We start from the raw sequence: 72089 nt of genomic DNA on the forward strand, positions 1-72089 counted from the left end.
ATGTATGGAAGTGAGAGAGCTAACTTTATAAATGCAGCTTTAAGTGTTTGAGCCCCCGTCTGTGGAATTCACCTTTCTCCCCCAAATCCCTTCCCAGACAGGTCCCCTGAGCCAAACAGTGAACCCACTGAAATTCAAAAAAAGACCCTATGTGCATGGTCCATGGCAGGCTAACAGTATATCTCCTAGTTCTGGTTCTGTACCCTTTTTGCTGAGTATCTCCTCATCCTCTTTTGTAAAAGTCACAAATGTATCTCTAAAACTTGAATGCACATGAGTTCCTGAACAAAGACTCATATTGTCTTTCGGGTACTTTTCATTTTTATGTTCCAGAAATTGTTCCTTACATAAACAGGTGGTCTTTCTCTATCTCTCTGCTCAGATACTGTGAATAACGTGATTTCAGTTGCCTGCAAAGCTGAGCAGAGCCAGAACTCCATTTCATCACCTTGAACAGCCATTCTTTGCTGATAAACTTGCTTTACAACAAGCTCTAGGTTGCGGTAGGTCATAGCAGAGCATGGAGAGAATGAATCAAACTGAATCAATGTAAACCTGTGACCTTAAGTTTTACAACCTTCAGAGATTATCTTCTGTCTCCAGTGTTATTTTTGGCACTGGGAAACATGAGGTCAAGTGATGAAATGTTTGAGGGAAGAGGTTTTAGTCAACGGTCACTAATTTTAACATCTCACCCAAGAGTGATCTAACCTTTGCAAAAACCTTTACCTCAAATGCATTTTTAGTGTTAGGTCACACTGATAATTCTCTGTTGCCTTACCTTCCCTGTTTAAAAATATAAATTAAAACCATCTAGGAAGGCAGATAATGTTTAATGGGAAAGGGCAGAGTGATGAGCTAATGGTTGCCTAGCAACCACTAGACATTGTTTTGCTGCTTCACTCTAGAGAAGCCAAAATGGCGGCTCTAATCCTCCTCCAGCCCCCTGGACAGTGCAGGTATGAGCGACAGTTCCCTCTGGGCCCAAATCATTTTCTTCTTTGTTTTGGGCAGCAGATCATTCTCTTTTTTTAAGCTTCCAAATGGAGAAAATTCACTGCCTAATTTGTGAATATGTGAAAGCCTATACTTTCATCTTCTCAGAAAATCTATGCCTGAACTCTTCAGGTTCTTCCTTTGGGCAGTTTTACATATTTTCATCCATTCCCCACTTCTCCCTTTGAATTTCCCTGTCAATCAATTGCCAACCCTGGTGAAGTGTTTTTTGAGGTTAAACATGGCACTTGATGTGATGTATTTTAGAAAGTCTTCTCCTGTTCAATTCTCCTTTCGGCTTCCAGACACGTCTTGACTGCCCAGTTTTCTAGGGCCCAGAGAAGGCTGATAATTCTTTGACCATTGGGTGTTCCCACAGCTAGAGAATGGAAGGAGAGGGGAAATATAGAAAGTACATTAAGACTTCTCAGGATGATAAGCATGATCAGTGAGACTGAATGAACCTATTTTTACAAAAAACATTTCCATGAGCTTTTTCAAAGATCACAAGCCTATTTTAAGGAACCTAAAATATCTGAATTCCTTCAGCTTTGCTCCCCTAAATCACAAATAGATGGGAAGTAGGTTTTATGTAGACTTGGCTTTTGCTGTTGTTCAGTTGCTAAGTCATGTCCGACTCTTTGTGACCACCCACCCCACCCCCCGCACCTCCCCAAGGACTGCAGCATGCCCAGGCCTCCCTGTCCCTCTCTATCTCCTGGAGTTTGCTCAAATTCATGTCCATGGAGTCAGTGATGCTATCTAACCAATTCATTCTCTGCCACCCCTCCTCCTTTTACCTTCAGTCTTCCTCTTCACTATGACACATCCATCTTGGGTCATCTTGGGTGGCCCTACACAGCACGGCTCATAGCATCATTTGAGTTATGCAAACCCCTTCACCACGACAAAGCTGTGATCCATGAAGGGGGCAGACTTGACTAGAAGGTGGAAATAGCCACTGTGTTATACAGGTTGTCCATAATAGCTTGTTGATTTGGGACAGAGGGGATGGGCTTTCTTGGCCTTCTTATCTTGGTGGACTGTGTCCTGTAGAACGGAAGTGTTTAAATGGGGTCTTCTAAATTGGATGGGTTTAGGAGAACCAAGAACCACTGGGTTCATGCCAGAATTCTGTGTATATGTTCACATGTGTGTTTTTTCACAGAGAGGGTCTTTCTGTGGCCTGTAGAAGTTTAAAAGCCAGTGGCAGAGAGGAAGTTGAGGAAATGAGGAGCTTTGTCAAGAATTTTTGATTTCAGAAAAATGTACTGAGGACATTTTAGAGCAGAAACGTCTCCAAAGGAAGAGAAAATAGGAATTAGGGTCTTCCCTGGCTGCCCAGTGGTTAAGACTTTGTATTTCCAGTGAAAGGGGTGTGGGTTCAATTCCTGGTCAGGGAACTAAGATCCCACATGCCACATGGCATGGCCAAAAAACTTTTTTTTCAGAATTTATTAATTATATAGTAGATACTTGGGTTTGTTCAGTCAGTCTTTTTTTTTTTTTTTTTAATTGAACACCTGCTATGTGCCAGCCATTATAAAAAGTCTTTGGGACGCAGTCATGAAAAGGAATGGTCCACTAAACCACACTGTTGCAGCCAAGGGGACTGAATAACATTGACTGAATATAAAGTATGTGCTGGAGTTTTATGTACAGTAATAAAATCTTTACAAACAACCAACCATATAATTGGGAAAGGGGTAAGTCAAGGCTGTATATTGTCACCCTGAATATTTAACTTATATGCAGAGTACATCATGAGAAATGCCAGGCTGGATGAAGCACAAGCTAGAATCAAGATTGCTGGGAGAAATATCAATAACCTCAGATATGCAGATGACACCACCCTTATGGCAGAAAGTGAAGAGGAACTAAAGAGCCTCTGGATGAAAGTGAAAGAGGAGAGTAAAAAAGCTGGCTTAAAACTCAGCATTCAAAAAATGAAGATCATGGCATCCAGTCCCATCACTTCATGGCAAATAGATGGGGAAGCAATGGAAACAGTGACAGACTTTATTTTCTTGGGCTCCAAAATCACTGCAGATGGTGACAGCAGCCATGATATTACAAGATTCTTGCTCCTGGGAAGAAAAGCTATGACCAACCTAGACAGCATGTTAAAAAGCAGAGACATTACTTTGCCAACAAAGGTCTGTAGTAAAGCTATGGTTTTTCCAGTAGTCATGTATGGATGTGAGAGTTGGACCATAAAGAAAGCTGAGCGCCAAAGAATTGATGCTTTTGAACTGTGGTGTTGGAGAAGACTCTTGAGAGTCCCTTGGACTGCAAGGAGATCCAACCGGTCCATCCTAAAGGAGATCAGTCCTGAATATTCATTGGAAGGACTGATACTGAAGCTGCAGCTGCAATACTTTGGCCACCTGATGCAAAGACCTGACTCACTGGAAAAGACCCTGATGCTGGGAAAGATTAAAGGCAGGAGGAGAAGGGGAAGACAGAGGATGAGATGGTTGGATGGTAACACTGACTCAATGGACCTGAGTTTGAGCAAGCTCTAGGAGTTGGTGATAGACAGGGAAGCCTGGCATACTACAGTCCATGGGGTTGCAAAGAGTCGGACACGACTGAGCGACTGAATTGAACTGAACCATATAAACTTCAAATTATTATATTATCCTATTAAACCTCAAATTATATATGAAATGAGAGCTTTCTGCCTCTAAAGTCAGTCCTCTACCCCATCTATAGGAGCTGAATTTGGAGAATTTTTTTGGACAGAATCCAGGAATACACTGAGTAGGTGTTTGGATAGTTGAAAGGCAGCTTCTGCCTGGAATGTGGTACAGTATTGGGGAATGACTTCCCCAAAGATCCAGGGAGAGGGTAGAAAATGCTCTGATCATATTGTATACACAACATATAGTAATGCCAGCAAATGATAACTGAGTGTTTACTGCACACCAGGCCTTAGGCTAAACTTTCTACATGCATTATCTTAATGCCCACAACAAGTTCACACAATAAGCATCATTACTAACACTACTTGACAAATAAGATATTGAGGCTTAGAGAATTCCCATAGTGGGTAAGAGTCCAGAACCTAGATTCAAACCTGCTTTACTGTCTTTCATGTCATCTTTACATAGATATTTAACCTCTTTGGGTCATTAGGAAACTCTCTGAAGGCTGGAGTCGCCAGGTGTATTTTTATTATGAAATTTGGCACAATGGGGAATAACAGCAGCAATACTATCACAGCTTCAGAGAAACATTCATATGTTACCATCAAGAGCTCTGAAAGGGCTGAGATTCCACCCTATTTAAAGCCAGCAAGTCAGCTTGCTACTGTTTCATGGATGTTGCTAGAGGATACTAGACTCCTGGGTCAGAGACCAAGGACAATTTATTACAGTAAATCCCCTGCATATGAATGAGTTCAGTTCTGAGAGTGTGTTCATAAGTCCAAGTTGTCCATAAGTCCAACAAAGTTAGCTTAGGTACCCAACTAACACAATCAGCTATATAGGACTGTACTGTAGTAGGTTTGTAATACTTTCTCACAAATAATATATAAAAACAAAAAAGTAAACATTTTTCATCTTATAGCGCAGCACCTGGAAAAGTACAGTAGTACAGTACAGCCACTGGCATCCAGGAGCTGGCAGCGAGTGAACGGGCAAGAAGAGTTACTGACCGGAGGAGGGATAAGAGGTGGGAGGTGGTCGAGCTGAAGGATCAACAGCAATAGGAGACAGAGGGCAAGCTGCAATCTCACTCACAACTGATGTTGATGGCATAAGTTCTGGTTTCTTGCTGGATTCAATTCTATCTATCCTGTTTTTTAAAAAAAGAAAATCCAGTATGTCTGAGTAGTAGCTCTTTTCTTCCCGTCATAGAAGACACGGCAGCACTGGATTGCATTCTGTACGGCTGTTGCAACCTTCATGTACAGTTCTACGTTTGGACCCTGTGTCTCAAAAATCTAACAGTGCCTCCTCAAGTCAGGAAAATCCCTTTGCCATTTCTTGCAAAGGCAAAGGGAATCTCTTTGGTCCTTCAGGTACTTCTTCTTCTTCTTATCTCTCTTTGTCCTTCCTCTAGGCCTTCAGTTTTATCAGATCTTCACTAGTAAATTGCACATTCACATCTTTGAAAGTCCACAACTTGAAGGTTCTTATGTAGGGGACTTATTGTACTCACAAGCAATAGCCACTGTCTCAGCACTTTTTGCACTGGTTCCAATAGTGTGATACTAAGAGGGTGTGATGACACTTGCCCTGCATGGCTTTCATTAAAGTTCCTTAGAGAACTGGATCTTTATAAAGAGAGTAAGCTTGGCTGCCTTAGCTCCAAAGGAGGACATTCTTTATTATACTGGACAGGAAGCACGGCTGCTCTTTGCCCCAGAGAGAGACACTATCTCAATCTCTGTCTTCTAAGGCTGCTTATACACAATGTGCATACATGTGTGTGCATGCTCAGGCATGTAGGACACTTTACAACTTTGTGGACTGTAGCCCTCTAGGCTCCTCTGTCCATGAGATTTCCCAGGCAAGGATACTGGAGTGGGTTGCCATGTCCTTTTCCAGGGAATCTTCCTGACCCAGGAATCGAACCCATGTTATGTACATTGCAGGCAGATTCTTTACCTGCTGAGCCATCAGGGAATCCTGTTTATATACAAACACTCTCACAAAAATAGTTTGCAACAAACGGTAGTTAGCACCATGCTTGCAAAATGGCAGTAATGCAAGAAACCCCCAGAGAACTATCTCCCTATGAGGATATGATTTGCCATGTGTCAGGATCTTTAAACTATTTTAAACTATTTATTTATTTATTTGGTTGTACCAGGTCTTAGTTGCACCAGGCAGGACCTTATTCAGTTTGCGACATGCAAACTCAGTTGTGGCATGTGGATCTAGTTCCCTGACCAGGGATTGAACCCGGAACTCCTACATTGGGAGTACAGGACCACCAGAGAAGTCCCCTGAGCACTTTCATATTCATCATTTTCTTTAATCCTCACAGTCCTATAAGATAGGTACTATTCGTATCTCCATTTTTCAGGAGGAGACCCAAGACACAGAGAGGTTGACGTGTTTGAGGGGACATAGTTCATAGTGGGAGTGCTGATATTGGAATCTGGGCTCCTCCAGAGTCCAGGGATAATGGCTTCACTGTTTTAACACTTGCTGGTATCAGCCACACCCACTCTGGATGCTCTCCTTTTCTCCATAGCTTCTTACCACGTGAGTACTCAAACTTGAGTGTACATCAGCGTCACCTGAAGGGTTTGTCACATCAGTGTCTGTCCTAGAACTTGAGAACATGCATTTCTCCATCTGCCAGGGGCTGCCGGCCCAGGAGCTCACCCCAGGAACCACCGGAATGCTGTCTAGTTTGTTTATGATCTGTGTTCCCCACTAAAATACAAGCTCCATGATTTTCAGGATTTGTCTGTTTTGCTCACTGCTGTATCCTCAGTGCTTCCACTTGGACCTGGCATGTGACGAGCCCTCAACACATATTTACTGAATCAGGGAAGAACACATGGGGAAGTCCATTTCTTCTGGATTCTGTCATTTGCACGTTTGGAAAACACCCCACTGCCTCCTGGAGCAGTCAGTCCTTTCCGCCACAAGACTGAAGGCAAAGAAACCAGGACAGAGATCCTGAAGAGGGCGGTAAGCTCCTGATCCACTGATGTCATTTACAAAGCTTTTGACCTCGAGAATTGTTGGAGCCACTTCTAGTAATATATGAATTTCATAAAAAATGCCTTCCAAGCTGCAGAGAAACATCTGAAGATTTTAATTAAACCCTCTGCCATGGGGAATGGAACTTTTATGCACACGGACTTCGGATTTTCTTCTTTCTTTTTGAGCACTGCTGGCAAGGAAGCGAGGACCAAGCGAGGATTCCAATTGAGTTCTTTGACACGGAACCTTTCTTTTTCCGGCCTTTTTTTTTTCTTTTTTCCTTTAATGAAAGTGGCTTATGAGTACAGCCAGCCTGTTTGGGGATATGAGCATTTATATTAATGGAATTAGACTCAGTATTTTTATACTGAGGTATCCCTCTCTCCCTATGGTTTGTGATAAGTGAAAGAAAAGTGAAAGTAAAAGTCGCTCAGTTGTGTTCAACTCTTTGCGACCCCATGGACTGTAGTCCATGGAATTCTCCAGGCCAGAATACTGGAGTAGGTAGCCTTTTCCTTCTCCAGAGGATCTTCCCAAGCCAGGGATCAAACTCAGGTCTCCCGCATTGCAGGAAAATTCTTTACCAGCTGAGTCACGAGGGAAGCTCCATCTTGTGATAAGATGTGCAAGTTTCATTGGCTTGTTTTCGTCTCTTCCATCCCAGCTTCCTACACGGGGAAGTTTACATTTCTAACAAGTGATTCTTCTGCTTGCTGGTAGTTCATGGATCATACTTTAAGAATCACTGGAAGAGGGAGAAAGAGCAAAGGCCTGGCCAGGGCCCTTACCCTGGCTCTTGTATGCTATAGAGAGGGTCTGCTTGCTTTAGAGTTCTCTCCTAAATCTCCCAGCATCTCAGTTTCCTCCTCTATAAAAAATATATAACATGTATTCACTTCTTTAGAGAGATGCTTCCAAGAATATAATGAAAGTATAATGAAAAACATTTTAACTTTTCAACCTGCTAGACTTATATGATGCATGTAAAATTAAGGTGTCTCTTTAAGGCAGGAGCATATACAATACAGAAAGTCCCCTACATATGAACCATCAAGTTGAGAACTTTATAAGATGCAAACACGCATTTCATCAACATCAGGCGTGAGTAAAATTGCAGCTTGCCCTCATCTCCTACTGCTGATGATCCTTCAGCTCTAGGAATGAAATTTATTTGTATGTAGGGGACAAACTGTAATGATTCTCAACATGTTCAAAAGTTTTTTTCAGTAGAACAGTAACAATAGTCCCGAGGCTTATATTCTCAATCAGCCATGATTATTTAATAAGGACATCAAGAATTCAAATGGTTTGACTGGAAGGACCAGGTATGTATACAATCACTCATCCAACCATCCATCCATCCACCATCCTTCCATCCACATAAAATATTGGCCTGTAATTCTGTACCAGTCTAGCTGCATTAAAAACCACAGAGACCTTTAAAATCAAACAAAACTGTTCCAAGCCACATGCTCAGTAGGTTTGGGTTGGACTCAAAAATCTATACACTATAAGGGTACAGAGGATATGATCTCCATGCCCTGGAAAGAAATATCAAGGAAAACTCGGGAGTAGAGGATGGGAATGGGTGGGATTGGGGCAGGGGTGTGGTTCAGCGAAAATCTAAAGGGAGAAAGCACAGAGGCCCTTCCCAGACAGGTTTCCCCCAGAGCAAGAGAAGTGTTATATACTCTAAAATGTTACTATTCTAGATGTTGTGCAGTTAGGTTTTGCGTTTCCCAGAGTGTTGTAAGTAAACATGTGGATTGTTAATAAGTGGTGGGTGGGAAAAAAAAAAGATCACAGTGTTCAACAAATTTGAGAAGCATTGTGATAAACACCAGCAGAGGCTTACTGACTTCTCAGAGGCCTTGAAGTGCTGATAAAGTCACAGCTCTCAAGGTCACAGTGGCAATAACATGCAATGGTTCCCAAATGCATTTGACCACAGAAACCTGTTTTTCTTAATGGCCCAAGGTTCCAGCGAACTTACTTTGGGAGCTCCTCCTGTCTGTAACTATATGTACATATCAAAATATGTACATACATTTATCTACCTATTTTAAGTCACTTCAGTTGTGTCCGACTCTTTGACCCTATGGACTGTAGCCTGCCAGACTCCTCTGTCCATGGGGATTCTCCAGACAAGAATACTAGAGGGGGTTCCCATGCCCTCCTCCAGGGAATCTTCCTGACCCAGAGATCAAACATGTGTCTCTTATGTCTTCTGCATTGGCAGGCAGGTTCTTTACAACAAGCGCCACCCGGGAAGCTGGAAAAAGGATAGAAATTGAAATGATCTGCAACTATAAGATATATACCTATTTAAGCAAATGTCTTCTAGTAGTAGATGGTTTCAATTTCTATCCTTTATCCAGTGTCCAAACCCTTGGACAGCACCTGCTGTACTCACAGTTGCTCATGGGTGTGCTTCCAAGTGCTAATGAGATTTTTTTTTAATCTTTTGCTGTGCCACAAGGCATGTGGGATCTTAGTTCCCTGAACAGTACCCCCTGCACTGGCAGCACAGAGTATTAACCACTAGACTGCCAGGGAAGTCCCTGGTCATGAGTTTTTAAAACCTTTAAGCAGCTTAATTTTCATACATCTCAGGGACAGTTATTAAGGGGTTTCATTTATTACTGGAGTCAATAATCACTTCTGATTTCGAATCCAGCAGGCTTCTACCCACCACTACCAGGCATCTCTGTTTCTCATGTAATCAAGATATCAGACAAGTGAAAGGGAAAGTCACTCAGTCATGTTCAACTCTGTGACCCCATAGACCATACAGCCCATGGAATTTTCTAGGCCAGAATACTGGAGTGGGTGGCCTATCCCTTCTCCAGCAGATCTTTCTGACCCAGGAATTGAACCTGGGTCTCCTGCATTGCAGGTGGATTCTTTACCAACTGAGCTATCAGGGAAGCCCTATCAGATAAGAGGCAGATTCTTTAAACCCTTCTGTCTTCAAGCCACCAGCCCATGCTGTTGGTTCAAATAACCTCCTCTGGGTAGAGCTGAGCCTGCCGCCATGGTCAGGACCGTCTGACCTGTGTCCACACACACATCCACCTCACTTTGCTGTGTGTGTGTGTATGGGGCTGGCGGGGTTTATCCATCCCCCAGCTGCTGCTACAGCCCAATAGCAGTGCCAGGCTGCCCCTCTTTGACAGAAGTGCCCTCCACCAAGGGAGGCCCCCTTGCCCAGGGCAGTGGTGCACCAGGAAAGACCCACAGCCCCCGGCTGACTGGGCTGAGGGTGTGAGGAGCCAGTTCCTTTGAGGTGAGTGGTTCACAGGGCCATGGCCTGACCAGCTCTTTCACTTCCTCATGGGCTTCACTCTCTCCCTTACAGGTGTTTCCAGAAATGCACACATTTATAAATTGCTTTCAGAAGACATCTGGGACATTACTTCTAGGAAACCTGATCTGAGGCACCACCTATTGGGATCCAGATTTAAATCTTGGATTTGACCCAGATCACCAGGCTTTCTGATGCCACTGTTAACCTTGCTCAGTGGCTCAGCGGTGTTGTGTTGCTGTTGACATCCCATCTTTTAAATAAGCCTCTACCTGTTTTCTTCAACAGCCTTCTCTTCTGACCTTCCAGAAGGAAATTCCATGGTGTTTGGCTGGACACAGTGTGTCTAAGTATCATCTACAATCCTGAATATGTAGTTTCTAAGTCACGCCCAACTCTTTGCGACCCCATGGACTGCAGCGTGCCAGGCTTCCCTGCCCTTCACCATCTCCTGGAGTTTGCTCAAACTCATGTCCATTAAGTCAGTGATGCCATCCAACCATCTCATCCTGTTACCCGCTTCTCCTCCTGCCTTCAATCTTCCCCAGCATCAGGGTTATTATTAAATGTCTGATTTCACACAACTAAATTACTAAACTCTACCTATATTACCTGCTCTCTGCCACCTGCTTCATTCAACCCACATCACCATCCATGGGCACCCAACCCTACCACGCCCCTGTGCAGTCAACAAATGTTGTCAAGTCTTCCCTGCAAAAACTTCCAGCATTCACGCTTTCCCCACAGTTCCCACAGCCTTGGTTTAGGGTCTCATCAGTTCCTCCCCAGGGTACTGAAATACCCTAGCTGTCCTAGCTTCAGGCCTGACTCCTAAACCACCATCTCTCATATGCCAACATGTACATCTCTTGTTTAATATATGCTGATGCATCCTCACTCCCTAGAGACCTAAGTCCAAACACCCTCCCATAAGAAGACTGTTGAGGGTCCCTTGGACTGCAAGGAGATCCTACCAGTTCAGCCTAAAGGAAATCAGTCCTGAATCTTCATTGGAAGGACTGACACTGAAGCTGAAACTCCAAAACTTTGGCCACCTGATGTGAAGAACTGACTCATACGAAAAGACCCTGATGCTGGAAAAGATTGAATGCAGGAGAAGGGGATGATAGAGGATGAGATGGTAGGATGGCATCACCGACTCAATGGACATGAGTTTGAGCAAGCTCTGAGAGTTGGTGATGGAAGGGAAGCCTGGCGTGCTGCAGTCCATGGGGTCGCAAAGGGTCGGACACGACTGAGCAACTGATCTGACTTGACTGAAGCATCGCCTTTCCTATGACCTTGGCCAACTTTCCAGATGGCAACTACATTCTCATTTGAGCCTTGCTGAAATGTGACTCTACTTCAGGATTTCCCATACATCGTAGGAGATGCTTGAGACCTCTATCTACCATGCACATTACTTGACAAACATGAGAGGCTTTCTGATCAGCTCTGTCAAAATATCCAAGTACAATGCTTACATCAAGTCACAAGTAGTAGTTTGTGGTGTTCAACATGTCTTAGCATCACCTGGATACTACACATCGAGGTCATACCACACATCAAGGTCATATGTGATGGTCATGGATGTGGCAGACATGGCTAGCAGTTTACTAAATGTATTTCCCCTCCTTCCAGGGAAACAGTCTACATTTTCCAGCCTCTGATGCAGTTACGTGAAGTAATGAGGTTCTAGCTGGTACAGTGTGAGCAGAAGTAACCCATTCCCTTCTATAACCTCCTCGAGTGTTCCTCTGTGGCTTCTTCCCTTCCTGTTGGCTGGGATGGTGACCCCCAGATTTATTAAGAAAAGAAAGTCAGAGAGCTACTGTTTAACCTGGATCTCTGTATGACTGTGAGGAGAGCCCCCCACTGATAGGGATGTCCCCTGTCCCGTGAGCAGCAAAGAGACTTCTACTGTTCGAGTCATTGTAGTTCAGGGGCATATTTACTGCAGTAGTTAACATTTCCCTACCCTGGGCAGGCACTGTGACATAGCCATTGTAGAATGAAGGACGTGTTGATACAGCCTAAGAAAACCTAAGCTTTAAATTACGGAGTGTTGTACAAAACAGCTGCATTCATTCCCGTTTCACCTCAGTGGGCCTCACCTCTGTGTGAGGCTACAAAATATGGTGAAAGTCAGGGTGTCAGTCCCTGTGAGGTGAGTGCTAAGCTAGTGAATGACTGTAGCCAAGCTAACCAGCGAGACTTCACATCCTGCAGAGAAAAGAACGTGTGCCCATGTAATGAAAAATTTTACATCTAGGTTATTTATTATATGTAGGTTATTTCTTGGGCTTCCCTTGTGGCTCAGCTGGTAAAGAATCCGCCTGCAATGCAGACCTGGGTTCAATCCCTGGATTGGGAAGATCCCCTGGAGAAGGGAAAGGCTACCCACTCCAGTATTCTGGCCTGGAGAATTCCATGGACTGTATAGTCCATGGGGTCGCAAAGAGCCAGACACAACCGAGTGACTTTCACTTTCACTTTTCTTCCAGGTTATTTCTTGGGTTTTCCAGGCAAGAATACTGGAGTGGGTAGCCATTTCCACCTCCAGGGGATCTTCCCCACCCAGGGATTGAACCCACGTTTCCTGCCTATGTGTCCTGCAGTGGCAGGTGGACTCTTTACCACTTGAACCACCTGGGAAGTCCCTTTGTATTAACAGCCTACCTGAAAATCAAGTTGTCCAAAACACGCTTCCTAAACATTCCCTAGCAGACTGTGCGTGTTCGCTTTTGCATCGGCATGAGTTAGCCTAGTGTCTAACAGGGTAGGTTCAGTGAATGTCTCTCAGATATTAAGTGGGGAGGAACTTGAAGCAACGCAAGGCTTCATTGTTTCACTACTCCTTGTGACATCCATAATTACTTCTAGTATCACTCACATTACAAATGAAAACACTTTTTATTCTGGGCAGTTGTAATTGTATACTATCCATCAAAAAATATAACGTTTATAGCTGAGGCATATTCAGCCTGAAAATGAAGTGATATATTAGCTTCTTGATCAAATGCCAGAACTTACAGATGAATATGAAACAGACATCAATAATTACAGCTTGTACCAGAGCTGTTGCTTTCTGAACCTTTCAGTTCAATGAACAAGTAATAACTGGACAGACACACCTTTCAGAAATTAGAGGTGGGAAAAGATTACCTCATTCCATACCTGTCACAGAGCAGGCCCCCAGCAGCAATTCAGCAAGAGGCGGCCCATGGGCCCCGGGCGGGGGTGTGGGCTGGGCCTTCTAGAATGATGCCAGAGAGGACACAGGAAGGACCCTGGGGCAGCAGCAGCCAGGAGCCAAGGCTTTTCTTGGACACTCTACCTTCCCTTCCTTTCAGTCCCTTTTATTCTGTTTCCTTAAGAAACCTGGTCTGGACATAAAAGGTATGTACTTAATTTTTTTCTAAATTCCATCCTACTCAGAAAACTCTTATGCTTTCTTACTTGAATGTAAAAAGGAATTACTAATGCTAATAAAAAGATGATTATCTCTCAGCTAATTCTTGATTTGAAAAGCACATCTAAACACCCAGCATACTACATGGCATTTAATGGATAGTCCCATCAAAGGCCTGTGGTTGTGTTCCAGGGATCAAGGTCACAAAAGCTAGAGTGGCCAGAAGCTCTCTGATAGTACTGCTGTGTCTGAAGAAATTCTAGCAAAATGAACACACATCCCTAGAACGCTCACAGATCAGAGGAGATGAAGAAACAATATACTTCACTGAGACCCAAGGGCACAGATGGTTTGACTCCTGAGTTTCTCCACAGCATCTTGATCTGCTACGTGCTTCCATGTTCTTAACTGGAGTTGGGAATCCTTTGTCCAGTCAGTCTTTGTGCTGATTACAGCCACAGCATTGAACGAGTGCGTGATGCACGAATGCGTCTTTTACAGTGAGTAATATGGAGGGAGGATAAAATAATAAAGACTAAAGAATGCAGCTCTACTCGTTTTATCAAAATCTACAGAGCACCCCACCCTCAAAAATGGAAAAACAGGTCTCACGGTCTCAGAATGTTATCAAGGTCAAGAATAAATACGTAGATCAATAAAATAATCTTTTGACAGTTCACTGAAATTTATTCTATAGAGATTCCATTTCTTAGCAGTTTAAAAACCTGAAAATCTAGAAACATGCTCTGATTATTTCATAATAAAAATTAATTCCTTGAACTGCACTGTCCTGGTTTTGACTTAGCCTTTTCAAAGTTTTTTTTTTTTTTTTTTTTTTGATCTATTACCATGATAGAAGGCATTGATGCCACAAATACTAATCTACACTTGGTCTTGGAAAAAGATTTTCGTGCACATATTTTGTCCAAATATTACTATTTGTTTCATGGAAGTCAAGGCAAAGATTTCAGTAGAGTGTAAATTTTAAGCCAATGAATAAACAGTTGGCTTCAAAAAACATTAAATTGACATGCAGAGCATTTGCTGCTCTGCCAGATACTAAAAATAAAGCAACTTCTGACAACATGGAAAAACTTGAATTATTTCAGCTGGTTCTGAAGTTAACCAGGTTTCACTAATTTTCCAAAATGGGGCCAGATATTAAGGTTATTACCTTGTTTCCTCAAAGCTGACCTCTGAAGTAAGATGCCAACTGTCAGCAATTTTTTTAAGGATCAACCCGATAGTTTTTTATAGTTTAGCAGGACATACCTTTCTAAAAATGTGACATATTTACCCAACAAATGAAAATTTGAACATCTGAAAATTAATATTCATCTTAAGTTCAGGGGTTCCCCTGGTGGCTCAGTTGTAAAGAATCCGTCTGCCAATGCAACAGACGCAGGTCCGATCCTGGGCTAGGAAGACCCCACGTGCCTCGGAGCACCTAAGCCCATGAGTCAAAACTACCAAGCCTGTGCTCCAGAGCCCCTGCTCTGCAACAAGAGAAGCCACCGCAACGAGAAGCCCGATTACAGCAGCCGGGGCAGCTCCTGCTTGCCAAATAAATAAATAAATAAAATAACATAAAAAAGAATTAAGTTCAAACTTGTCTTATCAGAGTGAAGAATACGCTAAGTTATTACAATATTTACAAGATAACATTTTAGACAAAAGGCATCAGGGAACTCAGTACATTTTAAAGATGAAATTTTAAGCTGTTAGCCAAAGTTCAGGTAACATTTTATTCCTGTCCTTGGCCTGCTCCTTCCTTAGCTGTCTCTCTAAAAAAAATTAGCGCATTTAAAATATGGAGTTTGAGATTTATGATCAGTTGCAGAAACCTGTTTAACTACTGATTTACAGTTTGGGCCAAGGTATTTAGGTCTGTCATCAGAACTAATTATAGCAAACCTGAGATTATATATTCAAACTCTCCTTTTGGTGAAAGAAATGAGAATGTTCTGCGGAAAATCAGAAACATCCTGAGGGCTTCCAAGGAGGAATGCACTATCAACTTTACTTCTCAGAACCAGGGCTGCAAAGCCCAAAATTATTGTTCTTTAGTAAGGTGTTTTAGCCTGAAGTACTCAAACAGTAAATCATAGTTACATTAATGGCATACCCATGGCCTGAAACATATTAATCTCAGTTAACAATAACTGACATTTACATTACTAATCTAATTCAGGCATTCTGATGGTAGTAAATGCACATGTTAAAGCTTCAGGAACTGAAATTATTACTGATCCAAAGAGAATCCTTATTTCACTGTCACCAAACGGAGAGGACAAATGACTATACTTTTGGGGCAATCTGGGTTTTCTAAGAATAATGTCCCCATTTTAATGCTTTAATGAGGAAAATTCAAATTAAAGCAGATTAAAAATAGAGTGGTCCCAAATGATATGCCAGCAGGGCTAACCCAAGAAAACCAGTGCCTTCCTCTTCCTCAAATCCTCTTCCCCTCCCACTCCTTCTTCTGCTGGATGATTTTGGACTCTTTCACAAGCCAGGACTCGAAGGGAAAGGGACTTCTGCAACATGGCTCCTCTTATCCAATGAATCCCCTGAGACCTGATTCCACCATAATGCCATCCACTCAGGGAAAATGTCCTCATCCAAGTGGGACTCCTGAGTGGAAGGAATGAGTGACTGCTGGCCCCAGGGCAGGTGGAAGAAGGGTTTAGACAGCTGGACTTTGGGTCAGGGGCTCCCAAACCAGACCCTAAAGGTGACCACTCTGGCCAGGCCTCACTATGAGAAGAGAGGGGAACTGTGCCCATAGGGGTCAGGAAACGTGCTAAGGAAGTAGGTCAGTGGGAAAAGGCGAGCAGACAATGCAGGCGGGACGACTGTCTTGGAGCCCCAAACATGAGAATGTTCCACTACCTGCTTGCTCAAAGAGAACGTTTTTCATGTTTCAGACAAAACCAATAGATATTTCCCCCATGCTGAGTCTTTTTTTTAGAGGAAAATCTCCTATATTCTAAGTTTGCATTCACCTTCTAAGAGCCTAAAGTAAGATGTTACAGGTGAAGGCTGTATGATTGTATCTATAAAACTCAACAGGGAATATTGTCTTAAAATATAAGATTTTCCAATACTTGGTCTGAATATCTTTTCACAATGAAGTCCATAAGTAGGGACACAATTTCCTAAAATCTCACTTTCTCTACTATATTAGTTTTCATCATCTAAACGGAAGCAAGATATGATTTTTGTTCTTTCAAATAGCAACAAGGTGCTCACTTATTCCAGAACAGGAAAAAAACATTAAATATGTCACCATAAATTACTAAAATTTGGTTACTATTTGTAAGTCTAAAATTAACAAAATAATACCATCACCATGATTCATCTTCTATGTTCCTGAATTTATACTACCAACAGAGAGAAAGTTTATCAGATGGTTAGAAAACTTCTGATGAAGTAGCAGGAAGGAACAAGATGGAAACCACAATAAGCAGTTCTTTACCTAGACTGGGCACCAAGAGGGAGCTGCCAAAATAACCCAGGCCTGCCAAAAAAAAAAAAAAAAATCACAGCATCCAGCTGTGGGCTTGTCCACCAGCTTGAGACAATTTCTCAAAGCCCTTTCTAGTTGGGACTCTGAAACACACCTGTAGTGAAAGCCACTTAGCAGGGCGCCAGTCTTCTTTATCCGTATGCAAGCACTCAGTGGTTCCCGGAGCAATGGGGGAGAGGAGTGAAAACAGTCCAATCATGTTTGTTCTTAGAAGGTTCAAGGTTTCAATGTCTGGAGTTATCACTGTCTAGAACCATTATATCAATTTCTCCAAGAACCATCTCATAATTTAAAGAGTGACATGGCTGAGAGAGATTTAGGAAGACATTTCCAGGCAGAGAACCTGAATTTAAATCATTCTCCAAATACTGTTAGATTCTGTCCTTTTTTAAAATGGTGTTATTTAACCTGAAGGTACACAAAGATTAATCAATTACCTTTATTATGTTACTATGAAATATCAACTCTACTGCCTATAATAAAGAACCGATAATTACTTTTGTAACATTAAGATAAAGGCATTTGTAAACACAGGATCTTTCTTCCACTATGACTAATCCATTATAAACAAATGCCCATCTTAAAAACAGCTCCAGAGTGAGTGCAGTTACACTGAGTGCAGATAAGAAAGTACCAGGGGCTCACTGGCTATGCTCCAGCAGATGGAGGAAAGTAAAACTGATCTTATACTGGAGGTCTATATAAATAAATAAATAAATCCTATCTTTTTTTTTCCCCCTGTATATATGCTTAGATTACTTGCACAAATAATGGGATGGTCCATTTCACTCATTTCAGTGGGATAGACTCTTTAGAAAAAGACTGAAAAACGATTTGATAATCAACTCCCAAATTTTATGCTTATTTTTTCTATTTCCATTAATTTTCTGACAAAATCTTTTTTAGTAAATTGAGCAACTGAAGACTCGAGTGAAGCCTCAAAGGTCTTGAAGAACTCTGGCAAGTCACATATATCCCATGTTGCTTTTGGTTTCCCACCTCTTCTTTGCTTCAAATCTAAAATGAAGAACATGAAAATCTCGATTCATTTCTAAATACTTTACTGAAGTAACATGTTTACTAAGTGCCAAAGTAAAATAAACTTTAAAAAGTTTTCGCGGTAAATTTCGCGATGGAAATTGATGTAATTTCCATCAATTACAAAATAAATATCAAATAGGATGAAGACATGCCCCTATATTTATAATCTGATAAACATGCAGCAAAGATCCAAAGAATAAAATGAATAACAATTATGCACAAACTGGATTCACAAAATGCATCACAGGATTTCTGTAATTGCTATGAAGTTGGCAGAATCACTAATTTAAAAAAAATTCTTAAAACTCACCCCCAGGCAAGTTTCTTCTTTTTTCGTGCAACCTGTGAATTTTCAGCCTCCTTTTTGGCTTTCACGAAGTTGTGGCAGGCAATAGCTTTGGCAATTTTTACACCAAGCTAAGAATTACAAACAAGAAAAAGTGAAAATAAATATTCTAGCTGATACAAGAATTACAATGATACAGATACTCGAGAATTTGTGGGTAAGAAAGCCAGGTCAACCTTACTTTACACGTGCTAAGAATGGAAATTCTTAATGCTTGGGCCTCTGAAACCGCCAAAGTACCAGCACAAATGCAAAGACGCAGTCCCTTTTCTCCTCTGCTCCCTCAGCCAGCCCTTCACCCTAGCTATGCCAGTCTCCCGGATGGAGCGCCTTCCCACACCAAGGCCCCTCGAGGGCCCACCAGGCCTGTGGATGAAGATCTTGAAGCGCTTTCAGCATTTCAGTAGGACAGACAGGAATTTACCCTGATAAGGCAGCACAGGCTGACAGAGACATCCAGTGTCTTTGCTTTGGGCTAGAATTATAGCAACTCGGTATGGGCGCACCCGTTATCTCACACTGATCAGAAGCTCGGATTGGCAGTCATAGATGTGATTAATAAAACACGGGAAAGCTAATTACTACTTGATAAACACAGTTTGTGTGATGGGCAATCGCTTTTCACTCACTGACAGAAAAAAGAATATAAGGGGTGCCAGGAGGCAAAAAGGCGGGGCCCCAGGACCACAGCGTTCCCTGCCAGCAGCCCCCTTCACACTCCTTCCACTCATCTGCCCCAGTCCTAAAGGTCCCAGCAGAATAAAGCGTCCTCTCGGCCCCGCCCCGCAAGACTCCTCTAACTCAACCCAACACCATCTTCGTTTTTGTATTTCTCCAGCCCTTCAGCTTCTACGCCACAGCCTACAGTTCTGACAGTGGACTCTCCATGGCCCTCTGGCCACAGAGCTGTTCCTCAGTGAGTGTCTCCAAGACAGGCATGGGGCTCTTCTGTTTTTAGTGGGCTCTAATTTTTAAAATGCCCACCTACATGGAAGGCTCAAAAGTATCTGTTAAAACAACAAAGGCTACAAAAATCTCTTCCTGGTGTTGCTTTCCTTTTCTCTGACAGCAGCCTACTGCGTTTCAGCAGCCGGCAGACTTGTGGACGAGAGGAAAGGACTCAGAAGCCACTCTCCGGCCAAAGCATCAGAGCCCAAGGTTTGGGGACCTGCTTGCCGACAGTGAGGCACGGCAGGCAGTTAGGGGCTCACGTGTAAGGAGAGAAGCTGACCTAGGAAAGTGAGGTTTGGCTTGCCTGCCACTCCTTTCAGCTCACCTTGGAGGACAGCTTCTTTTTAGGATGAAAGAAATAAGCGGTCATCAAGCACTGTCCGGGGTTTACAAACGAGAACAAAAACAGATCCAATTTTTCAGTCCAGGAAAGAATACACATAAAGAAGGTAAGCAGACGGAAGCAATGTGCCAGTCAAGCCAGTGTGCTGAGGTGGTCGAAACCCAAAGGAAAGCCACTGAAGGAAGGAGGGCTTGTGGCTGGGAGCCCACCTGGGACAACAGACCACGTCAGAGTCTTCCTGATACCCAAGCCAACACCAGCACCACTTCCGTTGTCACCATCTTTTCTCACAAGGACATTCATGCAACCAATATCATGAGGGCACCAATGCATTATTTTGCCAGGCACTGTTGCGGGTGCTGCAGACATGGCTTTGAACAAGAGGGCTGGGGTGGAGGGAGCTAGGGAGAAGGGGCTGTCAGTTACATCTGATGGCTTCAATCCCTGCCCTGTTCTCTTGGCTCTCTTTTCACTTTCAGTTCTTCACCACGGAACAATTCATTTAAGTCAACTAAGAAAAGGCTAAGAATCAAAGGGCTGTAGCTTCCTCTTCGAAGGAGAAAACAAAGCTCAGAAGAATGCTGTGGCATCATTCATCATGAAGATGGATTTCCTATTGACTAAAAGCCAACCGTTTGTCATAAATGTAAAAAAAATCAAGTTAGTGCCTGTTGGGTTAGGCTAATCAAAACCGTAGTATCCGACAAATTTCCAAATCTCACTGGCTGAACTTTTATTTCTGTTTCACTTCACATCAGCTGTGGACTGGCCAGGCTCTCCATCTGGTGCTGCCAGCATCTCAACATGCGGCTTTCAAGTCTCAGTGGCGGAGAAGAGCTGGCTGGAGGGGCTCATACTGGCTCTTCGGTGCTTTAGTCCAGAAGCGCACACAGCGTCTCTGCTCACAGCCCTCTGGTCAGAGTACAATTCCACCTGGCGAAGGGGTGCTGGGGGATGCGAGGGGAGTAGGAAGTGCACCTAAGGAGCTGCCTACTATCAGGACACACAGCTCGCCTTCTGTTTAAGAGGTACGCCGGGTCTCCCCACATTCGTGCAGGATAGTCTCCTTCTCTGTCTCCCACCTCCAAAAGGTAAAACACGGAATTCCGTATTTGTCTAATTATATTCCTAGGTATTAGACAGCAAATACAAATCTCATATACGATAGCTTTGCTGAGATCACCCCACCTCAGCTAGTTTATCTTCTATTTAAATTGAGCCTATACTTTTGAGTATGAAACAAAAATGACCTGAACTATACAGCTGCTATGTACCATTAACCGTGAGACAAAATTATTTCCTGAAACGGTTGTAAATTAGGGTGCAACTTATATTTTTAACTTACTGAAATTTCCCAACATGGGTTTTCTGGATTTGGAGTAGACAAACCAAAGACCATCTCAGTATGTCTGGACCCTGACTGTGGTCATTTGATTCACGTGGAAGTCCTTTCAGCACAGTCACATACTCTTAGAAGGGAGAATTTCTAGCAACATGAAGGCCAAACCAGCACAATCAGCATAACAGATAAGACTGAGAGCACATGCACACGCACCACGTAAGACACAGAATAAACTTAAAAATACTTCATGACAACGTAAGAAACATGTATTTACATGGGAGGGCTCCATCGTTTTGTAGACTGAACAGCGTAAGCGATTAGGTACATAGGCAATACTTTCAAACAGACTTGTTTGTAGGAAAGTCTGTGTTTTCTAACTGTATTTTGCCTGGGGTTAGGTTCAATGAAATGTTCTTTAACTGATAAACATTAAACAAGCCTGGTCTATGTATTTAACTGAAAGGATCTTTTAGCTTGTAAGGATAATGAAAAGTCCTATCAATGCTGGGGCCTTTGCATGCTTAAGATGAATGTGTTTTACTTACTCCCAAGGAGAAAAGAAAAAAAACGGAAATATTTGGAAATCTGAAAGGATCATAAGATCTTCTACAGAAAAGACAGTTGAGAAGAAACATGTTTTCCCAGGCAAGAAGACTAAGCCAAGCTCCAGAAGAAAAAGAATACCACGCTATGTTTCAATATTACAAACAAACAGAATAGGTCCCCAAGAATCCCCCTTTTGCGTCTCTAAAAAGAAAAAAAGCATCTTTGGGCCCAATGTAAACATCACAAAAGCCTGGTCAATGGTTTTTATATTAAAAAACGGCTTCGGGTCATCAGATAACTAGAGCAACACCATGTGGGAAGAAATTTTTTTCAAGAATAAAAATATATACAGAATTTCTTCTGTGTGTCGTCAAAGTATCAGCATTTTCCATATAGAACATCCAATATTTTGCTGCATTTTAATTAAGGTGTCTAAACATTATCACAAAGAACTGCAAATTGGTCAGAGCAAGCGGTAAGGAAAATTAAGCTCTAAAGGCTTTTTATCACCATATTTCAGGAACCAAGGGTGTAAAATGTTCTAATTTGGGATATATTAAAAGCCATAAAAGGTCTTTCAGAAAGATTAATGGTACTTTGCTTGGATTTCAGATAAGGGCTTTAGCTGGTTGGGAAAGCAGGGCCCCGGCTGGACCCTTGAGGCGTTCATCTCTACAGCCACTTGGAAGATTTGTAAAAGCGTCTGCATAACCTCAAGCAAATGCACGGCGACACTTTTTTAATTCCTTTCAATTTTACAGGTTGAGCATGTGTAAATCATATTGGGTTGTAAAACAGATATAATGGCACATCGTGTAACATAGTCAAGATTTTTAAAAGACAAACTTGCAAAATAAAGTTAGTTTTTCTCGCTAAACCTTGCCCTGCTAAAGTTTGCTGATAATCATTTAAAGAATCTGATTCAAACAGCTTCATCTAGCATCACTGTAAACTTCTTATCCATTTCATAAAATATTTTACTCATCTTCAAATTACTAGCTTGTAACAGATTTATGAAGTTTCCCTCCCTTTTGCACACTTTCAAGGCACTTATTTAAAAATACCAATTATCATACTTTAACTTTGGAATAATAGGTCTCTATGAAAAATATTTATGCCATTCTCTTTTGTTCTTTAATTAAATGAAAACAGATGTTTTCTGAAGTAAAGCGGAACCATTACTGGAGTACTTAAAGTGTTAAGGTCTTTAATTTTTATATCAGTTTGGTCGACAATTCCTGATTGTCTTTACTCAAGCTCAACATTAATGTCAAGCAAGTTACCTAGGAGACGAAAGAGATCAAAGAGACAAAAACCCCTCCAATGTCTGATTAATCAAGCCTGCAAACAGCTTATTTCTTTTCGCCTGCATGCAAGTATGAAAATGAGATTCTGGGAGCCGAACATTGTGCAGATTTGTTCATTCTTATCAGAACAAAGCCAGCGGCAGCTTATTTCATGGATCATTGGCACTGGCATCAGTGCTGCACACAACGGTGACAGCTCCTCATTTTGAGGCTTGAACAAAATTAGCAAAAAGTCGGCACAAATTAGCCTCTCATCTTTTTGGTAATATGACATTATTCATTTACTTTTTATCCAATTTTTAATTTTTTCCTTGTCAGCTATCCCTTTCTAGTGTCTCTTGCAAGGCATCATAAAATGCCTTCTTAAAAACAAGCAGAGAAATAGCCAAAGTTGAAATAACATGCAAAGTTCAAACAGCAAAGAAGAAAAAGCACTTCCAAGGACCGATGATGCTTTATTTTTTTCTTTTTAATAACTTTCAAAACTTTGCAAAATTACTGATGAACAGCTCAGAATACCATGAAGTTAAGTTTTATGAAATCGATAGTATATTTCAATAAACAATATGACGTGGCTAATGTGTTTTATTCAAACCACAGGTTAACATGGCAGGTGCTGCAGTGAATTCAGGATGTCTTCAGTGGGACTGGCACATTTCCACGGACATACCTGAGATGCCGAAGCTCTGAGGACAGCAAATAAGCTACGGCATATCCAGTCATTTAAATACTGACTTTAAATCAAGTCTTCTTCCCTCTGTTAGAAAGAACAGCCTAATTTCACTGTCACCTTAAAACGTGCATGCACAGGTTTCCATGTTTGTGTACTACATATATCTATGTTGTGTGCACAACTGCACAAACACCTGTTATTTAACACCTATTTAACTACAAATCAGTTAAAGCCAAATGGTTTTTACTTCAAGGCATAACCCAACAAACCCTGTTTTTGAAATATAAGATATATTTGCATAGACATATTACATATATTGTATATTTACATGTATAAATATATGATTCACCTTGCAATTTATTAAAAAAAATGTATTGTGTGAGAAGATATATTTTGATTCATATCCTCAACTCTGATTTCATAGTGAAATAGTTTATGTAACACCTGGTTTAATGATGACTATTAAGGCTTCAAATTATATGTAGATTACAGTATTCCAAAGGGGGGAGAAAAGACGTTATACTGTTGAAATTACTCCTGGATAGAGACATTTATAATCAAGCAACTTATTCCATTCGTAAGGGAAAAAAATTAACCATAAGCTGTTAGATGCTTTACACAGTCCCCATCAGAAAGACAGTTTTCTTTTTTTTAAAAGAACTGTAGTACTGTTTTCAGCAATTTCTTTATCTCTGTTCTTCTAAGTAAGAAAGCTTATTAACAAGCTTTGAACTTAAAATCACATTTACAATAATGTGCCATCAACAGTTTTATAAGCTAATTAGAAAAAGATTAATTAATGACTGGCTGCTAATAAAATGGCAATCATGAAGAAAGAAACCAAGGGTGCTAAGCTTCAACTACCACCAATTAAGAGCTAATTACAAACAAATTATATATGTGTTTTGCTGTGGGCTTTAATTTACTAAAATGGTTTTAATTAAAAGAGAAAACATGCTGATTAATTGAACTGCAGAAAAAATCTACAGTATAAACTGTGCTTTGTCTGTCTCTTTAATTAGACTTGTAACATCTGAAATCTTTTTTTAAGGTTTGTTAAAAGCACCATAAACATAATTAAAAGAGAGCATAAGGAACACCACTCTAGGTGATCACCCAATCATACCCCAGAGGTTAAAAGAAAATGTCCTCAGTGCAATGAGATCTAAAAAGCACACCTAAAAGCTTGAGAGGAAACCCCATCACTGAGTACCATTTTTATTTTTCTCATATTAAAATGCTCCCACTTCAAGGATGTACACCATTTTTTATAAGAAAGAACAGAATCTTTCAGCTCCACGTAAAGGAATTCAACTAGGCCTTCCCTCACCTGGACAGGCAGAGCTTATTTTCCATACTCTGTGCTACCTGTTCATCTATATGAAATAACTGAATTACTTTTAAGAACTAAGGAGAACAAGGCTTCAAAGAATTAAAATCACCATTGAAAAGCCCCCCGGACTATGCACAGACTACAAAATGACACAAAGAGGAATGTTTAAATTAAAAAACCACTGAGAAATGACCAAAGTTAATGAAAGTGAGTCATTTCTACATGATCCTTAACGGAGGCACACACCCCTCCCTCCGTGGCAGGCAGCTTCCCCAGGTGGCTGATCACCGCCGACCAGCAAGAGCCTGTTCCGTGAGGACTTCTTTTCCCCAGTGTCCCAGATTCCCTCCCAGTGCTAATCAGTGAAATATACTGCAAAGAAAATGGTCCTACACTCTGCTGTCTAACGGAAAGACCAAAAGAAAGTAAAAGAAAGGGGTGGGAGGTAGGAGAGTAAAATTTCAAAGAGGGACATAAAATAAATTTTGCCAGTTTGCAGGCATTAGATGACTTTGAAACAATGTGTTCTTCATATACACTCCTGGAATTCACAACAAGGGAAATCTCCTTTCTGTAAAAATAAGATGTTGAAATGGAGATATTCAATTTTAAATTCTTAATATGTACCAACGGGTACTACTTAATGTATTTGTACTTTGTTTACCCTGTCTTCAGTGGCTAGAAATCATAATAATTAAGAAAATAGGAAGCACCTGCTGGCCTTCTTAGAGTCACAGGTTCTAGTGATAAATTCTGATAACAGCTAATTGGAATATATGTTCAGCTTCATATCTGAACAAATAGCCTTACCTCTGGAATCATGGTTGTTAAGAGAGTTCTAAAAGTAGTCACAAAAACAGGAAGAAAATAATTTTGCCCTCTGGATTAGAAAATCAAGAGTTTAGAACCACAAGACTTTCTTCACTATAATATCCATCAACTCAGCTTTTTTTTTTTTTATGTGATGCAAGCAAACAACTTTCCTAAAATATCAGAGCTCTGGAAACACCACTGATGAGAAGCAACTTCAAACTTAACCAGGTTTGGCAGCATCTCTATCTCAAAAATTGAAACAAATGTGTCAGTTCTGAACTCTGGATATGCAAATGATCCAGGTACTTTGATAGCTACATCTGTCAAAACTGTTCTATTAGGGGAGGTTATTTTGGGGGGAGGGGGGTGAACTGAAGCTCTTATTCCATCAAGACAATGCAGTGTGTACATCGACATGAAATTAATAATCAAAATCAAAGGGTGAATTACAGCCAGAATCCTCTCAAGGAAACTACAGCCCAACAATGAATTGTAATGGAAAAATTCTGAGTGCCAGAACAAGTGCTGAAGCATAGGAAATATTTCTGAGAAATAGTTCTTCTTACACATTAACATAAAATAAAAAAACTAATGCCTCAAATGTGTATATATACCCCTCTCCAACAAGAATGCCTTAAGGTTTTTCTAGGAAATGGCTCTAAAAATAGAACTTCACCAACAAATTACTAATCTGCCCCAAATTTAGAGAGTATTTAATGTATTTAGCTAGGAAAGAATACAACTCAATCAATTCAAACATTGGTTTTTTAAAAAGACCATTCCTACCTTGCCCTATTTAAATATTAACAAACTATTACTATTTCAACACTATTAACTTCACCTGTGTTTTGGAATCCAAAAATCTAAGTAGCCTATTTAAGAAATTTAATAAAGCTAAAATTAGATTTTCAGTTTAATTCATACTGCCAATGAAATATTTATCATTACCTATAAGAAGAACACTATCAAAGTGAGACACCGTTTTTTATCATTTGTACTTGTGACACCTTGGTTAGATTCTAAATAAATACTGTATTTAATAGTACAAAAGGCTGAAGTTATAAGTTGGTGCAAAAAGCTTTAAGATATGAAACATTTTACATCATTACTCCAACTGAAGGTTACTGACCTTAGCAAAGATAGCAGATTATAACCAAAATATTTCAGATATGAATATTAATACCTTGCAAATTATTTTTTTAAATTACTCTAGGTTACATAAAATAGTTGTAACATTACAACATAAAGGATGTACTGATGTTTCCAAGGAATTAAGTTTAGTTGGTGCTGTCAAAGATCATCCTGTTTGAATCACTTACAGAAAAGGTAACCTTCAGGGGCATGAGCTATATACAAAGCTCAAACAAAATTCACTGGCAGCCTCTCCTCCCGACTCATTTTTGCCCTAACATGGCACAGCTATAATTGAAAGCAATATATTTTCTAGTTAATGTAGGTGTGACTCATTCAATGGTAGAAATTCACTGTCTGCTGCCAAACCAAGTTGTTTTTTAGGTACAGCAGGCTAACATGAAGATGCCTAGAGACAGAGTCTGTTTTCAAAATGTGAGATTCAACTCAAATGCTGCTTACTTTACTAAATCTAGGCTTAGCACTTAATTTTAAATACTTGTTTCTACAAATTGGTATGATCTGGACTGTAACAAATTGTGTCAGAAAAGATAAGAACCAAAGGATGGCATTTTTGAGGATCACTATCAATAAATGGAATGTTCTTCCAGTTCAGGCCTGAGGTTAAGAAGCTATAAATGTACTCAAACGTGTGTGCGAATGTGCATGTGTATGTATACATACATAGATAGTAATTTTTTAAGAGCTATTTTTTTTCAAATTAGAACATCTTCATCGGTATGACACAAACCCAAGTGTATTTTTCCACTTTTATCTCTCCTCCAAGATTGTTAACAACAAAGAAGGATTTAATCGATAGGATGGACTTTCCCAAAGCAACCACATTACTACATGGCAAAGCCAAATTTGACAGCACAATCTCGGTTTCCAACATGTGAACTGAAGCCATCCCCCACGCCAGACTACACCTATCTTCAATGTCATCATTAACCTAAGGGTCTATGACGCTGGAAAAACGCGCGCCTGCTGTGTCATGCTAGCGCACTGACGGCTTCATTTTGACCAGTTGTTTCGTTTTGCTCTCGTCTGCTTTGAGGAACTGTTTTCAAGGCCCATTCTCAGACAGGGGTTCTACTTTGGGCTTCACTCTTCTCAATACTGATACTGCCCTGTTGGTTTCACAGGCTTATAAATGTTAAACATCAAAAATTAGTTTCACTTATTACAGTTGGAAAAGGCTTTAAGAACTCTTGAGATCTGTGCCTCTGAGCAAAGGTTTTATCAGCACATCCCACTCACTGCTTCTTGAAAAAAGAAAATGGTACTGATTAAAAACCAGTATACCTGATTTCCAAAAGGAGACCTACCATGCATATATACCTTTAATTCATAAAGGGTTTCTGCCCCAAACTCACGATTACTTACTTCTCAAAATCTCATCTTTCATACCCACAGTGATTGGCACAAAGGAGATAAACACAAAAAACTTAAACCTCAAACTAAACTATTTATTCAAGAATTACATCTCGATTACTTTAGTTATTCTTCCATGGGTGTTTAATTAACATGTAATCAGTATCTCTCCAGTGTCTGTGGCCAGTAAACACTTTCCAGATGTCTTTCCACTTATACAAGGAAAAGAGGAGGGCCCAGATTACTCTTTTTCCTTTTAACCAGAAGTTGTTAACCCCACACTAGATAAATTTTCTTTCACTAGAACAAAACGTTATGCTGGTATGGAAGTAAAAAGAACTCTTGAGAAAACACTTACTATCCTTACAAATGCTGAAAATGGGGTATATTTTTAAAGCAATCTCATTTGTCATAAAGCGTGACAGGAAAGAATAACCTAAATGGTTATTATTATTTATATAAATATTATTGTTATTATTATATTATATATTATCATATAATATTATTATAATTATTTATTACTATTATTAAAATGGAAAATACCTGGTCAGTAGTACGCAATTCCCGTTTCAAAAATAGCAGTATGACAAATAAAAACACAGAAACAGAAATTCAATACCCTCAAAGGAAACACACAAGTCTGAGGCCTCAGAGGCTCTACTTCTGCTCTCTGACACGCGGCCTCCTGCTCACAGGTGACCACGGATGAGACAGACAAGGAGGGACTGAACATGCAACCCTGGTGGACACGAGAGCCCACGACCCCAGCCCTCCCAGCATACCACTTAGGGAAAATATACCCATCACGTAGGGAAACTATATACCAACTGTCCAGGTTACTGGGAGACTTAACATAGATACATAAGAGATTCTAGAATCCAGTATCTCACTGAAGACAAATTTTAGATCTGAGTTGCCAGGTAAAGATGAGAAGTACACTCCAATAATGTTTTCAAGATCTTAATTATAATAGTAATTGTCTCAAGCTGGAAAACAATCAGCAATGACTGCTAAAATTAGTAGGCAAAGAATAGTGAGAAAAAGAATATTCAGAGTCTCAAATCATCTCTCACCTCTCTGTGAGATACTTATTAATTTACACAGGGAAGAATAATGTTAGACAGAATAAACCTGGAGACACCACCTTAAGCAAATAATCAAAGGAACATCATCAATAAAGTAGACAAATAGATGCCACATGCATTCTGATATCCTGCACTGAGGATACTTCTGTGATTTTCCCACCAATACATGCATGACATGAATCTAATCATGAGGAAGCGCCAGACAAAGCAAACTTGACAGACATCCTACAAAATCATCAGCTACTCTTCAAAACTAGAGGTCCTGAAAAACACAGACAGACGGAGGAAACATTCCAGATTAAAGACTAAAAAGACAACAACAAAACTCAGCGTCCGAGACCGGAAAAGAGAAAAATTTTCTTTTATTACAAAGGCAATCACTGACATATTTGGCAAATCTAAATAAGGCACATAAATCAGAAAAGAATGATCAAGCAAATGTTGACTGTTAACATTTCAAAGTGAAGGTCAAACAGAAATTGTTTTACAAATTTTGCAACTTTCTTCCAGAGGGTACAAGTGAGAATCTTCTGGATGCCTTGGTACTTGGGAAAAGAATATTCAATATACCTATTAGCTTTATACTACAGACTTTAGGTTAAAAAAGGCTGAGACTTCTTTAGAGCTGAGGGAACTATTTAGAATATGCAGTAAGAAAGCATTCTGGGGAGAAAGGGTTAGGAACACACAGAGAGATGTGACCCCAGAACACACGGCTGCCCTCAGGGAGAGTTAAACTGAGTTAAAGATGAAAATGGAAAAAGAAAGCTAGCCTTTTCAGCACAACTGGCAGACAGAGCTCTGAACTAGATGAAATCTAGAGGCTGAAGATCAACCGTGGATTATTTCCAGCATTAAGATTTATATAAGAATAATTTATTAACATTAAAGACAAAAATAAAACCCAGTATTTCAAAATAAATGGGAGATTAAGAGGGAAGAAAATGGACAGAAAGGAAAATCTTAGATCAAATATTTGAACACTGCACTTACTCGTGATCAAGCAAAGAACATACACTCATTTCAGAAGATCTGAAAGCACAGCAGAGCATCATGGTGGGGCCGACTCACCTCGCGAGTAGCTAGCTGGTTGCTGAGTTCCTCGGCCTTCTCAATGTTCCACTCTTCCACAGCTTGGTCTATCCTCTTTTCAAGTCCCGACTAGAAAGAAAAGAAATCTCAAACTTAGAGCCAGGAAAGAAAGGCAAACCCTTGCTAGCAAAGACTATGTCACGGGACCACACCAAACACATTATGTACTTAGACTACTGCATTCTCACAATGACCGCATATGGTAGTTGCTACCACTCCCATTTACTGATGAGAAAGTGAATCAGCAATATTAAATGACTTAGCCAGGGTCAGATTAATTGAATTAAGAAGAAGGAGATGCAAATCCACATTTCTGTGATTCTAAGGACTACACTTTCCCTTGATAACAATATGTTAATAATAATAAGTTAGAAATTATGGCATGCTTATTATATAGCACATCTTTTCTCACTATAAGAAAGCTCATTTAATCCATCTAACAATTTGATGAAATAAAACTGTTATCCTGTTTTGAACACAAGGAAACAGAAGCTTGGACTCATCAATTTATCCAAGTCAGAGTCTGTTAAGTGTTAAGCCATCACATGAATCTATTAATAGATTTGCCCAGAGCCCATATTCTAAACCACTCTTTTCCTCTGCCTTTCTCTACTGCCCATACTTTCATTCACCAGCCCCACCTAGTCTCTATGGGTACTAAGTTGGATATTAAACATAGGAGGAAAGTTGTATTTTACTTTCCTATGGAAATGCTATTTATTAGCTGAAGCCACTTCATGAAGTCATAATTAAAATGTTCATGGGATTACCAAACAGACTAGGTAGGATATATCATATCCTATGAAAAGATACTTGTTAGACCTAAATAACTGAGTTTTAGTTTGTAGAAATAGTTACCAAAGAAAATACAAATTTTTTAAAGAGATAGTCTAATATATGTTTCTTAGAAGAAAAGTTTATCCCAATGGCTTATCTAGTGTATCTTCCTCATTTTTGGTTAATAGACTTCTCCCTACTTAACCTAATAAAAGAAGTCCAAGCAATGTCTCTTCCATCAGAGTACTGCTTGATTATAAGAGAAACTTCACTCCCATGGAGCCTCTGTTGAAACAAGACTTTAAGAATGCCCACGCATAATGTGCCTAAAAAGATTACGGAAGCAAAGAGCCAGGAGGCTATCACTGATGACATCTGTTAAGTGAAGACTGTTCCTTCTCACAATCATTCACCCCACCCAGGCCTGGGGGACGATGTGGTTTTTCCCTTGCTCTGGACTGGAGTTTCAGAGTGTCGTTCAGTAGCCTCTCAGAGGCTCTGAGCCCAGGCCATGCTGCTCGACTGTCCTTTTTCCACCCTGGTCTTGTGATCATCCACCAGTCTCCAGAAATTTCTCTTTTTTGTATTGCTGCAGAATTCCTCTCTTGATGATCCAAACAACATGCTTGGACTCACTCTTCCAACATCCTTCATCTTCAGGGGCCACTAAATAACAGCCCCCACCCCCACCCCAAACCTACACTCAAGGCCAGGGACTCTACAAGTGTGGTCTATGTTCCAGGTCAAGTCTGCAAATGATGCCAGTCTGTGAACTGAGCTTGTGCCAGAATGCAAATCAACTACATGACTATGCATAGGTTTGCCTAGGTGATTTTTTATTAGAAGAGGATGGGTAAGGGATGATGAGGACAATCAGACTTCTTCAAAGAAAGAAGGCGTATACTGGGTTACACTCAGGCACAAGTTCATTATCTCCTGGAACCTTTGAATACTCTTGCTCTAGGCCACATAAGAGCTTCACAATCTAGAATTCTCTCTAAACACAAGATTCTGCCTTTCCACTTAACTCGAGTCCTCAGAGAAAGTGAACCTATCGGGGCTTCATTTGGACCCCATACTCGAGCACCATCATATTTATTTTCATAGTCCTTCAGCCCCTTCCTGAGTCTCCCCTCCTCCCTTCGGGCCTGCAACTCATGAATAACTTTTCAAACTAGACTCTAAGCCTTAAGTTCTCAAAGTTCGAGTCTGAACCAGCAGCATCGGCACTATTTGAGAACTTGTTAAAAATTCAAATTTGAATCAGAAAACTCTGGGGGTGAGGCCTAGAAATCCATCAACTTAACTCCCTTTGGTTACCATGGAGACACAGCTTACAGTGAAAGTCCCCAAAATGGAAAACAAGAACATTCCCCTTTTCTGGAAACATGTGAACTGCTGAGCTGATTGATATAATTTTCACTGAAAAATAAATGAGCTAAAATTACAAATCTCTCTACTATCGACGAACTCCCATTCCCCGAGCCATTCCAACCAGCCTCTAATACAGTGGGAAGAGCACTGGGCCAGAAGTCAGAGAAGGTGATCACAGCACCGGGCAAAGGAGGTACTTAACCTGTAAGCTTCAGTTTCCTTAGAGAAAATCAGAGAATCGGCATGGACGACCAAAATTCTCCCCTAGAAATAAAATTCTAGAATTCCCCTTAAATGTTCAACTTTGTTTTTAGCTCTTTTAGAAGTTTTTTTTTTTACTATCAATAAGTTTCACTAGATATGACTTTGCTTTCTTCTCCCCCTTTTCTCCTTTCTTTTTTCTTTTTAAGCAATTTATTTAAGTAAAATATAATAGCTCCTTTTGGCTTTGAAAAATTTCTGCTTCCATACACACACCCAGACTCTGCTTCTATAAGAAGACAGTAACATTCCAAATATTTTTAAAATGCTTAAATAATAATAATAATAATAACAACCCTGAGGTTAAACATTTCTATCACCTTAAGACCAAAAGCTAACAACAGTTTACAAAGAACACAGTTGCTGAGGTCAAACCTGGATTCAAATTCCAGCTCCTCTACCTACTGGCCAAGAAACCCTAAGTTTTGTTTCCAAACCTCTATAGGCTGCAGTTCTCTCACCTGTAAAATGAGAATACTACCACATTCTTTGCAGAGTTACAGTAAAGGCAAAGAATACTTAGCAAAGTTTTAGAACATAGTAGTCACTCAATAAATAAGGTATTCCCATTATATCTATCAGGATACCATTAAAACAAAGAGAAGGTCTATATAACTACAGAATTTGTTACAATTAGTCAAGGGCTCAGACACAGTGTAAGACCCAAGATTTCAACTTTGAGTCAGTCAGTCATCTCACGAACTAAGATTTGAGTAGTAATGCTTTCTACAGGTCGTAAGTTGGACCCCAGAGTAAGCTTTACTGGAAATATCTTTCCAGTAAAGGGCATCTTTCACACCACAGGAGTGGCAGGAGGCACAGAAGCACTGCTGATCCTCTGAAAGGCCTCAGTCCGTCCGTCAGTCAGTTCAGTCACTCAGTCATGTCCGACTCTTTGCAACCCCATGGACTGCAGCACGCCAGGCCTCCCTGTCCGTCACCAACTCACGGAGTTTACTCAAACTCGTGTCCACTGAGTCGGTGATGCCGTCCAACCATCTCATCCTCTGTCGTCCCCTTCTCCTCCCGCCTTCAATCTTTCCCAGCATCAGGGTCTTTTCAAATGAATCAGCTCTTCGCATCAGGTGGCCTAAGTATAGGAATTTCAAATTCAGTTGAAACATCAGTCCTTCCAATGAATATTCAGAACTGATGGGGACAGGACTGATGATAAGGCCTCAGTGTGCTCCTAAAATACCTCTGGCAGGACTCAGAATTTAGCTTAAGATATATCTCAGTACAAACTTACTGATGGCAATTTGGTCACAGGTGGAAAATTATCTAAGGCCAGTATTTGATAGGTTCCCATGAGGCAATAAGTGACCGCTAACTAACAGTTTTGTTGCAGATGTCAAGGCAGTAGTACTGAAAGTATCTAAGAAACTTATGGGTACTAGGCTTAACATTAAGGATTAATCATCCGTATGTGTGTAGTAAAATCTCTTTTAATATACCGATTAAAACTGTTTAGGTCAAACTGTAACATAATGCATTTCTACAGACATTTTGCTACTGAATATTCAATCAGATAATACATTCAACTTTTAAACCTTAATACAAATGAACTGTTTACTCAAGTTTGCTGTTCTATGATCAGATCTAAATATCATAGGGAAAAAATTAGGTAATCTCTCCATAAAGGAGGAAGAAAAAAAAGAATTAAGTGTTGTTACTTTTACATATAAATCACACCCACTTAAACTACTTGAATCAAGTCAGAAAGACCCCCAGGAGAAGGAAATGGCAACCCGTACGCCAGTCTTCTTGCCTGGAAAATCCCTGGACAGAGAAGCCTGGTGGGTTACAGTCCATGGGGTCACACACACACAAAAAAGATGGACACAACTTAGCAAATAAACAACAAAGTAAAACTAAGTTGGACTATTACTTCAGAAGAATCTAGATTTGGGACCATTTTCCTTTTCAACCTGCTCTGTTTTCTTAGACAAATCATGCTGGGCTTCAGTTGCTTCATCTGTATTAAGAGAATAATAGCTGGTGGGTATTAACCCACCCAACAGGGATCACATAAAGACCAAGAGAGAAAACCCGGTACCTGATAACAGGGGAACACGGGGTACCTCTACATTCCCACCACCAGCCACCCGACTCCCTCCCACTCCAGGCAGCCAGCCTGTGATCTGTGTACCAGATCTCCATGTGAGAGCCTAGTAAGAAAAAGTATTCTTCTAAAAAAACAAGTTTGAAAATAGCCACACAGTACAACAGCAGCTTCCTCTCATAAACAAAAATTATCAAAGACCTTGTGCAGTTACTCTACAAATTATTAAATGTACCTTTGATTTTTCTTGCCAAAAAGTACCCATTAAGTAGACATAAAACTACTCCCAAAGATGACTGCTGACTAATCAAATTGATGCAACTAAAGAATACTTAAGGCATTTATAATGAAATTAATGAGTAAAATTTATTCTAAAAAAATTCCCAAATAGATTCAACATTAACTATGTTATGATTATATAAGTTTTGTAAGACCCAGAACTGCTGCCAGAAACACAATTATAGCTATGTTTAATACAAGAACACTTGAAAACAGCTCTATATTAGGAAGATTACACTTTAAAACACAAGCCTCTCTGCACTGTCAGGGAAGCAGGCGGCAGCAGTGTTATAACGCACACCTTGGCTGAGCAAGTTTCAATAATCTGGCAGTGTTCCCAAAAAAGAGGGGGAAAGAAAAGAATAAAAAAGATGAATCACACAACAGACTTAAAAAGTTCGTTTTGTTTTACCATTCTTGAGAGTTGAGTGACTGAGTGAAAAGGGGACTAAAAAGGGTTGAGAAGTAAAATAATGGAGCAGAAATCCATGCTGGTTTTGTCCAAACGGCATCAGGGATTTTCATGATCCTCTCGAGATTTCTCCGGCAGTGGCTATTATCTGGTGGACTGACATTTATTCTTAGCCTTTATCTTGGTGGCTCCAATGTGGACATCTTTTACTGTCTATTTACTCTGTTGGCTTCACAGTGGAGACTCGGGCATGATAGCCCAAGGGGGCATGGAAAACAGTGATCCCAAACCAAAGAACAAGGGTGAACCTGCTGGCATGCAATTAAGCTGAACTACCAAGAGAATATGAAATCATCTGGCTTCACTGAATCCTTCCTTTCCTCTTATGCTTACACTTACTAATAGAATATTAAGTGCCGGCAACATCCTGGGCAATACTAGCCTGGCCAGCATCGGTTTCCTTGTGCAGGAGATGCCATGACTGACTTTTCTCACTCATACAGAAGAACACTGCTGTTAAGAAAATCCAAACTTCTAAAACAGATCAGTGAATATATATAAAAGGATTTATAGCAGTCTTCCCTTAAACAGAGATTTCTTTTTAAAATGGAGCTTGACTTATCTTTCTTTTCTAGAATACATCTAATATACAATGTGAAACAGAACACTAGCTCTTAAAATTGAGCTGTACAAAAGTCTTTGCACAAGGAATCCTAGTATCCTTTATTCAAGTTACTCTTCACGAATTCCAAACTTTAGACAAAGGATAACTTAGCTATATCTTGCCAATTATCAAGAAGGTACAATTTCATACACGTAGGGAAATAATACTCTAATACCGATAGGCTGTAAAAAATACTCTCATAATTTCTATGTTTTGAAAAGGCTAAAAGACTGAATTTTATAGCTTTAACTTCACTAAGAAACAATTTAGATATTCTAAAGTAAATACAGGATTCCCTGGTGGCTCAGATGGTCAAGAATCTGCCTGCAATGCAGGAGACCCAGGTTCAATCCCTAGGTCAGGAAGATCCCCTGGAGAAGGGAATGACAACCCTTTCTTGCCTGGAAAATCCCATGGACAGAGGAGCCTGGCAGGCTACAGTCCATGGAGTTGCAAAGAATCAGACATGACTGAGTGACTTACAATATAGTTATGAGAAAACATAACAAACATTATAAACAACTGAAGATCAAAGACCACCTAATTCACAAGCACAGCTTTAAAAGCTATTTCTGATGAGAACCAGTATTTCACCATTTCTGGGAATTCCCTGGTGATCCAGAGGTTAGGACTCGGCGCTTTCACTGCAGGGGCCCAGGTCTGATCCCTGGTTAGGGAACTAAGAGCCTGTGTGCATATAGCGTGCCCGTAAAATATAAAAAAAAATTTTTTTGAATTAACCATTTTTTCCCTCAAAACAACAATCTAGTCAGCAGTTAGGACTCGAAAGCAGGTGGGCCAGAGATGGCCTGGGGACCACTGCTGTCAGCATGAGCCTCCTACCTCACGCTTTGGAACAGGTCTGCTCAGTCAAGAGCATCCTCCCCACAAGACCCCTCCTCCCAGCCCACCAGAATCACAGTGGTCAAGAGCACAGCAATCACGTTAAAATGCTTATCAGCCTCTTGGATGGTGAAGCTGGAGAACTGAAAATGGGTTTTAAAGTCTGGGTTTTAGCTTCAGCTCTAACCAGTGATTTCAGTAAGAAATTTAGCATTTCTGTACCTGCTTGAACATTTGGGAAAAGGAGATTGGCTCAACATCTCTAACTAGTTGCAGTACAAGGTGATCCTGGTACCAATTCCCCAGTGTTCCACGGACTAGGTGACAAGAATTCTTGGCAAAGTTCGAATCAACGGTTCACATGTAAACACTCTGTTGTGTCAGTTCTTTAATGCATGTGCCCTCAGTGAGGCACCCAATTTTAAACCCCAATGATGGGTTTAAAAATCAAGCAGTTTTTCCCAAGAAATACTGATGAACCAGAAAACAGTAACGATCTCTACGTACATAACAGAAGTATACAGCAGTGATCCTGTCCGTATATGCAAGACACAATATCCTTGGGCTTTAACCAAGAGGCCTCTGTACCTCCATTCCAGCTCAGAGCTCAATTTCCATGCTCCTGAAGTCTGTCAACATTCCCCTAGATAAATGTGTAAGTTACTCATTCATTCTGCTGCTGCTGCTGCTAAGTTGCTGCAGTCGTGTCTGACTCTGTGCGACCCCATAGATGGCAGCCCACCAGGCTCCGCCATCCCTGGGATTCTCCAGGCAAGAACACTGGAGTGGGTTGCCATTTCCTTCTCCATTGTATGAAAGTGAAAAGTCAAAGTGAAGTCGCTCAGTCGTGTCCGACTCTAGCGACCCCATGGACTGCAACCTAGCAGGCTCCTCCATCCATGGGATTTTCTAGGCAAGAGTACTGGAGTGGGGTGCCATTGCCTTCTCCGACTCATTCATTCTAGCCTCTATCAAATATTAACACCATCTATAGACTGGCAACTGCCAACCATGCGTCTCGAGACTCAGACTCTCCTCCAAGCTCCTGCCTCATTTTACCAATGGTCTACTCTATTCTGCTTACTGATACTACTCATGCCCCGAAATGAACTTTGGATAGGCCTCACTCTAAATCTTCTCCCCTCCAAAGCTTTCTCGTCGTTGTAATCAATGTGACCATTCACACCACTGCTTAAGTAAAACCCTGCATGGTTCTCTCCCATCCTCCTAATTCCAATCTCCCCAACACCTCACAAGCGATCCAGAGGTAAATACTGTCCATTCTACTTCTACAGTGCACCTCAGATCCATCCTCTCATCTACCTTCAGCAGCACCATTCTCACTCAAGCTCCATCATCTCATGTCTGGCTGAGTCTCTTAACTGTTCTCATCTGCTTCTGCTGCTCCAAGGTTCCATCTTCGATGTAAAATGCAATCTTTTCAAACATAACTGTGATCACCACTCCCTTCACATGAATCCCTTGCTGCTGCTGCTGCTAAGTCGCTTCAGTCGTGTCCGACTCTGTGTGACCCCATAGACGGCAGCCCACCAGGCCCCGCTGTCCCTGGGATTCTCCGGGCAAGAACACTGGAGTGGGTTGCCATTTCCTTCTCCAATATATGAAAGTGAAAAGTGAAAGTGAAGTCACTCAGTCGTGTCCGACTCTTAGTGACCCCATGGACTGCAGCCTACCAGGCTCCCCCGTCCATGGGATTTTCCAGGCAAGTGTACTGGAGTGGGGTGCCATTGCCTTCTCCCATGAATCCCTTGAATGGTTCTCAATTGCATTGTGACGAAAATGCATCCTTTAAGGTCCTGCACAGTTTGGGCCCTGCCTGCCTGCTTCTGCAGTCTTATCTTGGGCCATTCACCCACCTTCTTCCTCGCTGACTCCATCCAGCCAGGCTGACCTTCTCACTGCTACTCACATGTCCCATGATGGCTCTTCCTCCCCAGCAGGATCTTTACCCAGGTTATCACCTCTACACTAGTGGGCCTTACATAGATGGTTCCTTGCTATCCTTCAGTCTTAATGAGACAGGCCTTCCCAGACCACTCAGCTAATGTGGGGCCTCCATATTAATTTCTTCACAATACCCTGTTTCTTTTTTAACAGTTTTAAAAAATGATTTGTAACTATATATTTACTTGTTTATCTAGCATCCTGCACACATTAACTTCTTCACTGAATGAATTAATGAGGAGAAATACCTTAGGCAAAATTAATTATAAACAGTTCTCACTGGTGAATAGAAGATGCAATAAAAAAGATCTTACCTTTTCAACTTTTTTCCTTTTAACAGGGGGGTCAAATCTCTCATTGACTCCAAAATACTGGGTAAGCTCCTTCCACTGGGTTTCACTTGAAGACTGTTCACTGTAAAAAGACAGACAATAACTTATGTTTCACATAAAATGTACTCATTATTACAATTACCGTTTTTAATTCGTTACTACAAATATATTACATCAACTACTTCTTAGGTTTCAGAGGTAATTCAACTATTTGTACAAGTTCTGCAATACTAGGACAGACAGATATTTTAAATTCCACCTACCTATGAGATTCTTCTTCATTCTTCAATTTACCTGAAAAGAATTCACAAAGTGTCAATACCTAAGCATTTGGTTATTTCAAATGATGGTTATTAAAAATTGTTAAGTCCAATTGGTCACAATTTAACACTATTGACAATTAACCTGAATTAAAACACCTTTTCTGGAGCGTTTTCTTTTTTTCTTTTCGGATCTAGAAGCTGAAGTTTTCTGTTCAGAATGCTTTTTATGCAATTCTTGAAATTTCTACATAAAAGCAAAAAAAAAAAAAAAAAAAAGAGCAAATATGTTTTGAAGCAAAGTACACATCTGAAAAATAACGTCAATAAAAACTATATTCTTAACATTTATAAAAATACAAATATAATAAAAGTAGTTTAGTTCTTCTTAAGAAACTCTATTGTCTGAGACTTTTACAACCTGAATTATCTTCATTTATTTCCAAACAAGTCGATCTGATAATTTAGGGGTAAAAGTCAATGACTCATAGACTTTGTAACAAAGAGATTTAAGACTGAAACTCCTTGTGTATTGTGTTAAGCAAAGTGGTTAATCCTACTAAATGGTTTTCTTCCTCTTTTTATGAAAAACAAAACAAAAATGAACGCAAGTACCTGAATGACCAATGAGTTGGCCACAGACCCAGAGAGTAATAAAACCATTCAGAATCCATCTTCCCTACCCGTTACCCACCAAGAACACATACATTCTGACCCTGGCAGAGACACACAGGCACAGACTTCAATAAGAACATATGAGAGAAAACCTACATTCCACATATTTAAGGGAATTCCAGAGGGACACTCTTCATATGCATTTATATTTGCCTCTGCTTCCGTGTTTGATCCATCTGTAGGAATATCTACGATCTCTGTCTTTTCAAAGGTCCCATCTTCTTTACCCTCTTGTAAGTTAAGTTCAGAGCTCTCTAATGTGGTATCATCTTCAGAATTCAATTCAACATCACTTTCATTTAGGCCAGGAGGTAACAGCCCACTCCACATCTTTTCTGCTCGAGGGAAAAAAAAATGAATTAAGATATATAGACTGGAAAGAATTTTAAGACCATTAAAAGATATACAAGGAATCTAATAATTATATCAATGGTTTGGGAAAAGTCCATTTACACTTTTAAAAAAAAGGTATAAAGCAGAATACACTCTCCATATCAAAATAATTTAAATATTTTGCTTATATAAATTTTTTAGAAGTGTAAGGTAGTTTAAGTAAGTCCGTTATAAGACACACCTACAGCTGAATGACTTAATAACAACAAAATCTTGATTCTGTAATACATGAATAATTTTGTCCAAAAAAAAAAGGAAATTCAGTAAAAGCATTCATAGTTCAAGAATGTTAAAAGCCTAACAATATACACTGCAGGTAATTTAAGAATTGTAACACTACATTTAAAGCTGTAACAATTAGAAAAGAAAATAAAATTGGATTTCTCACCTGTGTTTGAACGTATAAAACTTCAGAGGACTATCTATGGAGGAGGAAAACAATTACACAAAGGAAAATGTTTGAGCTGTGCAAGCAGTTTGAGAAAAGTATGGTGGTAAAAAGGATGTCCCCAGTTTTACATTTTACAGTGCTTGTTAAAGTAATAGTAAATAGAGTATAATCTTTACAAATTAACAAAAATGTATAGCTTTTTAAAGTAAATATACTGTATTTGAAAAACAAGTTCAGAGTGATTTTATCATTAGTTATACAACCCATTGGTAGAGAGAATCATTAACTATTGTTAAGTCTAATAAAAATAATTTTTAAAAATTGAAGTTGTAATCATTTTCTAAAATTATGATAATTGAGTACATTTCACTCTTAATCTCCATGGCACAGTCTAGTTTAGCATACATAATAAGCCAAAACGAGTTCATTTAAAAGATGCCTAGAATAGAGAAGCTGGTTGTTCTGCTCAGGATTTACCGTCAACTGAAGGAATAAAACGGAAGGGTGGAAATGTTTTTCGCTATCTTTCTGCCCTCTATTGTGTTAATCGAGTATAAGAAAACCACCAGCACTGTCTCCGAGACAAAGTATCATGGCATTTTGCATACTCTGAAGGATGGATTCCTGATAACTTTTAAGGACCTCCTCCCAAGTCCAAAGAATCAGCTCTCACTTTTCACAGTTTGGGTCGTCTCATTAGCTGCTGGCTCTCTGAAAAACATCCTCACCAAAACACTGTCATGGCTTTTTCAGAGGAAGATTTCTAACTTCTAACTACTCTAACTGTAATTTTGAGGAAGTCATTTTTAACACCTCTGACCCTGTTTTTTCATCTGTAATAGGGGGCTAATTACCCAGCACACAGGGTTATTCTCAGAATGAAATGAGGTAAGCTACTGAAACACTCTACATAGTGTTCAGGAGGTTCTGGGGACTTGATCAATGACTGGTTCTTTTTGCCATTATCATTTATTTCTGTGGCCATGTACTGCATTTTTATCATTTCTATTATGGGTGGCAGCATCTATATAAGGTAGTTTTGAAATTTCTAATATTTGAGGTGCATTCATTTAGTAACTGATACAAGTCATTTAACTCCCTGATTTCCAGTCTGACATGAACTTTCAATTAAAAATGCTGATGTCTGGTTTTCTGAATGGAGCAATAAAATCAGAAGCAAATTACCAGGAAGATAACAGAACCTAAGCTTCAAGGCTCATCTTTTGCGTAAGTTCTTCCAAAGCACTATGCCTGATTTTGTATTTTGAATCTGTATTCCTTTTTTTAAAGAAGAGGACTCAAATTACATAAATTCCAAGCCCTATAAAACCGGCTATGTGTCTGCACGTTTAGTTGCTCAGTCATTTCCAACTCTGCAACCCCACGGACTGTAGCCCAGCAGGCTCCTCTGTCCATGTGACTTTTCAGGCAGTTGGACTGCCTGAAGTTCAGACTTTTCTGGAGTGGGTTGCCATTTCCTCCTCCAGGGGAATCTTCTCCACCCAGGGATCGAACCCACCTCTCCTTCACTGTAGGCAGATTCTTTACCACTGAGCCACTGGGGAAACCTGAATCCATCCCTAAATCTGGACTGAGGATTTTAAAAGTTGGAAGTGGAGGTAGTACTGAGATACTGTTAGCACAAAAGATATGACGTATAACATGCCAATATAGAAAACAGGTGTGGAGTTATTAATAAAAACATTTCTACTGTCCCGCAAAGCAGGAGGAAGGCTGTGATAATCCACTCGACCATGACTTTGCCACTGGCATATCATACACCTTCAGACTCACTATCCATTTCCGGACTTTAGGATGGTAACAAGTTCACAGTTAGCTTTCTCAGCACTGTTTTGGAGCCACTGTTTCTTCTCCCTGTCCACAGCATCTTCTGCATGTCCACTGTGTGCCAGGCACTAGCAAGACATAGAAACAGCAGTATAGAGAATGGACAAAAATGCCTAGCCTCATAGAACCAACATTCTTATACATTCTTGGCAAGCTTCTGTCCATCAGCAGCCAAGTACCACCCAGCCCAGACTTCAGCTGTGGCAGCTCAGCTGGGCACAGTCCTTCCACTGCGCCACTGCTGCAGCATCTTCACAGGGTGAGTCTATGCTCTGGGCACCCCAAGGGGCTTCACCTTGGGAAGCAGGGCTAGTAGCCGTGAAGAGGGCATGCCTTTCTTCAGCAGCCCTTAATCATTTCTAATCACTTTTGGACTTCCTCAACTTCATCCATATTTAATAAGTTCTTGCTGATGTGGCATTAAGAACTGTCCTCAGCAGGCTATTGGCTAGTATGATAACTTCCTGTGTGTGCCCATGCTGGGAGAAAAACTAAAATAATTTTTAAAAAGTGGACTCTATGTCCAAATCCGTAAAACAAGGCAAAGATCAAATAAGACGTGTTTCTGAACTTAATCCCTAAATATCCTTAAAGCGACGTGCCATTCTCCTGTGACCGTAACATACACACATACACAAACAGCAGGACAAATTGGTGGCCGCTGACAAACACAGATAGTTAACTGAGCAGCCTGCAAAGTGAAGCTGCCCGCTTGAGCAGCAGCTCTGACTGCAAATCAGCCGATATGGAGTGGCTGCTTTGTGACTTGTTTGGGGCTTAGGTTCAAAATCAGTCTTTCTAGTCAAAGCATATGCATGTTATTTCTACATTTCCAGTTGTACTACAGTACCAGTTGGTCCCATTAGGCCTCCTGTTACTTCTGTTTGGGTTGCTCTGGATTCTGATTCTCTAGTTCTTTGAAGCATCTCTCATCTCATACCTTTCAGGGTGCATTCTTTCATTTTAAAGCAGATAACCCTTCAAATGTGGGTATTACTCAGCCATTCTCAAGAAACATCACATACCAGAGACCAAGAAACAAGTTTTTTAGTGTAGATTAGAGTCAAGTCTATATAACAGTCCATGTGTTGATATATTAACTTTCATGTTTTTAGCCTGTAAGTCAAATACTTTAATCATTTACCCCAAAGAAGATATGAATCATTCAGAATCCCCCTATTCTCTGTGATTTTGAATATCAGCTTCTCCATTTCACATACTCTGTACTGCTGGATTGAAGATTCTTCCCAATCCACAGTTATTCTACAAAGAAAAATTCAGTGTGTGCTATGCAGTCCAGGGTTGACATGATTTATGATGAACAAAAATATTTATGTCACATCCTAGCCTGAATGGCTGGGCCTTCTTTTGCCCTTGGAAACTAAGCACAGCTACTACTTAGCACACCTGGGCAGATATCATTGTATCTAGAAGAACATGGCACAGCTCAGCAGTTCCTCAGCTAAGCGTTTCCAAGTTTTATGAAGACAGTAATGGAGATTTCTAAGCTAATTTCAATACTCAAAAAGCCCAACATATTTCATTTTCCCTCAAACAATATCATGTACTTTTAGGTTAGGAAACTTAAATTCAATGAAACATTATTCTTCACCACATTTTCATTCATCTGATTGGTAGCTAAAGGCCTGAGTTTTACTAAAAACGAAAAAACACAAATTAATGGGTATAGTTTAGTAGAAGCAATATTTCAAAATACAGCATCCATGGAGATATCAAATTACAATAAATGGGATTCTAGGTTGTGAAAGGATTGGGAGCCAGTGGTAAGGCAGGGGAAAAAAAAAAAAACAGTTTTAGAAGTCAGAAGATGGGTTTCTAGTCCTGAACAACATAACTGTAGAAAAGCCACTGCATCTGTCTGGGTCTTCACCCTTAACCTAAAACATGAAGGGTTTGATCAAATCTCTGAGCCGTCTTGAGGCTCTAATATGCCTTTTTATGGATCTCAATATTATGTGTGCCCAAATGCCCAGAATCACCTCATTCTTTGATATAGCACTCCATTCCCTCTCAGTCAGAACAATACTAATTAAACCCCAACACCCCAGAAGATAAGGTTTCTCTCCTAACCCAGCCACCACAGCCACGCTTGCTAGTTTTCAGTAAGACCCTGCACTTCAGAGAAAATACCTAAAAGACGCTCTGGAGAAAGGTAAAGAAACCCCACTGTGACCGAAGAAACAGAACCAAAAAGAAAAACAAACCATGTCATCGCTATAAATGGCATACAGTCAATGTGACAGGCACTGTTCTACCCTTAACCCTCACAATGACCCTACCACTAGGAATTATTATCTAAACTCCTTTTACAGATGCGCTAACAGACTCATCCAATGGTTGGTGATCCACTAATCTTAGAAAAATAGAACTCTGTAACTCAAAACTCTATAGAGTGCAGCGTTTAAGTAATGTTATATTCTTGGTGACAGAGATTTGAGAGGGGGTCTGAAGAATGTCCCCAGCCTGTAATAATGTTAAAATTTGATCAAGAAGAAATTTTTTTCTCACTTTTTAAGGGAAGAAAGCTATATAAAAATGTTATACCAAATTGAATACAGGCCTGGGTAATAATACCACATTCTCTAAAGTCCAGGCAACTGCTTATAATCAAAACTCAATCTAAGCACTTTATAGGTAAATGTCCCCTGACGCTCATATTCTAGACTTTCAATTCCATTTTTACTGGATGAAGTTGCCTTATTTCCCAAATTTTGTATTCAATTAAAAATAATCACAGAAAACTGAAAATCTTGTCTGATCTGAACTTAAATCTTACAGAAATCGTAAACCACCACCTACCAATCTGAAGATCCTGTTAAATAACTTACACAATAATCAGTTTTTGTGACTGGGCATTAATTACTTAACTGAAATACTTCTAAGCATGTTATCATCAACATTAATGCCCTGTTCACGTTTATGAAATAAATGTGCTCCGTTTTCTCAAAAAGGTACAGAAAGTACAACTGAATCTCAGGCCTGACTTCGGATTTAAGTTACCAATCCGATTACCCAGATATACTATTTAGCAGGATTTTGCAAGTATGCATATTTCAAAGCGGGTGTCTTGTTCAGCCTAGGGCCAGAAAACACTCCCCGAGATTCAAGACCCTGCAAGAAAGATTTACAGGTAGCCAATAATATTTCGAGGCCCATTTTAAAATTGGATGTCTCCGTAAGAATACTTATAGGGTGCAAGAATGCAAGTGGGGTGGCTCTAGAAACGTACACCTTTCGCTGCACGGCTGAACCACCCGGAACTCTGCAGGCTCTCCTGCAGCTGGGCCACACTCCGATGCCCAAATGGGAAGCATCCCCTCCCGGCACAGAACTAAGCGCCACAGATTCTGAAGTAGGATGTTTACCTTGCTGACTCTCCCATCAACTGCAGCTCGTTTCCGGGTACGGCAACTGTAAACAAGAGCCCATTTCCCGGGTCGAAAGCCTTCTTATCCCGTCTCACTCCGGTCGGGGTGGGACGGAGAACCCCTCTCCCACCAACAGGACGGGGACTCCGCCGCGACGCCGCGTCAGAGCAAGGCGGAGGCCGGTTCAGCCGACGCTCCCACGGGCCCGGTCAAAGGCTTTGCGGGCCTGACCAAAGGTTTTACGGCTCGGCCGAGAGGCTGTGAGGCCGCCCGCGCTTGCTCCCTCGCTGCTGGCACCCTGTCTTCCCTGGGTCCGTCTCCCTGGAGCACAAGAACCAGCCTAGCAATCAGCCGTAGTCACCAGTCTGGACGGTGCCGCCCGGCAGCCATCTTAGGGCCTGCCAACATCGCGCCTTCTCATTGGCTCCGACATCTCGGCCAATGGGCTGGGGCCGTACTGGTCTGGGGTCGCCATGGTAACCGGTCGCGTCTGGCTCGCCTTTTAAATAAACGAAAAAGGGCGATTCGTTTCTTTCTACTTCTTTTTTCCCCTCTGCTTTTCTCTCGCCATTTTCTCCTTTCTTCTAGACGTCTTAAAGACTTTTTTCTTTTTCCATCCCCTGCCGTACTCTGGTGCTCTGTGGTGAGGAAAGTGCTTGGCCCTGAGTTCATTCCCCAAAGACCGGGACTCGCTGCAGAAGCTCTTAGACCCTTCTGGGAACGTTTCCATGCATTCAAACTGCTCCCCCCACCCCCCGCCCCCCAGCTCGCTCCCTTACTTTCCCACCCCCTCCCCGTACGTATTTTTTTGAGCAGGCACCGTGCCAGCCTCTGTTGAGAGCAAAATGGTCTCTACCCCTGCTCTCGTGGAGCTTAGCGTCTGCTGATTTGGCCAAAAGCTCCTTGAGTTCCTTTTCCCTGGCAGCCACTGGCTTAGGCTCTGCGAAGGGGGTTGGAAGGAACATAGAAAATAAGCAAGGGGAAAAGAAATAACCAAAAAAACTATGAGGAAAATAAAACAGGATATGACCATGATGGGAGTGGGACTATTTTAGAAATGCTTTCATACTCTGAAATAATATTATGTAATAATAAAAATACATTTCTGTTTTCTAGTGTTGTAACGATCATGTAACAAAATACATATAAACCCCTTAAGGCATTACCTGGCCCCCATTCATTTCCAGTCTTTCAGCTATTTGTTGTTATTGTCACTAACCTTATCAATAATGCCTTTGAAGCATTCCAAAAATGTGTAAAAATTGCATATGGCATATACTAAATTAGTATATTTAGTATAAACAGGTGTTTAATACTTAACTATCCACTACCTAACCCCCACTGTTTTCCAGAAGATGTGCTAGGTGTATGGAGTAGTTTTCTATGCCCCTAGAATGACAGCAAAATCTGAATTGACAAGGTTGGGTCACAAAGACCCTTTCTTACATTCACATTCTCTGATTCTAAAATAGAAGCAGGGCTGAATGATTTAAGGATCTGTATGAAGCTCTCCGGGGCAAGTGTGTCCAGCCTCTCAATAGTGTTTTCCCTGCATCCAGATACGTAAACAAGTTAAGCAGTTAAAGAGTGTGTCGGAAAATTCTGCTGTGGCTGTTACATTAAGCCTCGTAACTGCTATCTTAGTCTGCTCGGGTTGCCATAATAAAATATCACAGATTAAGTAGTTTTGTTGTTGTTATTTAGTCACTAAGTCCTGTCTGACTCTTTTGTGACCCCATGGATTGTAGCCTGCCAGACTCCTCTGTCCATGGTATGTTCCAGGCAAGAATACTGGAGTGGATTGCCATTTCCTTCTCCAGGGTATCTTCCTGACCCAGAGATGGAACCCTCATCTCCTGCATTGGCAGGTGGATTCTTTACAACTGAACCACCAGGGAAGCCTATACAGCTTACACAACAAAAATTTATGTCTCATAGTTCTGGACGTTGGGCCATCTAAGATCAAGGGGCTAGCAAAGTAGATTTCATTCTGAGACCTCTTCTCTTGGCTTGGAGGCAGCAGTCATCTTGCTGTGTGCTCATAAAATCTCTGTGCACTATTTAAGGAGAGGAAAAGGGAGAGAAAAAGCTCTCTGGTGTTTCTTCTTAAGAAGACACTAATCCTATTGGATCAGGGCCCTACCCTTATGACCTCATTTGACCTTAATCAGTTCTTTAACCACCCCATCTCCAAATACAGCCACCCTGGGTTTAAAATTTCAGTGTTTAAATTTTCAGTCCATAACAAATGCTGAGAGGAAAGAACTGAGACAAAGGATAGGAAGGAAGTATTGTCGGCCTATTTAAGAACTGTCTAGATTGTTTCTATATAAATTCTATCATAGAATACTCATTATTTACTGCATATAAATCTGCAATGGATAAATGGGGAATATAAGTACTCCAAAGACTTACAACCACCAGATTTCATACCAAAGATTTTTGGAAAGTCCTACTCCCAAAATACATAGTTTAAAATGTTCTCAATGTTAATTTGAGAATGCTCAAATATCTGATTAACTTACTCTTGTGACATTATTGGATTTCTATAATACACGTAAATAGGTCAGACTTTTCTTCTGGTTTTGGTTGTAAGACTTTCAGTCTCTGAATATTATTATTTTGCCAGTTTTCTAAAGGAGATGTCAGTCATTTGATTTATTTTAATCAATAAATTTACCTTCCCTCCAGCAAATTCCTGCTTTGGAAACCTGCCAAACCATGCATTTTGTGAATGAAATACTTGTTTTTGTGAGATTTCTATGAAATACAGAATTATTGAATTCCTTTCACTAAATCATATTAAATGTGATTCAGCTAGATAATTGTGCTTGAATTGTGTTACATCTGGCACTAATTTCAAACATGTAAGTTTCATTTAAATTTTCAAACATCTTAAAAATCATAAAGCAGTTTTTCTTTGCTAAGAAATATTATAGTTTATGAATTGTTTTTCCTTATATTTAGTAATATTTGGAGAAGGAAATGGCAACCCAATCCAGTATCCTTGCCTGAAAAATCTCATGGACAGAGGAGCCTGGTGGGCTGCAGTCCATGGGGTCGCAGAGTCAGGCACAACTGAGCAACTAACACTTACTTACTTATCCTAAGCGTAGAGATTACAAGTCACACTCATGTTATAAAAGATTAATTGTGGAGGTCTTTTTTTGGTAGCTGCTAAATCTCTGATGAAAATTTCCCTAAATATATTGAAGTCCCTTAAATTTGTCTCAGTTGGAAAAAGTAAATGCAACTTTGTTGAACACATGATAAATGTACTTCTTGCTGAAACTGAGAAAGAGAACAGTTCTTTCCATCTGTATAAAATGCCTTACTTTCTGCATTGAAGAAAAATTAGGCTAATGACTTATGCAAAAAAATAGAATCAAGGGAGTTCTGAATTTCGATATTGCATGACAATTTCTCCGTCTGGATTTTTTAAACTTGCAAATTGAAGCATCTCTAGGTAATGTTAATCTTCCAAGAATATATTGAACAACTAATGCTATGACATTAGCAACAGTTGACATTTCAGGAAAGGAAATTTCTGTAATACAGGATGTTGCCAAAGAAAAGTACTGTTTCTTGATTCATCTTGCCTTACTTTTAGATTCTTCTGGTCCAACTGGGTTGTACATAGGAAGATAGGAGAGGTGCTTGCTATTATGTAACTAATGTCATATAAACCCAAGAGGTGGTTATTATAGTATCCATTTGACAGACAAAAGAAATTAAGGCTTCAAGAGTTTGCTAACTGCTAAGTCACTTCAGTTGTGTCTGACTCTGTGCGACCCCAGAGAGGACAGCTCACCAGGCTCCCCTGTCCCTGGGATTCTCCAGGCAAGAACACTGGAGTGGGTTGCCATTTCCTTCTCCAAGAGTTTAAGAAACTGATCTAATGTCACAAATATAGTCAAAGGTCACAATCAGTTCAGCTCAGTTCATTTCAGTTGCTCAGAAAGTCCGACTCTTTGCCACCCCATGAATTGCAGCACGCCAGGCTTCCCTGTCCATTACCAACTCCCGGAGTCTACCCAAAACCCATGTCCATTGAGTTGGTTTCATCCTCTGTCATCCCCTTCTCCTCCTGCCCTCAATCTTTCCCAGCATCAGGGTCTTTTCAAATGAGTCAGCTCTTCGCATCAGGTGGCCAAAGTATTGGAGTTTCAGCTTCAGCATCAGTCCTTCCAATGAACACCCAGGACTGATCTCCTTTAGAATGGACTGGTTGGTTCTCCTTGCAGTCCAAGGAACTCTCAGGAGTCTTCTCCAACACCACAGTTCAAAAGCACCAATTCTTCAGCACTCAGCTTTCTTTGTAGTCCAACTTTCACATCCATACATGACTACTGGATTTGGGATTTGATCCCATACTGGATATGGGATTTAATCACTCATGATGTACCATGACTAGACGGACTTTTGTTGACAAATAATGTCTCTGCTTTTTAATATGCTGTCTAGGTTGGTCATAACTTTCCTTCCAAGGAGTAAGTGTCTTTTAATTTCATGGCTGCAATCACCATCTGCAGTGATTTTGGAGCCCAAAAAAATCAAGTCAGCCACTGTTTCCATTGCTTCCCCATCTATTTGCCATGAAGTGATGGGACTAGATGCCATGATCTTAGTTTTCTGAATGTTGAGCTTCAAGTCAACTTTTTCACTCTCCTTTTTCACTTTCATCAAGAGGCTCTTTAGTTCTTCTTTGCTTTCTGCCATAAGGGTGGTGTCATCTGCATATCTGAGGTATTAATATTTCTGCCAGCAATCTTGATTCCAGCTTATGCTTCCTCCAGCCCAGCATTTCTCATGATGTACTCTGCATATAAGTTAAATAAGCAGGGTGACGATATACAGCCTTGATGTACTCCTTTTCCTATTTGGAACCAGTCTGTTGTTCCATGTCCAGTTCTAACTGTTGCTTCCTGACCTGCATACAGGTTTCTCAAGAGGCACAATAATAACATGCAAAACTAAGATCGGAAAGTCTCACTGGACTGTGAAGTTCCTGCTCTTTCCACTGTGACACTGCCCCTTTTACAGTGAAGTTCCTGGTAAATCCCAACACAGTGCAGTCAATAAAGTGTAGACATCATCACTACCCGGTGTGGGTGGGAACTCATGGGAAGAGAGGCTTCAGGAGCAAAATGTGTCTTCTCTCTACATCTTTCTCAGTATGTAGTGAGTGATCAAATCCCATCCTATTATCAAATCCCATCCTATTCAACAATTCATTGATTGCTGCATTGAAATATGTGTTACTCTCCCTTTTCCTAATTCTTTCATCTTCCAAAACAGCCCATTGTCTGCTTAATCTCTCTAAAGGGAGAAACACATGTAAAGCTTTTAACATTCATCTTGGAATGTAGTTAATAGTCAGTAAACACCAGTTTCCTCCCTTTACATGTAAAAACTAGGGAGTGTGTGTGTGCATGTTTGAGGGGAGGGGAAGTGAATAGGCAGAGCACAGAGGATTTTTAGGGCAGAGAAAACACTCTATATGATGCCATAATGATACCATAAGCATTTGTCCAAACTCGTAGAGTGTACCACACCAACAGCAAACGGTAATGTAAACCATGAACTTTGGTGATTATGATGTATCACTGTGGGCTCATCAGTGGTAACAGATGCAACACGCTGGTGGGGATATCTGTCATGGTGTGGGGGGAGGGCAATTTACATATGGAAGAATCTCTGTACCTTGCTTCCGTTTTGCTGTGAACTTAAAACTGCTCTGAAAATACTGTTTAAAAATCATTGGAGAATAATATTACTTGTGAAAACTGCATGAAATCCAAATTTTAGTGTCCATAAAGTTCTACGGGAACACATACACGAGAAAACCAAGTACATAAATGTTGACATATTTGCCAGATTAATCTGTCAGCATCTTTGTGGTCCTTACTTTGGACCTAATGCTTAGCATTTTGCTAAGGCTTGAAGAAAATACAAATGAAGTATGTAAACTGTCCTGTCAAGAAGTCTTTAGTGCAAGAAATGTAATGTAGTTTTAAATGACACATTTTGTACCATAATTACTAAAATTATGAGGTCCATGATATAAGTAGAAATTACACAAGTCCCAAAGAGGAATTTTTTTGACTGCTCTGTATAATGTGTGGGATCCTAGTTCCTTGGCCAGGGATTAAACCCAGGACCCCTGGAGTGGAAGCACAGAGTCTGAACCATAGGACCGCAGGGAAGACCCCCAGAATGGAATTTGGCATGTGCTATCTCTTTTTCCTGGAATGCTTGTCTCTTTATAGCTGTTGAGCTCAAAATCTAGATCAAAATATTATCTCCTCAGTTAAATCTTTTCTGACACACAGTTCATGGCTTTCTTCTCTGTGCCTTTATAATAGCTGATGCATAGCACAGCTAGGGCTTCATCACACTGAAATGCAACCAGTGGTCATAGCTGAGTCCAACCTTGGTGGACTGTGCACTCCTTTGAAGGCAAAGCACTTGTCCTGGCACCGATATCCAGTAAGTGTTTGTGGAGAAGACAGATGGATGATGGAAGTGGAGATGTCAAGGCATGCGATGAAGAGAAACAGGGAAGGTGTTTAGGAACCAATGTAGAGTGGCAAGAATGCTGTGGTTTAGGTCAGACATAAGAAACCAATTTGGGTCAGCATCTTAGGGCACTTCCCTAAGGCAAACACACAATTTCTACCTCGATACAGAGGAGGGAATCAATGGATTCTGATCAAGGGAATAATTAGAAGAAGCAGGTACTCCAACGAGATTAATATTATAGTCTTGTGAATAAGAAAGATGGATTTGGAAGTAGGTAAGCCAACATGAAAGATGTCTAGCTAGAAGACCATCGTGGGATAAATGATAAGCATCTGGATAAAAGTAATGGTAATGAGGATAAGAAATCTGATCATCAAGGGTAATATTTTCCTCATTCATTTATTCCCTTTCATTCTCACTTTTATGCTTTTGCTCTTTAACTGCTCCCTCCTTTCTACCCATTCCTATTCTGCATTCAGTTTTATGAATTCAACACAGTCTTCGAGGATCCCTTTCATTAAGGAACTCCCTTAGTCAAATCTGACTTTGAAATAACCTGATCAAGCAAACATACTTGTTGTATGCCACCTCTCACCTCCCTTCCACCTTCAGTACCACATCCTCAATTTATTCCAAGAAATAGCAAAACTGTTCCAGGTAAGCAATGGTCATGTAGGTGGCCTGCTTGGAGGCTGGCCAACACATATCCTCTGGTGCAGAGAATGGAAAAAGGATGCTCTGCCTCCCCTTCAATCTTTACAGTTCACAAGATGGAATTTCCAGCTAATCTCTCCCTCATAGACACAGGTACCCCATTTGGAAACTTCTTTTCCAGTTTTAACCCAGTCATATTGGTGTCTTATTCTCCATCATCTTTTTTGTGATGCATAAAACACCACTACTCACCACACTCGTCCTGACTGCCAAGCACAAGGTGATGATGTGCTGACGAGAAAAAGGAAAGCTGGAAGTTTAAAGTGAAGTAACTAATTACGGAACTAGCATCTCACCTTGAATGTGTCGAAAAGAGCCTTTCAGAAAGCTTTCCAGAGTTTCCATCATTCAGAGTAAGCAAGAGTCATTTCTTATTTAGTATTATTATTTATTCTGTTTGGTTTTTATTGCCATGTGGCATTATTTTCTATGGCCTGGGAACTGCATTGGCATTTAGGATATTGTCTGTCTCTAATAAAATGGCTTTTCTGAATTTCTTGTAACTATTTGGAAACAAACACTTGAAACCATGTATTTGCTAAATTGAGGCCATCCTGAGTGACCTGTCTCATACAACTTTACCCTTGTTAGGTTTTAACTTGGACATTTTTTTGAATTGCTTTCTACCATTAAACTGTGGGTAAATTTACTTATTTAACTCCAGTTAAGAAAAGCTCATTTTCAACAATGACCTACCATATAGCACAGGGAACTCTACTCAAAATATTTGGTGGACTTCTCTGGTGGCACGGTGTATAGAAATCCACCTGCCAATGCAGGGGACACAGGTTCAATCCCTGGACTGAGAAGACTCCACATGCCACAGAGCAACTAAGCCCGTGTGCCACAACCACTGAGCCAGCGCTCTAGAGCCTGCACACCGCAACTATGGAGCCCAAGTGCTGCAATTCCTGAAGCCTGTGTGCCTAGAGCCCATGCCCTGCAACAAAAGAAGCCACCACAATGAGAAGCCCAAGCACTGCAATGAAGAGTAACCCCTGCTCCCTGCAGCTAGAGAAAGCAGGTGCAGAGCAATGAAGACCCAGCACAGCCAAAAATAAATACATTAAAAAAATATTTTGTAATAACCTGTAAGGGAAGAGAATCAGAAAAAAGAATACATTGAAAGAGATAGAGAAAGAGAGAGAGAGAGAAGTCGCTCAGTCGTGTCCGACTCTTTGCGACCCCGTGGACTGTAGCCCATCAGGCTCCTCTGTCCATGGGATTCTCCAGGCAAGAATACCGGAGTGGGTTGCCATTTCCTTCTCCAGGGGATCTTTCCAATCCAGGGATCAAACCTGGGTCCCGAAAGAGATGGAGATAGATGTAATCTCTGAATCACTGTGCTGTATGCCTGAAACTGACAGAACACCATAAATCAACTATACTTGAATCGAAAAGAAAGGAAAGCACATTTTACTCCATGGCTATGTTCTCAGCCCATCCAACCAAATCAGTAACTGAGTCACACAGACTCTGCCATCCTGCCTCCCAGCTCTGAGCCTGACCATCCCCAGAGCAGTGTCTTCCCTCTTTCCAAGTGCATTTCCTAGGTCCTTTCTAGAATTTCATTTAAACTTATATATTGGCTTTTTATTTTTACCTCTTCATCTTATATTTTGGTGGTCACTCTAGGGGTTACAGTATTCATCCTTAACTATTCACAGATGACTTAAAGTTCGTATTTTAACAGTTCATGAAAAATGTAGAAACCTTGGAGCTGTACAGGTACATCTGCTGTTCTGGATACAACCTCGATATTGTCACAGATGCTAGAGCTACCCACATGGTGAATCCCACAATCCAGTGTTTGCTTTAAACTATAAATGTATTTTAAAGGAATAAAGAGGTGGAATTTGTTTTTTACATCTACCTACACATTTAGTATTTCTGATGCTCTTCACTCCATCTTATGGATGTGAATTTATATCTGCTTTTATTTACTTTCATTCTGAAGAATTTCCCTTACCATGTTTTGCTAGCATACGTTTGCTAGCAATGGATTTTCTTTTACCTGAAAATATCATTCTTTTTCTAAGTCAAGTTCATTGAGGTAGAATTTAAGTACAATCAAATTTACTCCTTACTGGTTTTTAAAGTATCTTTGATATTAATTTCTCATTTTGATATTAATTTCTCATTTGAATGCTTTCTTCTCTGCAATCACCCTCTGCGTTTTTTCAGTCTTTTAACTTTACTGAGGCTTTCAATGGCTTTGTCAAAGATCTCTCTTGGTAAATGTCCCATTGCACTTGAAAATACGTGGGTTATTTTCAAATATCTTTTGATATTGATTTTAAACATAATTCTATAGTGATGAGCATACAGACTCTGTATGGTTTCAATATCTTTAGACCGTGATATTTTTGCACCTCGTTTTATGTTCCTGGATGTGTTCCACTGTCTCCTGGTTTATGTCTATGGGAACTTGAATTTGTGTCCGACTGTTGTGTGAAAATTGTATAAATCTTCATTACGTAGAATTGGATCATAGTACTTTTCAGGCCTAGTATATCCTTCCACTTTTTTGTCTATTCATTCTATTAATTTTTGAGAGTTTGATATTGAAACTGCAACTAAAAACCATAATTTATCTACTTAAAAATAATTGCAATATACAGTGGAGCTACCAATATATGTAATTTTGTTCTGTATTTTCCAAGTCTCCTGTAAATGTGTTATCATACTGTCATAATTTAAAGAAAAAAAAAAGATTTCTATTTCTATTACCCCTGATAGCGTACATTCTATGAAATCTGACAAATGCATGCACTCATGTAACAACCACTGCAATCCATACATGAAGTTTTGCCATCGGCTCACGTTCCCTCATGCCTCTCCAAAGTAAGTTATTTCTTCCACCCACAGCGCCTGGACACCACTGAGATGCTTTCTGTCCTCATGGTTTTGCCCTTTCCAGAATGAAGTTATACAAGTAAAGTCTAGTTGTGTGTAGCCTTTTGAGTCTGGCCTTTCTCATGTAATGTAATGCATTTGAGGATCATTCATGTTGAATCCATCGGCAGTTTGTTCGTTTTTATTGCTGGGTAGTATTCGGTTACGTAGCTAAAACACAGTTTATTTATCCATTCACCAGATGAAGGGTATTTAAAATGGTTTTCATCTTCACCAATTCTGAGTTATGAACAAAGAATACTGAAAACACTGATGTAGGTTTTTGTGTGGATAAAGGTTTCCATTCCCCTTGAGTCAATACCTAGGGGCGGGGTTGCTGGGTTATATGGTAATCGGTGTTTAACTATATAAGTAGCACCAACTGTTTTCCAAGGTGGTTGTACCACTGTTTATTCTCATCAGCCATGGGTGAAAGCTTCAGTTGCTCCAAATTCTTGACAGAGACACAAAAAAGAATTTTAGCCACTCAAATAAATGTCTAGTGGTATCTCTTTGTGGTATTAATTTTAATTTCCCTAATGACTAATGAGGTCTGTGGTTGTGTCTTTATTTTCTTAAGTGTCTTTCGAAGCACAGAAATTTCCTCACATGCTTCTAAGATTGCCTCTTTACCTTTGGTTTTCAGCAGGTGGATTATAATGTTTCTAGATGCACATTTTAGATTTTATATGGTTTGCTAAGTGCTCACTGAACTTCTTGAACTAGAAAATTTATGTCTTTAAACAAATTTGGATAGTTTTCAGCCATTATTTCTTCAAACACTTTTTATATTCCCCTCTGTCATTCCATTTCTCAAATATTTGACGTTCTGATATTGATCTACAACACCCTGAGGCTCTGATCATTTATTACAAATGTTTTCCTCTGTTCTTCAGATTGTATGACTTATAATGATGTATCTTCAAGTTCTCTGAATCTCTTTTTTTTTGTCATACTTATACTGCTATTAAGCTATGTAGTAAATTTTTCATTATATGTATTTTATTTCTCAGTTCCATCATTTGTATTCAGTTCTTTTTATGTAATTTATATATCTTGACTGAGATTTCCTAGTCTCCTCACTCATTATAGTATAGTATTCTCCTTTCAAGTCTTAACATAACTATTTAAAATTTTTTATTTTTCAATTCCAACATTGGGGGCATTCCAGGTTAGTCTCCATTGACTTTCCTTTTTTTTTAATGTTTCATATTTTCCCATATCTATAGACAATGAAAAAATTTGGATTTCATCCTGGAAACTGTGAAGGACACGTTGTAGAAACACTAGATTCTCTTATGTTCCTCTAAAGAACATTGTTGTGTTCTTGTTGCTGCTTTTGCTTTGTTTCCAAGCAGGCAGTTAACTGGCTAAGCTCAAAGCACAAGCTCTGTCTCCCTGTGATAGGTGGCAGTTAAAATCTAAATTCAGTTATTTTTGTGTTAGCTGGGCTGCTAGGAATCTGTCCTTAACTTGCATAGTTCAAGGATTATCCAAAGAGTCTTGTTGTTGTTGTTGCTGCTTAATTGCTAAGTCACATCTGACTGTTTTTTGCAACCCATGGACTGCAGCCACCAGGCTCCTCTGTCCATGGCATTTCCCAGGCAAGAATACTGGAGTGGGTTGCCATTTTCTTCTCTGAGGGATCTTCCCAATTCAGGGATCCATCCCATGTCTCCTGCATTGGCAGGCAAGTTCTTTGCCACTGAGCCACCAGGGAAGCGCTGTCCAAAGATCAAGGCATAGTTTATAAATAGAATAGAGAGGGCTTACCCTCTCTCTCTTCTTTTCGAGACACCTTTTTACTTTTTAGCAGCTGTGACTGACCCAAACTCTTTCCCCAGTAAGACTGCATTTCCAATATATTTCTAGCCTTTAAGCATAAAGCTGGCTATGACCTTCTCTCAGGCTAACTGGAAAACAATGATAAACTCATCCTTTTGAGTCCGCTTCTTCTGGGTATCTGAACTCTCCAGTGTCTGACTGCTTTCTTTCACTCTCCAATGTCTTCAAGAAATAATTTTGCTTCTTCCAGAGTCTGGAGTTGCCTTCAGTAGAATGGTGGGCCACAGAGGAGCTTACTTGGCCATGACTGGAAATGCAAGCATTTCTAATTCAGATGGGTGTGTATCTTCTTAAACATTCTTATGTTTTTCATGGAATCTTATTGCTGTTTGTTGTTGTTAGAGTTTATTCATTTTTGGTTACTGTTTTTAAGATAAAGATTTGGGGGCTTCCCTGGTGACTCAGACGGTAAAGAATCTACCTGCAATGCAGGAGACTCAAGTTTGATAACCTGAATTGGAAAGATTCCCTGGAGAAGGGAATGGCTACCCACTCCAGTATTCTTGCCTGGAGAATTCCATGGATAGAGGAGCCTGGTGGGCCACAGTTCACTGGGTCACAAAGAGTTGGACACGACTGAGCGACTAGCACTTTCACTTTACTACTTTTTATATTACCACCACTCCAAAATCACTGAAGATGGTGACTGCAGCCATGAAATTAAAAGACGCCTACTCCTTGGAAGGAAAGTTATGACCAACCTAGATAGCATGTTCAAAAGCGGAGACATTACTTTGCCAACAAAGGTCCATCTAGTCAAGGCTATGGTTTTTCCTGTGGTCATGTATGGATGTGAGAGTTGGACTGTGAAGAAAGCTGAGCGCTGAAGAATTGATGCTTTTGAACTGCGGTGTTGGAGAAGACTCTTGAGAGTCCCTTGGACTGCAAGGAGATCCAACCAGTCCATCCTAAAGGAGATCAGTCCTGGGTGTTTATTGGAAGGACTGATGCTGAAGCTGAAACTCCAATATTTTGGCCACCTCATGGGAAGAGTTGACTCATTGGAAAAGACCCTGATGCTGGGAGGGATTGGGGGCAGGAGGAGAAGGGGACGACAGAGGATGAGATGGCTGGATGGCATCACAGACTCGATGACATGAGTTTGGGTAAACTCCAGGAGTTGGTGATGGACAGGGAGGCCTGGCGTGCTGCGCTTCATGGGGTCACAAAGAGTCAGACACGACTGAGCAACTGAACTGAACTGAACTGAATGTCTGCCTGCTCTCTTGTCCTATACACTGGACATTCAGTCAATAATTACATGATGAAAAATGAGTTAATGTAGCATAAACTTTTCCTTACCTATATAGAATACCTTCTTGTTGAGAAAATTTTTTCTATACAAGAATACTTAGTTAATCACAGGCATTTTTCATTAAAAATGCTATTAAAAAAAAAAAACCCTTACAATTCTTTCAAAAATACAGGAACCTACTTTCTTGCATTTTTAAAATGAAGCTTTAATGCAATTTATTCAATATTGATTTAATTTCTACTAGATACAAGGCACCATGGGAGACTTTGACTATTTTAGGATGAAAGGGAAGGACGATTAAATGAGAAAGATAAGAACATGGTCCCTGCCACCCAAAAATCCAAAATCTTGTTGGAGTGACAGACAGATATAAATAACCCTAACATATAAAGCAGACAACAATAAGTGCTATTTCAAAAACAGAATAAAGTGTTATGATTGCAGTAAATAGGAAGCAGTGAAATCAGATTGAAATTCCAGGACAGTTTCTTGGTAGAGGTAGGATATACACTGGCCTTGAAAAAAAAAGGGAAGTAGGAGGATAAAAAGAATTTAATAGGCATATCAGGTAGGGAAATTTCATTCTAGGAAAGTCTGGGAAATTATAGGTCTTGTTTGGGGAAAAGTAGCATGGTTTAGTGATAAGATCTTGGACTTTGAAGTCACAAACTCACATATCCTAAGTTGCTCATTAGTGTCCGACTCTTTGAGACCCTATAAACTGTAGCCGACCAAGCTCCACTGTCCATGCGATTCTCCAGGCAAGGATGCTGGAGTGGATTGCCATTTCCTCCTCCAGGAGATCTTCTTGACCCAGGGATCGAACCTGTGTCTCTTACATCTGCACTGCAGGGAGGTTCCTTACCACTAGTGCCACGTGGAAAGCCTAAATATATGCATGACTCTGCTCAACTCCTTAAATTTCCCTGCGCCTCAGTTTCACCACCAAAAAAAAAAAAAAGGAGGGGGGTATCAAGTAGAGATCAAATTATGGAGAGGCTTAAAAGAGGTTGATAGAAACATGTAGACTGAAGTTGGGGAAGCCTTTTAGGAAGCTATAACAATAATCTAGGTAAAAAATGCTTGCAAGACTAAACCTGAAAAAAAAAAAGACTCTTTTCTATTTCAGCCATAGACTTTGGAAGAAATTAAAATGAGGATACAAATATAAACAACTTGGCAATAGATTCTATGGAGGAAAGAAAAAGTGAAAACTCAGGGAATTTAGTGGAAACTCAGGGAATTTAATGGAAACCAGACTGTAGTTTACAGTAATTTTGTTAGTATAATATATATGCAGGTTCCTTTTTGCAATATAGAGGCAATTATCTGATGCATATATTAATATAATATGTAAACTATTTTTAAATGGGACTTTAAAGAGATTGAAAGAATAATTTTCAAAGTTTTCCAGTTTTTTAATTAAAAAGAAACTCAAGGAACTTTCTTCATAATTTCACTTAATAATAGAATTTCTACTTTTTCTTTTCTCTACTCTCTGGTTCATTGAAGTCTTATTAGCATATACTTCATACTTTCAGATATACTAAATTTTTCTTTTTAGTAACAACCCTCTTACTAGCACCTCCATAGCATTTCATTAAAATGTTTGTCCAATAATACTGTTGTGGTTTTCTGTTATTGTTTATTTGTCTTGGATAGTGGAAAAATATTTACGTAAAGAAAATGGGATTTATGATTCATAAACCTGGAAACTCTCAGTATTTAAATGCAAACAAGCTGACATTCACATTTAGCTAAGTGACTATAAGAGGCAATTTAATATTTAGAAAACTGTGCTGCGACCTCAAATACATGTATGTCTTTTGCCTTTGAGTGAGTGAGTGCAGTTGCTCTGCTGTGTCTAAAGGGACACAAAGTACATAAAGGACCTAAAAATCAAACCCGAGTCTCTTGTGTCTCCTGCATTGGCAGGAGGATTCTTTACCACTAGCACAACTTGGGAAGCCCCTTTGCCTTTATTGGCACCAAAAATAACAATTTATTAATGTGCACTTGCCAGGTACAAAATGCTTTGCTAATCATAGCATACGCACAATCTCAATTTTCATGACAGTAAGATAAGATACTTTTATCATCCTTATTCTATAGTAAAGGAAATAAAAGTTCAGAAAGGCTATGTGTCCTTGATCACATAGCTAGCAAGTGGCAGAATCTAGATCTGCCATCTGCCAAGGTCACCTGCTTCCCAAACCCACGTATTTTTCCTATGCCACCTTGCCTATCCCAGGAAGAAGAGGAAGAAGATCTACAAACTGCCCTGAGTACTTCCTAAAGGCCAGTACCATTCCAATTGCTTTTATACATAATAACCAATTATATCATCACCACAATCATGAGAGAGAATTCATTTTTATCCTCATTCTGTATAAGAGTAAATTACCCACCCCTCCTCCACCCCACCAAAAAAAAGAGAATTCTAAGCTGTCACACAGGCCAAAAAAAAAAAAAAAACTGGCATTCAACATCCTCGTGGCATTCAACAATTTTACAACTAAAATATCCCTAATCCCCAAGAACCTGGATCCAAGTCACATCATTCTATGGTCACTGGAAATGTTTGCCTGGCGCCTAAATATTTTCTTACTAGGATTCATTCCAATCAAAATGAAGATGATCCTGGGAGAGAAAACCTAGGAAGCGCTATTAGCCACTGCCCTGCATTTTGACTAAACGACCAGCTGATCTCCAGACAGGAGGAATTTAACAAGGGGAGGGGAGATGAGGAGGTCACAGGGCACACAGGGAGAAGGGCAGGGTCGACTGGAAGAAGGAAGGGGGGAGACACTTCTGGGGATGGTTGAGGCGTAGAATCCCAACCCTGCCCACTTCATGCTTCTCAGAGCTTGGTCACTATAGAACCATGCCTGCACTTGAGATTCATGAATGGAGATGAGACAATGAGGTGAACATACTGTGATCCAGAGAAGATGCTCAAAGTACATCTGGTTTTTATTAACAGAACATATAGCACCTTCTGTGAGATGAGATGTTAAGAGCTGTACGTCTGGTTCTGCCAAATATTAACTCGGGTTAATTGCAGGCTGCCCAATCTGTCATGGGCATGACGTTTCAAACTTTCAAGTGATAGATTAAATGGTTTCTCTAGGTTGATGTTCCTCCCATCGTGTAAGTCACATGTGACATGCCATCCTCACTCCCCGGGTGTTTACCACTGTAAGTGACCCTGAGGCCAAAAAAGAAGCACAAACAGGGGGGAAGGGCTCAGCAGCATCTCACTCATACTACATCCAGGCGTTATATTGAATTAAGTTCACCTGTGCGCATTTTCTGACCTGTGGACTGAAAAAAAAAATCTCCTTTTCCAAGAAGTTGTTTTGACTTTTCAGCAGAGGATACTATAAAAGATAGACTATTATAAACTCTCCTGAAGCAAAATATTTGCTTTAGGTAAATAGCCTTCTTACAGCTATAAATAATTAAGGAAAACTCAATATAAAATAATGTACGAAGCTCTGAGTTTCTAACCAAAAAGGTTTCCAAAGCTTTACCTTTGGAGGGATCTGCCCTTAAGGAGAAATATTGAAAAGATCCCAAATGCCCTAAGTTCCAAAGCCATACAGGACAAGGATTGAAATGAAGACCTCTTCTAGACCCAAGACCTATTCTTGGGTCTAGAAGTCACAAAGACTCGGAAACTAATTCTTTTCTCCCGGGAAGGCCGCTTAAACTCTGGTACCTGAGATGCTTTCATATGTGAAGCAGGAACGACTGCACCTGCCCCGCCTGTTCTCACAGGGGGTTGTGGAAATCAAGGGCAGAGACAGCAATTAGCATGAAGCAGCACCCATACCAATAGAACACCGTGTATGTTAGGTCTGGTAAAGTCTGGTGCAGGGACCCAGCCTTCAGACCGTGCCTGACATGCCTGTGACTTGCTGTACTGTTTGTGAAAGATTATTCAGGAAGATGGTAAGCGCTGAGAGTATTTTCGAGCTGAAGCAGGAGGAGAACCGGCTTGAATATTCTGTTGAGGAAACAGGGATGGAAGGAGCCAAGGGCTCAGCCCTTGAGACTCTGGGAATCTCTCCACTTTAGAGGAAGACAGCAAATCGCATCTTAAAATGGGTTCATTTGGAGACTTAGGAGCAAACAGGGCAGATGCTCCTTGTCCTAGAAATGGGGTGAAGAGGGACCTAATAAGACTGGTGATTTTGCTGCCATCTTAAGAGCTTATGTAAAAGTGTGTAGAAAGCTAGTTTGTAAAAATAGGTACCAGACATTATCAGTGACTCTCGCTAGGTGACAGGATTTTTTGTGAGAATATGTGTGATTTTTAGTCTTTTTGTTGATCTATATTCTCTAGCTCTTCCATAGTGACAATGTATTCCTTCTGCTTCCCTGGTGGCTCAGATGGTAAAGAATCTGCGTGCAGTGCAGGAGACCAGGGGTTCGATCCCTGGGTCAGGAAGATCCCCTGGAGAAGGAAATGGCAACCCGCTCCAGTATTCTTGCCCAGAGAATCGCATGGACAGAGGAGCCTGGCGGGCTACAGTCAGGGTCACAAAGAGTTGGACATGACTGAGTGACTAACACTGTCACTTTCATTTCTTCTGCAGTAAAAATGCTATTTCTATAAAAAGTAGACATACATTTAACATTTCATACTATAGGCAAAGACTCATTTTTTAAAAAATTATTAGGCATATTACTTTATAGGTAACTTCTTTTAAAATGGAAAATGTGTTTCTTGATCATCAGCCATTGTTTATGGTAACCAGTCCTTCACTTCTCCTTTGGAAGGCTACATTGGCCTCCTACTCCACTTGGGGACTGGTCTGCCAAGAAGGGATTGGTTGCATGAAGGGGTGTGGCACCAATAACCCTTAGGAATACAGGCCACAGAGCTAATGAAGTGCCCCAAGGAAAGAAAGTCTTACCCATCAGCTATAAGTTCTCTCCCCCCACACCAGAGACCTGAGGGCACGTGACCTAGGAATGTGCATCCCAAGATAATACTACCTTCAGAGAACTCTACTTATAGGTAAGTAACTCTCCTTTATAGGAGGTATCTTTGTGTGGCAGACTGTTTATGGGAGCAATTTGAATTGAACTTTAAATGAAAAAGGCCTATCTCTGTAAGTGGTAATAATTTTAGTCATCTCGCTGTGGCTAGGGGTTGTGGAATTCATTAGCACAGATTAACATATAAAGTGGGTGAGATATCTAATAGCAAACGGAGAGGTTTAGGGGCCTTAATTCATCACTGAATGAACAGCGTGTACAGTATTAGGGACTATGAAATTTTTAATTTACACAAAGTGTCCAAGAATATAGGGAATAAATTTAAACCCAAAACAGATAATGGAGCTATGCCCTGCCTGGCTGGCAAGTTGAATTGTTTTTACACTGAGTGAAGAAAGCTAATTATCCCAAGCACAAGGAGACTGCTAAAAATAATAAGATTATAAGGAATAATTTGCTGATATAATTACAACAAAATTGGGTACACACAATCGTCAGATACATGTATTGCTTGACCTGGGTGAGAAAGTGAAATAAATCCTTCTTCTATAGCCTTCGTAAATTTGTTTTTATCATCTCCAAGTGGTGTTTGCACAGGCAGCACAATTTGCATGTGTAATGTGGCTGTACAAATTGACAACAAGTAAATTATTCAAGGAAATAGGCTGGTCGCGGGTCTGAACTATCTCGCAAAGCCTATTCATTTTGAAGAATCACTGAGACGTGAAGCTCATACATCAACCGTTTTCTGACAATCCTCAGACTTATTGTCTCCTAAAATGTCATTATGGCTATTATTTATGAAGCTAATTCATTTATTAATATATATTTAACTCTGACTTGTCATGCACCTTAGCAGACATTCTGTGCACTGCATATTTTTGAATAGATGAAAGACTTTTGCATGCTTTAATGATTACTGTAAGCCGCTATAGATTTATAGAATGCAGCTTTATTATCTACTTGCATTAATACCTTTTATAACTTTTTTTGCTTAAGGCCATCAAATATAAATAGCAAATGACATATTCAAAAGATTGTATGGAATAAGATTTTCCAAGAGTTTGTTGAATTTTAGAACAAAATGGGCTAGCTGTCAGTTAAGACCTAATTCACCTAAAAAGATGGGTATATACCAATTATGTTGAATTTTCCTGAAAAATATAGGCTGCGATTTTTCAAGAAAAAGGAAGAGATGCATGATTCATTGAACTCTTTCCTTCTATGTGCTGAAGTTGAGTAACAGTTCCCAAGGAAGCTGGCTTTTAGGTGTTCATTTTTCCCTGGGGCCTTGCACTGTGCCCTTCACATTATCTTTAGCCAGTACATGTTGTATGAATGAAGGAAGAAATGAATGACCTCCAGCCTTTCTGATGATGCCATGAGCGAAATCAGTAGAAATAAGCATTAGCATTTCTGACCTCTCAAGAATGTTCTGTGACCCCGCTATGATTCAGAAATAAACCATATATACATGCAATGAAAATATACAACACATGTTATTTTTATAGGGTGCCTAAGAGCAACTTCACTTTCACTTTTCACTTTCATGCGTTGGAGAAGGAAATGGCAACCCACTCCAGTGTTCTTGCCTGGAGAATCCCAGGGACGGGGGAGCCTGGTGGGCTGCCGTCTATGGGGTCGCACAGAGTCAGACACAACTGAAGTGACTTAGCAGAAGCAGCAAGAATGTGTCAGTTCTATATTGGACCTGTATTGACACTTTTGGTTGTCATTGCATAAAGTTTGCTCTCTAGCATCTTCCACTGTATGTGACCATGGCTACTCTGTGTGCATACGTGTGTGTGGGTGTGAATATGTGTGTGTGAGCGTGTGTGTGCACATATGTATGTGTACGTGTTGGTGAAGTAGAAGGAACTGGAGAATGAAACAGAAGGACAGTGGAGTCGCTTGAGACGTTCTGCTCTGAGTATGCTTCATGCTAATCATTGACATATTCACCATTTTTCTAATGTAACACTTCTGCTTTGGAGTAGGTATAGATACAGCACTTTCTGGTACTAACCAAATAGAAGGGCAGCACAAGCAAACATAATGCTACTGTAACTTAACAATGGATTTGAAATCATTGCAAATAAGAGGCTTTATTTTGAGGATAAAATCAGTGAGAAGATAAAGAAAAAGGCCCTTATTGACTGTATTGGTTTTAATAATGTCATAAAATCACCAAACTTTTTAGATAATTAAAATTATCTTTTTTGAATAAGGTAATGTATTTTTTTAAATACTGCTTAATCTATGGACACAAATTAGGTTCGTAGTTGTCTAGGGCTGGTGAAGTGCAGAAAATGGCAAGTGACTGTTAGTAGGCACAGTATTTCTTTTGGGGGTGACAAATATGTTTTAAAATTAGATTGTTGTGATGGATACACAATTCTGTGAATAGACTAAAAACCATTTAAATGTGTAAACTGTGTGGTATGTGAGTTATATCTCAACAACATACTACTTGACAGATGCCAAAATTACATATTTTATTATATATACCCAATATCATGTACTATAAATAGTAGCATAAGGAAATAACTATTTATGAAACTTGCCTGCAAATGAAACTTGAATGAAATATAAAGTAAGTAATCTATCCATAAAAGGATAGGAAATAGGCCTACCTTTCAGAAATCCAGCCTTCAGCAAGAATAGTATTCATGTTAGGTGATCTGATAAGAGGAAAAAAAATTCCCTGCATCTCAAACACTGATATAAGCCATCAAGAATAGTCAAGAAAAATCTTTAGTAAATACATAGGAAGGTACTATTTTTCATTTAGAATTATTTTATTTGGTCAACAAAGCATCAAGAATCTATTTTTAAAAGTAATTTTCTTATATAAAGTATTCTCTCAAAAATGCCCTATTTGATAGGGAAAGCAAACCACACACATACAAAATATCTTTCTCACTGCATAACCTTGGCAGGGAAGACTGATGACATTTTTATTAGTAATATTAATCACTTGCTTAAAGGGAAAAATGTCTCACTTTTCCAAGAGCTATAATATTTACCTATTTACACCTTTTAAAATTTCAATAACTCCAACTCAGAACCCTTAACCCCCATAACCTTCAAAAAACAAGTAAAATGAAAATTAATAAATGTTCCTTAGTGTGCTATGAACCATTAATTGTAGGTTGAAAAGCTTGAGTCTAATAAGAAACATGCCTTCAGCAGAAAGGATAAAGTCATCTGTGATGCTCATGATTTAATGATAAAAATGTGCAGTCAATTTCCAATGAAGTAAAGACCTATAACCCAGGAATATTTTAACTCACAAATTCTTGCAGATACCTGAGGAACTCAGAAAGGTGAACAACCTCAAGTACTGAAATGTTCTCAGCATGAATTAAATAATTCATCTCCAAAGTGGTCTGGAGATAAAGGCAATACGATTTCTAGCAATAACAGATGATCAGGAATGGATTTGGCCTGCACTCCAAGAAAGCACAGACATTTCCTTTAATCTAGTAACAAAATGATTTTGTTAGTAGTTTTTTAGAGAAGTATATAATATTAGAAATAAAGACATGTTAATAACATCATTGACCATAAATCCCACATAAAATTTTTAAAAAATCAGCTCTAAACAGTACAGAGGTACCTTAAAAAGCTAAAACTAGAGCCACGGTATGATCCAGCAATCCCAGTTCTGGGCGTATATCCAGAGAAAACCATAACTTGAAAAGATACGTTCACTGAGATACGTTCCAATGTTCACTGAAGCACTATTTGCAACAGACAGGACATGAAAGCAACCTAAATGTCCATGAACAGAGGAATGGATAAAGAAGATGTGATACAAATAGATGATGAAATATTTCTCAGCCATAAAAAAGAATGAAATACTGCTATTTGCAGCAACACTGAGATTGAAGAGATTGTAATACTGAGGAGAAGTGTTCTAGAGGAATCAGAGGAGAAGTATCATATGACATCCCTTTTATGTGAAATCTAAAAAAGAATGATGCAAATGAACTTACAAAACAGAAAGAAACTCACAGACTTGGAAGATGAATTTCTGGTTGCTGGGGGTGAGAAACAGGAGGAAGGGATAGTTAGGGAGTTTGGGATGGACATGTACACACTGCTATATATAAAATAAATAGTTAATAAGAATCTGTTGCATAGCACAGAGAACTCTACTCAATACTCTGTAGTGATCTATATGGGAAAAGAATCTAAAAAAGATATATGTATTATATAGATATGTATATATCTAAAAGATATATGTATTCAGTTCAGTTCAGTTCAGTTGCTCAGTTGTGTCTGATTCTTTGCGACCCCATGGACTGCAGCCTGCCAGGCTTCCCTGTCTATCACCAACTCCCAGAGCTTGTTCAAACTCATGTCAATCAAGTTGGTGATACCATCCAACCATCTCATCCTCTGCCGTCCCCTTCTCCCCTGCCTTTAATCTTTCCCATCACCAGGGTCTTTTCCAATGAGTCAGGTTTTCGCATCAGATGGCCAAAGTATTGGAGCTTCAGCTCAGCATTAGTCCTTCCAATGAACATTCAGAACTGATTTCCTTTAGGACTGACTGATTTGATCTCCTTGCAGTCCAAGGGACTCTCAAGAGTCTTCAAAAGTTCAGAAGCATCAATACTTCAGTGCTCAGCTTTCTTTACGGTCCAACTCTCACATCCATACTTGACTGCTGGAAAAACTATAGCCCTGACTAAATGGACCTTTGTTGGCAAAGTAATGTCTCTGCTTTTTAATATGCTGTCTAGGTTTGTCATAGCTTTTCTTCCAAGGAGCAAGCATGTTTTAATTTCATGACTGTCATCACCATCTGCAGTGATTTTGGAGCCCAAGAAAATAAAGTCTGTCACTGTTTCCATTGTTTCCCTATCTATTTGCCATGAAGTGATGGGACCAGATGCCATGATCTTAGTTTTTTGAATGTTGAATTTTAGGCCAGATTTTTCACTCTCCTCTTTCACTTTCATCAAGAACCCCTAGATATATGTATGCCTAGATGTATAATTGATTCACTTTGCTGTACAGCAGAAACTAATACAAGATTGTAAATCAACTATATCCAATAAAAATAATTTAAACAATAAACAAAATCAGCTCTAGGTTTAGCTATAAAAGTTCTAAGCATAATTCCTTCATTCATATAAAGATCTATTTAGTTCTCACTATAAACCAAGCTTGGAGTAGACATATTGGAGCTATAGTGGATAGATTCTGGAGGAGATAGAAAGATGAATGCAATACAGTCTTTGTCCCTAATGAACTTAAGACCATGAGAGGAGTGTGACATGTTTGCCAAAATGTTGCCATTATTGTTTGACTTATTTACAATAAGCAATATTTTATTTATTTTTGTAATCAGGACTGAGAAGATTAATATGACTTTTTAAAAGGCACTTAGCATCTGAATGCAGAGTTCCAAAGAATAGCAAGGAGAGATAAGAAATCCTTCCTCAGCGATCAATGCAAAGAAATAGAGGAAAACAACAGAATGGGAAAGACTAGAGATCTCTTCAAGAAAATTAGAGATACCAAGGGAACATTTCACTCAAAGATGGGCTCGATAAAGGACAGAAATGGTATGGACCTAACAGAAGCAGAAGATATTAAGAAGAGGTGGCAAGAATACACAGAAGAACTGTACAAAAAAGATCTTCATGACCAAGATAATCACGATGGTGTGATCACTCACCTAGAGCCAGACATCCTGGAATGTGAAGTCAAGTGGGCCTTAGAAAGCATCACTATGAACAAAGCTAGTGGAGGTGATGGAATTCCAGTTGAGCTATTTCAAATCCTGAAAGATGATGCTATGAAAGTGCTGCACTCAATATGCCAGCAAATTTGGAAAACTCAGCAGTGGCCACAGGACTGGAAAAGCTCAGTTTTCACTCCAATCCCAAAGAAAGGCAATGCCAAAGAATGCTCAAACCACCACACAATTGCACTCATCTCACACACTAGTACGGAGAAGGCAATGGCACCCCACTCCAGTACTCTTGGCTGGAAAATCCCATGGATGGAGGAGCCTGGTGGGCTGCAGTCCATGGGGACGCGAAGAGTCGGACACAACTGAATAACTTCACTTTCACTTTTCACTTTCCTGCATTGGAGAAGGAAATGGCAACCCACTCCAAAGTTCTTGCCTGAAGAATCCCAGGGACGGGGAAGCCTGGTGGGCTGCCATCTATGGGGTCGCACAGAGTCAGACACGACTAAAGTGACTTAGCAGCAGCAGCAGCAGCACACGCTAGTAAAGTAATGCTCAAAATTCTCCAAGCTAGGCTTCAGCAATACGTGAGCTGTGAACTTCTAGATGTTCAAGCTGGTTTTAGAAAAGGCACAGGAACCAGAGATCAAATTGCCAACATCTGCTGGATCATTGAAAAAGCAAGAGAGTTCCAGAAAAACATCTGCTTCTGCTTTATTGACTATGTCAAAGCCTTTGATTGTGTGGATCACAATAAACTGTGGAAAATTCTGAAAGAGATGGGAATACTAGACCACCTGACCTGCCTCTTGAGAAACCTGTATGCAGGTCAGGAAGCAACAGTTAGAACTGGACCTGAAACAACAGACTGGTTCCAAATAGGAAAAGGAGTAGGTCAAGGCTGTATATTGTCACCCTGCTTATTTAACTTCTATGCAGAGTACATCATGAAAAATGCTGGGCTGGAAGAAGCACAAGCTGGAATCAAGATTGCTGGGAGAAATATCAATAACCTCAGATATGCAGATGACACCACCCTTATGGCAGAAAGTGAAGAGGAACTAAAAAGCCTCTTGATGAAAGTGAAAGAGGAGAGTGAAAAAGTTGGCTTAAAGCTCAACATTCAGAGAGCTAAGATCATGGCATCTGGTCCCATCACTTCATGGGAAATAGATGGGGAAACAGTGGAAACAGTGTCAGACTTTATTTTTTGGAGCTCCAAAATCACTGCAGATGGTGATTGCAGCCATGAAGTTAAAAGATGCCTACTCCTTGGAAGGAAAGTTATGACCAACCTAGATAGCATATTGAAAAGCAGAGACATTGCTTTGCCAACAAAGGTTCGTCTAGTCAAGGCTATGTTTTTTCCAGTGGTCATGTATGGATGTGAGAGTTGGACTGTGAAGAAAGCTGAGCGCTGAAAAATTGATGCTTTTGAACTGTGGTGTTGGAGAAGACTCTTGAGAGTCCCTTGGGCTGCAAGGAGATCCAACCAGACCATCCTAAAGGGCATCAGTTCCGGGTGTTCATTGGAAGGACTGATGCTGAAGCTGAAACTCCAATACCATGGCCACCTCATAACGAAGAGCTGACTCATTGGAAAAGACCCTGACGCTGGGAGGGATTGAGGGCAGGAGGAGAAGGGGACGAAGAGGATGAGATGGCTGGATGGCATCACCAACTCAATGGACATGAATTTGAGTGAATTCTGGGTGTTGCTGATGGATTCCTGGGGTTGCAAAGAGTCGGACATGACTGAGTGACTGAACTGAACTGAACTGAGTGCTAATGAATGAGCTGAAAAATTGTATGATATTAAAAGATCCTATGAAGAAAAAATTTTGAGAGGGTTATCATGTGAGTTGTGCCTGGAAGAATGGCCAACATTATGATGGACTGAGTCACAGAAGAGGACCCAGGGAGTAGAGA

At 40.1% G+C, this 72089-nt stretch overlaps 1 protein-coding gene and 1 long non-coding RNA gene across 10 annotated transcripts; both read right to left on the reverse strand.

The window, feature by feature from the left end:
• Nucleotides 1–12863: 12863 nt before the first annotated feature.
• On the reverse strand, nucleotides 12864–17630 carry LOC123331455. Its single transcript, XR_006548103.1, has 2 exons — nucleotides 17005–17630; nucleotides 12864–13355 (listed from the first exon to the last, which is right to left on the reverse strand). It is a non-coding gene; the product is annotated as an uncharacterized LOC123331455 (long non-coding RNA).
• A 113-nt stretch (nucleotides 17631–17743) lies between these two features.
• Nucleotides 17744–46727, reverse strand: FAM204A (family with sequence similarity 204 member A). 9 transcript variants are annotated; one of them, XM_044935414.1, is made up of 10 exons: nucleotides 46574–46659; nucleotides 42770–42891; nucleotides 40973–41006; nucleotides 40288–40526; nucleotides 39676–39763; nucleotides 39520–39550; nucleotides 39239–39338; nucleotides 30267–30356; nucleotides 18262–18368; nucleotides 17744–17927 (listed from the first exon to the last, which is right to left on the reverse strand). In XM_044935414.1, the coding sequence occupies exons 4-10, from the start codon at nucleotides 40519–40521 to the stop codon at nucleotides 17876–17878; spliced, it is 702 nt and encodes a 233-aa protein (XP_044791349.1). In that variant the 5' UTR covers nucleotides 40522–40526; nucleotides 40973–41006; nucleotides 42770–42891; nucleotides 46574–46659; the 3' UTR covers nucleotides 17744–17875. The 9 variants fall into 9 exon arrangements, with proteins under 9 accessions (XP_044791349.1, XP_006043276.1, XP_025130185.1 ...); XM_006043214.3 differs by lacking the exon at nucleotides 42770–42891 and adding an exon at nucleotides 46210–46255 and having other exon boundaries at nucleotides 46574–46638; XM_025274400.2 differs by lacking the exon at nucleotides 46574–46659 and adding an exon at nucleotides 46210–46567.
• Nucleotides 46728–72089: the final 25362 nt, after the last annotated feature.

The sequence above is a fragment of the Bubalus bubalis genome, chromosome 23 (assembly GCF_019923935.1).
Source record: "Bubalus bubalis isolate 160015118507 breed Murrah chromosome 23, NDDB_SH_1, whole genome shotgun sequence".
NCBI classification, from domain to species: domain Eukaryota; kingdom Metazoa; phylum Chordata; class Mammalia; order Artiodactyla; family Bovidae; genus Bubalus; species Bubalus bubalis.

Bases quoted from the DNA above. Each gene is read 5' to 3' on its own strand.
- FAM204A (XM_006043219.3), bottom strand. From the start codon at position 40,521: ATGTGGAGTGGGCTGTTACCTCCTGGCCTAAATGAAAGTGATGTTGAA. The intron at 39,764-40,287 runs GTAGGTTTTCTC...GCTTTTATGTAG, and splicing joins TTCCCTTAAATATGTGGAAT to AAATTTCAAGAATTGCATAA. The intron at 17,928-18,261 runs GTGAGTTTTAAG...TCTTCATTTTAG, and splicing joins AAGAAGAAACTTGCCTGGGG to ATTTGAAGCAAAGAAGAGGT.